Raw genomic sequence first — 66,582 nt, 5'->3', positions numbered from 1 at the left:
GCTATAACATTGAAATGAATGCAAATAATTAAATATATAATCCTGGGATGAAGGTGAAAGGTTTTTAAGTCTGAAAATCGACATGCTTTAGGAACTTGCATAACACTTTCTAACAATTTCTAGTAAATGACAAAACTAAGAGTAAATGGAAATTGAAAGTTTATTGGTGAAACTCTTCTTTTTACCTTTACCTTAACTCTGCATTTGACCTATGTTGTTATGGCATCTGTAATGGGAAGTTACATCATCTGTGGCCTCTTTATGACTCTGTAAGAAGCCTTTCTGTAAGTTGCCTTGAATTCTCACAGTGATTGTCAGACTCCTGAGAAGGTGATGCATTCATACGTCTGCACTTGTACAGCACTTCAACATTCGTTTTTATAGTTTGTTCTTTAACTACAGTCACAGCAGTTAAAACCCAAACGTCCCATCAGCTGCTGTACGTGGAGAAGGCGTGAAGAAGTGATAGTTGGATAGTACTTCAGCTCCTTCCAGCTTCAGATGTCAGAACAGAATGTGTTCGTCATCCTCCCCTGCATTGCCTGTATTCACTCCTGCAGCCTTTTGTGTTCGTGGCCTTGTGTCTCTTATGGAAGTCTGTGAAAGTGACCAATGACTTATTCTTACTGCGTGTGCCAAGATCAGACAACACAATATCAGCCCGATGATGGCCCAATAAAGGACAAACTACATTATCATGTGGTTGTGACATCATGGAAGATAAGTGACGCAGCATCTGGACGCCTCACACAACTTCTACGTCGTCTTCACTGACATTGACCAAAAGCAGCTTCACAGAGGACAGAGAGAGAAGTCATGTTTTATTTAATTTTAATGAAACCTGCAGCTATCTTACTATTATGGCTTTTTTTCTTAACATTTTTCTGATAGTTTTTTTTACAAATCCATCCATTATCTTCATCCATTATCTCTTCTGCAGGGAGACATTAAACCCCCTCTTCTGAGCCTGTTTGAGGGGTCAGGCCTGGCCTTCAACCAGCACCAACACAGACAGAATAACAAATGAGAGGCAGCAGAGAAAATGTCATTCCTTAACATTTAATCACTCCTCTTCTAAAGGCCAGAGATATTCCTTCATCCCATCCTCCCAGGTAGAGACTGAGATATTAACAATTATTATTATTATTATCTGTGTAAAATACTGACTCAAATTACAGATAGCACTGGAATATGCCTTCAGTTCAGCACAGTTCAAATAAGACTTGAAAGGCACCCTTTCTCAGAACAGCACAGAAATAACTCTGCAAGGACGAATTTATTCAGAACCTCATTCTGCCTTTCTTTCAGTCTATAAACATGCTCTGAGTTATGGCCACATCTGGCTATTAGAGAAAGCAGATTTTTTCATACATCATGTCTTTGCACGTTTTATATGAGCAGGGCTCTTTCACATTTTCAATGTCACAATCCTAAACTTTCAGGCTGTACTTTATAAAGGAGGACAAATAACTAGATGTATATGTATAACATTTTCGGTGCTACCTGTACTCGTATCACTTTCAATTAACAGGTTGAAAGAATAATATATTATTGGCATCCCGCACCCTGCTATTTTTGTCTCTTAGAAATAGGAACTGAAAATGAGGTGAAGAAAGGAAAATAAATTAGTTGTGTTACAATTATTTAATATTTGCGAGTCTGTACAGCCTCGTATATTCACTGTGTCCCTAGAAAAAGCCATAACGAAAAGTTAGTCCATTTACTTCTGTGATGACAACATTAATGCATAATTCATAAATGTTCAGAGAAGTTGAATTAGCGATGCAGTATGCAATTGCAAAGAAAACAAAACAGTGCAATAGTCTGGAAACAGAAATTGTTTTCCACTTATCCAAACCTGGAAATTACTCAAATCAGATTCCATATTTTCCCATACAGCAGAGCCACCCTGAAGTCGCTTTTACTTCAGATCTGTGTGTCATTGCATTAACACTGTTAATGCAGTAGATGTCAGAAGACATTAATAACACATTATAGGTAAAGATGAATTGAGTGTACAGGTGTGTCTGCTTTCTTCAAATCGTAATATTAGTACTGTATTATTTTACTTGTTTCTACATGAAAAGTTAGTTACAGACTTACCTGAGTGTGTATCATTCTTCAGTGTGAAGCAGCTGCAAGTCCCCTCCTGGTGATAGGTCACAGTCAGCGTCCAGCGTGAGGAGAAGCCGGTGGGGAGAGCAGACATCCGTGCAGCGGAGTGACTGATGAGAGGAGGGAGTGAGGACTAATATATGTCAGCAGAGAGTGAAAAGACGGCCAATGGCAGCCGAGAAGCAGGAAGCATGCAGCCAATTACAGCACATCTCATTGTGCAGCAGCCTCAGTGCAGCAGACAGGGGTCTTTGGTGAAGTATTTGCGCAGGTAAGACTCATTTCTTTTCACCTTCAGGTATTCAGACTGCTGATGTGTGGAGCGACAATAGTGCCGCTGACGTCACCGAAAAGTTCAAGGCGACAGACAGATTTATTTTGGTGAAGATTGCACAACAGAGAGCTTCAGTCACTTCATGGATGGTATTACCATATACAGAAGTCAGCGCTGACGAGAAGGATGAAAAAATAAGTCACCTGCATGTTGAACGGAGAAGGATTCAGATCATCTAGCTTTGATCACTTTTCAATATGTCCTTAAAAATTTAATAATCAATGATAATCCTGCATCAGTTTAACAAAGTGCTCAAACATACTGTTCCTGTGAATCATCTCCCCCTCACACTACCATTAATGTATGCAAGTCTTGATAGACCTGACCCTGGGTTTGCCATGTGGCAAATTAGTTTGTGGTCATTTGATTACTTGTATTCACTCATATGTTAAGGGTCCTTTTTACTGCGACCCTGAGAAATCAACACTAATTTAAGAAACACAGAAAAAGTCAAAACACTTAAATTAAGAGAACATCTTCTCTGATTTCACAACACATACCAACGGTCTGAACATGAAGAAACACTGTTTATATAGACAACACAACGAAACACAGTCAACGCAACCAAATAAGGACAACACAAATGAGTACAGATGACACAACTAAATACAGTCAATGAGACCAAATACAGACGACTCAACCAAATACATTCAAGACCAAATACAGACGGTTCAACCAAATACAGTCAACAAGACCAAATACAGACGACTCAACCTAATACAGTCACAAGACCAAATTCAGAAGACTCAACCAAATACAGACGACTCAACCAAATACAGACTACTCAACAAAATACAGTCGACTCAACCAAATACAGACGACTGAACCAAATACAGAAGACTCAACCTAATACATTCAAGACCAAATACAGACGACTCAACCAAATACAGTCAACAAGACCAAATACAGATGACTCAACCAAATACAGTCAACAAGACCAAATACAGACGACTCAACCAAATACAGTCAACAAGGCCAAATACAGACTGTGAAGGAAATTTTTATGTTAACCTGTTTGCTCATATGTTTAAATTTCTTTAATATTATAGAGTTAATAATCATGGTATAATCAGCTAAGGTTAATTTTAAGGATATGTATTGTCTACTCCTCTCCAGGGTCGTGTGCATGATTTACTGTTGCTCCTTCTGTCTTAGAGAGATAGTTGGTGGCCTTGTCTGGGCTGAGAGCTCCAGGCGAGGGGTAAACTCTAGATAGTCAGGCGCCTCAGCTAAAGTCATAACAATAACACCTTACTGTGTCTCTGTGAGAGGGAGTTCTTTCTGTAATGTATAACATACACAGTGAACCTTGATTCTGTGTCAGTCAGCTAGACAGCTGCGTTCTGTGTAGTACTGGTCTGACCCAGCTCGAGTTGTGAATTGCTTTTACTCATCTTTTAATATTCTTCAATTAAATGACATCAAAAGACAACTTTGTTTCCCTAAGAACTTTATTGGTCTTGTCATCAGAAATTGCCACCACACAGACGACACAACCAAATACAGAAGACTCAACCAAATACAGACGACTCAACCAAATACAGTCGACTCAACCAAATACAGTCAAGAAGAACAAATACAGTCAACAAGACCAAATACAGACGACTCAACCAAATACAGAAGACTCAACCAAATATAGTCAACAAGACCAAATACAGATGACTCAACCAAATACAGAAGACTCAACCAAATACAGACGACTCAACCAAATATAGTCAACAAGACCAAATACAGACAACTCAAAAATACAGACAACTCAACCAAATATAGTCAACAAGACCAAATACAGACAACTCAACCAAATACAGAAGACTCAACCAAATATAGTCAACAAGACCAAATACAGATGACTCAACCAAATACAGAAGACTCAACCAAATATAGTCAACAAGACCAAATACAGACGACTCAAAAATACAGACAACTCAACCAAATATAGTCAACAAGACCAAATACAGACAACTCAAAAATACAGACGACTCAACCAAATATAGTCAACAAGACCAAATACAGACGACATAACCAAATACAGTCAACAAGACCAAATACAGACGACAAAACCAAATATAGTCAACAAGACCAAATACAGATGACTCAACCAAATATAGTCAACAAGACCAAATACAGACGACTCAAAAATACAGACAACTCAACCAAATATAGTCAACAAGACCAAATACAGACAACTCAACCAAATACAGACGACTGAACCAAATACAGAAGACTCAACCAAATACAGTCAACAACAACAAATAAAGTCAACAAGACCAAATACAACGGATTCAACCAAATACAGAGGACTCAACCAAATATAGTCAACAAGACCAAATACAGACGACTCAACCAAATACAGAAGACTCAACCAAATATAGTCAACAAGACCAAATACAGATGACTCAACCAAATACAGAAGACTCAACCAAATACAGAAGACTCAACCAAATATAGTCAACAAGACCAAATACAGACGACTCAAAAATACAGACAACTCAACCAAATATAGTCAACAAGACCAAATACAGACGACTCAACCAAATACAGAAGACTCAACCAAATATAGTCAACAAGACCAAATACAGATGACTCAGCCAAATACAGAAGACTCAACCAAATATAGTCAACAAGACCAAATACAGACGACTCAAAAATACAGACAACTCAACCAAATATAGTCAACAAGACCAAATACAGACAACTCAACCAAATACAGACGACTGAACCAAATACAGTCAACAACAACAAATAAAGTCAACAAGACCAAATACAACGGATTCAACCAAATACAGAGGACTCAACCAAATATAGTCAACAAGACCAAATACAGACGACTCAACCAAATACAGAAGACTCAACCAAATATAGTCAACAAGACCAAATACAGATGACTCAACCAAATACAGACAACTCAACCAAATATAGTCAACAAGACCAAATACAGACGACTCAAAAATACAGACAACTCAACCAAATATAGTCAACAAGACCAAATACAGACGACATAACCAAATACAGTCAACAAGACCAAATACAGACGACAAAACCAAATATAGTCAACAAGACCAAATACAGATGACTCAACCAAATACAGAAGACTCAACCAAATATAGTCAACAAGACCAAATACAGACGACTCAAAAATACAGACAACTCAACCAAATATAGTCAACAAGACCAAATACAGACAACTCAAAAATACAGACAACTCAACCAAATATAGTCAACAAGACCAAATACAGACGACATAACCAAATACAGTCAACAAGACCAAATACAGACGACAAAACCAAATATAGTCAACAAGACCAAATACAGACGACAAAACCAAATATAGTCAACAAGACCAAATACAGATGACTCAACCAAATACAGAAGACTCAACCAAATATAGTCAACAAGACCAAATACAGACGACTCAAAAATACAGACAACTCAACCAAATATAGTCAACAAGACCAAATACAGACAACTCAACCAAATACAGACGACTCAACCAAATACAGACGACATAACCAAATACAGTCAACAAGACCAAATACAGATGACTCAACCAAATACAGACGACACAACCAAATACAATCAACAAGACCAAATACAGACGAATCAACCAAATACAGAGGACTCAACCAAATATAGTCAACAAGACCAAATACAGACGACTCAACCAAATACAGAAGACTCAACCAAATATAGTCAACAAGACTAAATACAGATGACTCAACCAAATACAGAAGACTCAACCAAATATAGTCAACAAGACCAAATACAGACGACTCAAAAATACAGACAACTCAACCAAATATAGTCAACAAGACCAAATACAGACAACTCAAAAATACAGAAGACTCAACCAAATATAGTCAACAAGACCAAATACAGATGACTCAACCAAATACAGAAGACTCAACCAAATACAGTCAACAAGACCAAATACAGACGACTCAAAAATACAGACAACTCAACCAAATATAGTCAACAAGACCAAATACAGACAACTCAAAAATACAGAAGACTCAACCAAATATAGTCAACAAGACCAAATACAGATGACATAACCAAATACAGTCAACAAGACCAAATACAGACGACAAAACCAAATATAGTCAACAAGACCAAATACAGATGACTCAACCAAATACAGAAGACTCAACCAAATATAGTCAACAAGACCAAATACAGACGACTCAAAAATACAGACAACTCAACCAAATATAGTCAACAAGACCAAATACAGACAACTCAACCAAATACAGACGACTGAACCAAATACAGAAGACTCAACCAAATACAGTCAACAACAACAAATAAAGTCAACAAGACCAAATACAACGGATTCAACCAAATACAGAGGACTCAACCAAATATAGTCAACAAGACCAAATACAGACGACTCAACCAAATACAGAAGACTCAACCAAATATAGTCAACAAGACCAAATACAGATGACTCAACCAAATACAGAAGACTCAACCAAATATAGTCAACAAGACCAAATACAGATGACTCAAAAATACAGACAACTCAACCAAATATAGTCAACAAGACCAAATACAGACAACTCAACCAAATACAGACGACTGAACCAAATACAGAAGACTCAACCAAATACAGTCAACAACAACAAATAAAGTCAACAAGACCAAATACAACGGATTCAACCAAATACAGAGGACTCAACCAAATATAGTCAACAAGACCAAATACAGACGACTCAACCAAATACAGAAGACTCAACCAAATATAGTCAACAAGACCAAATACAGATGACTCAACCAAATACAGAAGACTCAACCAACTACAGACGACTCAACCAAATACAGAAGACTCAACCAAATATAGTCAACCAAATACAGCCGACACAACCAAATACAGACGAGACCAAAAACAGACAAAATGACCAAAAACAGCTGACAAGACCAAATACAGTTGACTCAACCAAGTACAGATGAGACCAAAAACTGAAAAAAACAAAACAAATACAGCCGACAAGACCAAAAAGACTAAACGACCAAATACAAAAGACATTTGACAACACAAACAAATATGCTAAGCATTTAGAAAGACTGCACATAAGGAAACCTGTATTTTGACAACACAACCAAATACAGTGGACGCAACTAAATATGGATGACAGGACCAAATATGGATGACAACCAAATACAGGCAACACAGCCACTTACGGACAACAACCCACATACAGGCAATACAACCAAACAAGAACAAACAACCAATAAAGGACGACAAGACCAAATAGACAACACAAACTGAACATAGACAACACAACCACATACAGACAACACAAACAAACACAGACGACTCAACCAAATCCCCCCTTACTTCATGTATTTTCAGGTTGGTCTTCTTACTAAATTTCTCTAAACACCTTGATTGATTGATTCAAGAGAAGAAATAAGTTGAATTCAGCTGTTTCATTATTTTGTGTACTGGGAGCACATTTAATAGATTTGTTGGTGGTTTCAGGATCACTCGTAATCTGTGCTGAGGATGCACTGAGCTGGTTGAGGAGGTTCAAAGAGCTTCTGCCTCCTTAAATATCTCGAGTCTGGGTTTCAGAGGACACATGTAGGCCATGTTCCCACCTCTTATTCTTCTCATGTTGTCCAGGTTAAGTTATAAAAAAAAGACCATCACTTTTTATTGTTGTTTAGTTGAGGTTTAGATTGAATAAAAAAATCAGTTTGACACAATACAAACTCATTTCAATGCATTTTATTCATCCTGCCAGGTGAACATCCCAGGACATGTGCATCGATTGAAGCTGGACAAGAGTTTTCCATTACAAAGAACACTGGCAGACGGACTGAAACAAAGCATAATGTAGCAAACATGATGGATTAAATGACCATCATTATGAGATTACATATGAGCTAACATTGTTGACTTGACTCCATAGCTATTGTCACATATCTGTTCCTTATTAACTGTTTTGTTTGTCCTCTTTCCTCTGAGCAGACACAGACTAACCTGTTCAACCATATAACACATTTTCCATAAATACAGGTTCACCCACCTGTAAATTATATACAGTTGAATTAACAGCTGAAAAATAACTTTTCCTCTTAATTCCTCTTCACATGTTTATGCTCTCATAGACTTCAAATCTGTATTGGATGCCGTTCTCCTCCTGCAGCTCTTGTGGCACTCCAGGAAACCTGCAGGAAAAAGAAGCCGCACTCTTTGTTTCATCATACAGTATATTATATACATAAACATAAATCAGTGCTCCCAAACATTTCATGAACACAATTTGAATAATTTTCTATGAATTTTCAAAGACTGGTAATACAAATTCACAGCCTATAACTACAGGAGCTAGACTGTGTTATACCCCTTTCCCAACGAAATTAGTGCGTTGACGCGGTTTTTCAGACCCAGGAAGACCCGCTTATAAATGCCCATTCTTTTCCCATTGCCAGTGGAGTATATTCCTGTCTGTCTCTTTTCTGCTGCGTCACTGTCTGACGTCACAAACGCACCGTAAACAGTGAAGATGTTACAGTGGTGAGGTTTTTATTGTATCTATTACCCATTCAGTTTGTTTATCAAACTCAGCGCCGAAAAATCTGGAACGATGTTTGAGCGCTGTTTGGATGGAGACGGTCAGAATTTGTAGCTGTGCGCGTCATACCATCAATAGCAATAGCAATTTTATTTATAAAGCACATTTCATTACAGGTAAGCTCATTGTGCTTTACATTGGGGGTAAAACATAGGAATACAAAAAACACAATCATGAATCATCATCCACTAATGATGATGGATCATCATCCATCCAATAGAAAGGGAGGGGAGATTAGCGCATCGACACAGGTTTTTATGTTCCCATCAATGCCGATCACAGCCAAGGCGATACTGACCTGAATGCAGATTGTAACCTTTCCCACTAAAGCCGCTTTCCCACTGGTCAAAAAACACCCGCTAACGTCCGGCTTTTTTGCTTAGAGGGAAAGGCTGCAATGATTTAACTTTTCAATGCAGGACTTTTCCTGTTTATGGAGTACAAGTGGTATTTGAAATTTTACTTAAGTTAAGGATCCAAAGACTTTTTGACCACTGCTATGAAAGCACTTATCTCAATTATTGAAGAGAATTAGGGACAAAAGGAAAAATAACTATTTAAATTGTAACTTTAAATGTACTGTGAGGAAACAGCCGCCTCCTTATGTCCCACAAAGGCAAACAGGACCACCAGCTTTAAGATTGATAAAGTCCACTATGGTTATATTAAATTTCACAGTGAGTAGTCATTTAGACAGTTAGTAGACGTACTTTTGGCTGCTTTAAAGTTAGAATTCTGATTTTATGTGCAGAAGAGTAAAAAGCAGGGATAAGGGAGGCACAGTAGTACTCTGCCAGTTCTTTCATGATACTTACTCCCTTTTAGTGTTCATTTTCCATTTTATCCCTTAATAAAGTAGATTATATAATCTTGAGCCATCAGATGTCAGTGTTCTCCAGAACCTCAGCTAATAAGTACAATATGCTGACTGACAGCTGCTAAATAAGACACAAGCTGTAGTAAATAAATGTGCTGAACGTTTGTGTTGATCTTACTCTGGCAGCAGACGATATTTGTCTGGACTGATTTCAGGGAGGAACGTGTCGCACTCAAACTGCTTCAGGATTTGTGTGACGAACAGTCTCCTGCTCCCCGGGCTCTCCATCATCTCCTTGGTAACCCACAGATGACAAAAACATACTTACAGAAGCACGCAGGCTGTGTGTATGTAGAGGTGTGTTTAATGACCATAACCAGCACAGATAGTCGCTACAAATATGTAATTTCAGAAGATCGTTTTTTTTATATTTTGGGGTCTAAATGACTGTAAGTTACAAAAAGTGTTGCAATTGCTCCATGAGACTACTTCAGCCTGCAGCCAGGAAACGGGCTAGGTGTGTTAAAACATAATCATAGGGGACAAAAGCGGCTGATGGTTTTCTTGCAGATCCCAGGACTAGCTGGTCAACCACCGCCTTGATCAGTTACACCAAAATAAAATATTACAGACTGATCATTTAAAACATGTTCCCCAACCTTGTAGAGAGAGGTGCCTCCGATGACCCAGACCTGGTCTGCCTTGTCTGCCAGCTCTGTGTCCACCAGTTTGAGAGCGGAGCTGAAGTCTGCAGCCAGGTGGTGTGCTCCTGCAGGAGGCTCTCTGATGGAGAAGGGGTACTTAATGAGGTCTGTGCAACTCTTGACGCAAACTAACAATTTACTTTGACACCTTTCGGCTCTGCAACAAGGTTACTGAGCAGTGTTACATCCTCCCTACAGGCCATGTTAGTTATTGACTTAAAGTTTCAGCCATACAGATTATTACATCTTCATTTGTACTGATTGTCTGTCTCTGAGACCCCTATGCAATAGAAATCATATACATTGCCCCTTGACTAAGACCCCCTTGGTTACTGTTGCATTTACATAATACAGTTATTGTGATCACGTTGCAGATTCACAATCTTTAAATCTAAGTAATAGTTGAAACAGCAGGTCCTTTATTTCAGACAGAGGTTAGCAAAAGCAGGGTTCTCCTCTCTGGCTATATTTTGCAAACTGTAGTGATAACTGTTGGTGGCTTATTTATGGATGTGCTAGTTGGATATGGGAGCCAAAGTGCTTCAATGTTAATAACAAAAATGCATCATAGAAGCATTAAAACAACAAATAAAATACAATGAATTTTGAAACATACTGGAAGCCAATGTAAGTGTATGTAACTAGTAGGCTAAGCAAGAAATGCTAATGATTATAGCTAACATTACAGCAGAAGATAAACACAGTTTTATCATGTCCTTAAAATTATGCTCGAGTGTTTTTTGGTTTTTCAAAGATTTAGGAATAAGTCAGACTTCAGAAACCTTTTAATGCAGAGAGGCTCTCTTAGAGCTCCCCTTCAAATACAAGGTACAGCCCGAGGCTCTTAAAATGCATCCATGTCGCCTTTCTCCTTGAGCCTTAGTCCCTCCCACCACGGATGCATGGAGAGACACAAGGACAAGGAAACATATTTTAAGAGAAACCAGATGTCCTCTCTTTCAAAGCATCACCTGAGGCAATGTCCCTTTATGATAATAGCTGGATCAGCTGTCATTCGGCCTTAATCAATCAATCAATCAAATTTTATTTGTATAGCGCCAAATCATTACCAGAGTTATCTCGACACACTTTACAAATACAGCAGGTCTAGACCGACTCTTTGTTATGTTATTTAAAGAGAGGCCCAACATGAATCACCATGAGTAGCACTTAGCAATATTCGGCACATTGGCAGAAAAACTTCCTTTTAACAGGCAGAAACCTCGAGCAGAACCAGACTCATGTTGAACAGCCATCTGCCTCGACTGGATGGGCCCAAAATGGGATAGAAGGAGATGCAGGATAGAGACAGGCAAAGAGAGAAACAGCTGTTTATGTCTGTACACATGTGCACTGTATTAGTTTGAGTCGAATTATGACTCTGAACCAAACTGTATCGAACCGAAAGCCCTACACACAGGCTGCAGGGTATCTAGTGATCAACATCCCGTGTGTAGCAGCATTAACTGTGTGTGACCCGTACTTGCACTGCCTGCTGAGAACGATGTTGATTCTGTTGTTTAAAGGTCTGTTCTTCTCTGGGATGGAGAACCACGTCTTCCTGCCCATGATAACCACATTCTGTTTACCTGCAGGACAACAAAGGTTCAATTGTACAGACATTTCTTACAGTGTATAACTATGGCTATACAAGGCTCCAGGATAACTGTTTCAGCACAGTATGTGTATTACGTTATTCTGCTGCCTGCTTTATAGTGACTGAAAGCTCAATCATGGAATGTAAGTCCAGTATCTTGTTTGATTCATATTTTCCCAACAAGGGACAAGAGATGAAAACAGCACTAGTTCAAAGTTCAAAACTATCTCTCTCTCTATTTAAAAAAAAAAAATACATTTTCACATCAGTTTCTTGCTCTGAATTTAAACCATGTGAAATTGGATCACGAGGAGTGCTTGGTCTATTATGTCATTCATCTTCAACCCCTTTTAATGACTTGATGTTCAGCAGAATGTTACTTGGTACAAGGCAATAAAAATGTAACAACATTACTATCACCAAATAATGAAGGTATAGCCAATTCATCTTAAGATGATCAAAAGACAGACAAGTGCACAGATAAATATAAAGTTATTTTTGCTGTTTTATATCTATGGTGAATTGAGTAGTCCACATAACTTACAGTTTTATGTAATGTTTACAGCTTCTCTGCTCTTCAATAGGGGACAATTTCATGTGACCACAGTGTGTGACTGATGAACCTTTGCCCTCTGAACCATTGGATGCTCTTATTTTTTAACATTCAATATTCATTCAAAACCATGCTGAATTTAACTCACTTGTCACAGACGGAGTCGATGTCATCTTCCGGAAATGTTTGAATTCGTTACTGTCAAACAGGATATATGGTTAATATATAAATCACTGTCTCATGCTCTTCGTTGTGCAAACACTAGCGCAGTCCTCGAGAGGGTTTTATTATTTCCTCCTTTAAATTGGCCATTACCGGTACTTACTTAAGTCTAACGGGATGCCACGGCAAGTTTCCGTTCATCCCGATCCCCAGGTCCGGACACACCGCCACGATACCGTTCAACACACGGGGCATTGTGAGACTAGAGACTGGACAATTACTGTCTGTTTCTTTAGTTGTGTTCACTGCTGCCACCGCTTCCCGCCAGCAGTTGTTACAGAAACACCGGAAATGACGATTTCTTCATCATCGCCATCTTGTGGCGATAAATAGATCCCTGAATGTTCAACTGGAGAACATTCATCCAGTCTTGTAACTTTCTGTTATCTGCATACAGACATGATTTTAACATTATGAGGTTACAGGTCAAGTGTGTCAGTGCATCATCTTTATTTTACCTCTCTTTTAATAATTCTATGTGGTCAACAATCATTAATTTTTTTTCAATATTACAGGTGTAAGGAAATATAATTAAAAGGAAGATATCTTAGTTAAAATGTCAAAAAAGTTGAAAAAAAACTTCTTTCTCTATATATATTTTCTTGTACCTGGCACATGAACTGACAGTTAAACTGTATTCTCAAAGTATTACTTGGTTCTCAACATTTGACTTAATTCTCTACATTTCTATTCAACATTTTAAATTCATACTCTATATTTACACTTTTTTATATGGAGAATTCAACGTTCCTCTTAAAATTACTGTTGTATTCTCATTATTTCTGTTTAAAAATTCTACTTTATTCTTGAAATTTTGACTTCAATATAAAAATCCTCTGATTTTTTTTCCTAATACTTAGCTACCTCTACCTACCCCAAAATTCCAGACCGACTGTTGGTATGTTCAATTGTAGCTACAGTCCTACTCTAATGCTACTTTTAGTACAGCAACTTAAAGAGTATTTTCATACTGGTTAAGGCATTTAGATTAGTACAAAAAATGTTCAGTTTATTGAAACTGACTTCCCACAAACAGAACTTTAGTACAAAACTGTATAACAATGAACACAAATTAATTCTCACACATGTAAAGAAGTGTGCTATCTAACAGCAGGAAAATAGAGCAGTGGCTCAGAAGCAGTTGTCAAAGAATCCTCTGTGACCGCTCGGACGCTCCACTGGCCGCCTGCGTGCATCATCTGGGTGTAAGGGTGAACTCTAAATACATGTTTGTTTCAGTCTCTGTCTGACAGTTCTCCTCCCAGCCTCAGGGGTTGCTCTGACTGTGAATACAGCAGGGGCAGCAGTGCAGCGAGTCATGGATGAACAGATCACACTCCACACAGAATGCACTGCGACATGACGGACAGGTGAACACCTACAAACAGACAGAGAGCAGATACAAAGAGATGAATAAAGGGACTGTAGCTGCAATGAATAATGGGATAAATACACTTCATAAAACTACATTTGTTTATTTAATTAACCCGTGATTTATTACTGCACCTCCATATAGTTGGAGGACTAGCGAGACAAAATTCAGGGTAACTTTTAATTCAGGGTTCCGGTGAAGCTTCAAAGACACTGCATCAGGTAAATATTTACTTCTTAAACACACTAAGTGTGTTTGCAACTCAGCTTGTACCTTTCACACTTCCTCGGTTACCACACTATTATATTTTATATTATATTCCTTTCTTTTTTTTGCTGCAGAGCTGTTTTATTTATCCTAAGTAGACTTTGTTCCCACTGACACATTTTTTTCTAGATACTTATTTTACATGCATGTATTTGTAGGATAATTGTCCGAGGGATCCTATGATCTAAGAATTTCACTCAAAGTAAAAAGACGATTTCACAGGTTCATAAAATCTTCCCTGGCAGTAAATGGCCAACTCTCTCAAATTCCACACCTCTAGATTGTCGTGGAGGCCTACCAAAGCTGAAGGGTTACAGGTAATTGTCACAGTGGATGCGATAAAGATCAGGGTGTCCTGGTTGCTTGGGTGTTAAAACACAGACCACAATGTCCACATCTGTCCAGAGACCTGCAGGTCATTTCTTCTCTCTCTCTTCCATAATTCCTCTTTTATCACTCTACTGTCACTAGTTACTCAATGCATAAAACACCAAACAATTTACAAAATAAAGATAATCAGTGAGTGCATTGTTAATCAAATCAGAGTTGTATAGTTTTTCAAAGTATCTGAGCTACCCCCCAGTGACCCTTTCATAGCTGAAGAGCTACTCTCTAGAGTGCATGTATTTGTTGTTAGGATCACTGGTACATCATCAGTGTTATTTTCTCAGACATGAAAAATCTCCTACATCCTCCTGCAGAAAATATCTTATACAAGCTGATATTGCTGCTACAGTTTATGTGCAACAGTGGTAGACTGCCCCTTTAAAATGACGAAGGTAGTCTTCTCTGTGACTGTCATGTAGAGATCCTGATGCACACTGAGCTGCTGTACTCACACTTTTATCCTTCAGCTCTCCTTGACAAGCCTGACAGAACCTGAAACCAAACATCAAGGGGTTTAGATCACAGTATCTGTGTTTGGGCCCAATTTTTGTTAAAAAAAAAAAACAACATTATTATTTTCATCAATATGCAGATTATGTAACATGATTACTCGGTTATCTTGGCTAGAGCTGTGTTGTTAAAGAAAATATACAAAATCTCCATCTACAACACAAAAGAGACAAGTTATTAAGACTAGGTTTAAAGTTGCCCATCCCCAGTCTGTGTGTGAGTGTATCACAGTCACCTGTCTCCTTGGAGATCCTCCACAGGACTCTCTGTGAAGGCTTGGAGCGGGAAAAGGTGGTGGAAGGATCTGGCCAGATGTGGGGCCGACACCAGCGTCAAACCTTGGAGACAACAAACAACACATTAACACCAGTCAGAGACATTTCTGTTGGTTTGAGCTCTGATAATTTTAAAGCAGCAACAAAAATGACTACTGAACGTTTGTGAGGGAACAGGGAGATGATTGAGACGTACCACAGACTTTACACTCCACAGGAAGCTCTGTGTACTTGGCGTGGCACTGCGGACAGAAGTATCCTGCCAAAGACAGACCAGGGCCGCTGCTGCTGTCCAGATGACTGAGAGACACACAGCAGCAGCAGCACATTACAAAGATAATTCACGTCATTACACTGTGATGCTCCCACTTCTGCCCACAAGGTTTAAATCAAACGTTAATCAAATGACTTCCAACTCACGACATGCTGAAGGAAGGTTTGGCATCCTGGTCAGAAAGAGAGGCGATGGTGTGCTGAGGGAAACCTGAGCAGAAACATTCACATTTATTGAGTCTGAAGGAGATAGAAGTAAGATGCACTAAAAGTTATAGTAACATTTAGAGGAGGAGAGAGAGCGGCCTTTTTTGATATATCTCATGGTAATAAAAAGAAACATTTTATCGGTGCCTTCCCTGTTTAATTTCACAGAGGTATACTGGGTTAAAAGGGGAGTTAGTTCAGAAAGCAGAGGAGCAGACATGGAGTGTGCTTGTGTGCACTGACCCATGCGTATTAAAGAGCACTCAGAGGAGGAGCTGGCTGGAGGAGGTTTGACGTGCAGCATCAGCAGCTCCTTGAAGTGACACTCATCCAGGATGACATGGTATGAGCCGCCCGTCTCCCTGGTGAGCACCGTGCACACCCGGACCTCCGCTGACAGGCCGATCACTGACACACGCACCTTCAGAGACTTCAGGGTCTGTCGGAGGAGGAAGACATGCAGTCACAGCCCGAATAAGTGAAGCCTGATGACTGTTCAGCTCTATGTGAGAGTTTACTTTGCTCACCTTGATGAGCTCGTAGATGTTTGCAGGGTCACATGTTGTGAGGCTGCTGAGGATGATCAGGATCTCCCGGCTCGTGTGTCCGGGCATGTGCCTTCATACAGAGACAGGCACTTGCTGAGTAATGCTGCTGAAGTAACGTGAGGGTATCCAGTTAATAAAATAAACATGCACAACATACTTGAGTGTCTGAGTGGCCAGGTTCAGAGAGTTGTACAGTGAAGGCTCTCCTCCACACACAGTGTCCACGGCCTTCTTCAGAGCAGCAGTGTGCTTCTTTGGATTCCCTGGTGGTGGAACAACAACAATACACATCACATTAAAGCTGTATGGGGGGACTTCACAGAGACAGACAGTTTAAACAGGCGACAAAACAATGTGACATTTTTCAAAACATTTTACAGATCTATGATAGGAGCAAGGACAGAAGAAGATAAAGCACAATAAAACAGAGAGCATATTACTAACATAAGAAAAACTTATTTGCACTGAAATGAAGCAAGTAGAACCAGGAAGTAAATCTCAGTACCAAGTTATAATTTTTTATTGAGACCATTAAGGACACGAAGCTTGAAAAAAGAGCTCAAACATAAACACGGCCTGTAAGAAGAACTGTGGTGTCAGACAGAAATAAGCAGATATTTCATCTTACTTAGATTTCACTTTTTGCAGTGCGGGTGTTACACTGACAGGTGTAGTCTGACATTAACAGGATACCTGTTCCTCACCTGCCAGGTCAGTCAGCTTATCGGCCCGTTTGTTCTTTGTGGTGATAATGCCGACCTGAAGGCAAGAAACACATGCAGTAGGTCACATTACAGAGACTGTCAGCTTGTGGGTCCAGTGCACAGCTCTGCTACAACAGTCTCAGTCGTGACCCCTTCATCCAAACAAACCTCCATGTGTGAGTAGATCGTGATGAACAGCTGCTTTTTTATGTCTCATTGTATATGACATTTCTAAGTAAGAAAGTAGATTTATACTTAATGTATATCTCTTTATGAAGCACTTATTAAAACTAAGGTTTAAAACTGAGGCTACAAGGTGTTGTAAAGGTAAAAACAGGATGTTTAAAAACAACAACACAAACCCAACAGAAGAATAAAACACGCATGAAAAGACAAAGTGCTATAAAACAGGTGAGTTTCTAACCGCTTCTTAAAACTCCTGAATCTGCGTTTTTAGAACTGGGGGAAGATTGATCCAGAGGGTGGGAGAAAAAATAACTCAGAAATATAAAGCGAGGCCAGCCAGTCGGTCGAAATAATATTATAATGTAATACGAACAATTTAATTTGTAAGTCTTAGAGGCTGCCATTTACAGTGTTTGTTTTATCCCAAACTGAATGTCGTGTTCAGGGACATGTTAAGTCTAGCCTTCATTTAAGTATTATTTATTATATGTCAATATATTAAAGTATTATAGTCAGTATTATTTCCTAAAACATGCAGACCTATACCAAGTTTAAAATCTACTTCCAATTCTTCTGGTGGTTTTTCTCGATGTAAACTGATGAGATTTATGAAAGCAGTTCTTCAGTTCCTGTTTTTATTTTCATTAAAATGCTGCTATAGTGGAGCAGATAAGTCACATAATCGTGCATTTGGTGATACAAGCATGAAAATTGGCATGAGCAGTCTCCATGGGTCACTTGACAAGAAAATTGTCCCAGCCACTTGGAATTTCAAGTTGGCGGCCATTTTTCAAGATGGCCGCCACCTTGGTCGAACAATTAAGTGATGTTATAGTTTGGTTGGTGATATAGGCATGACAATTGGCATGGGCAGTCTCCATGAGTCACTTGACAAGAAAATTGTCCCAGCCACTTGAAATTTCAAGTTGGTGGCCATTTTTCAAGATGGCCGCCACCTTGGTCGAACAATTAAGTGATGTTATTGTTTGGTTGGTGATATAGGCATGACAATTGGCATGGGCAGTCTCCATGAGTCACTTGACAAGAAAATTGTCCCAGCCACTTGAAATTTCAAGATGGCAGCCATTTTTCAAGATGGCCGCCATCTTACTAGCGCAGTTAAGTGATGTAATCATTCAGTTGGTGATACACACATGAAAATTTGCATGCGCAGTGTACATGGGTCACTTGACCAGAAACTGCTCACAGCCAATTGAGATTTCAAGATGGCGGACATTTTTCAAGATGGCTGCCACCTTATTGGAGCATTTAGGCTAATACAAGCATGGAAACTGGCGTGAGCCGCCTAATGGATCTTCAAAAGGTAAATTTTCTCATATAAATATTGTTTTTTTCAGTAAAGAGGATTTAGAGTCATTTTATGACCTCTAACACTGATGCATAAAAATACACTTGTGTTGATTTGGTGATTACAGGTAATTTAGACTAGAGTGAATATCTGCACTTCCAGGGCACACTGGTGATATATCACTACTGTTAAACTCAGAGTGGGGTTCAATGTCAGCTGATTGAAAGTTAGTATCCCAAATGTTATCTAATTTACCCCAAATCAGTTAGATAGCTGCACCTGAATTGACAGGTTGTGCCCGCACGGGAGAACTGAGCCAAGGTTAACAGGGTTTTAGTTAACCAGATGGTGTACAGATCGCACAGGATTTAAATGGCATTGGATGAACGATCGGACTAGGTGTAGGGCGAAAGCATGAACCTAGTTGTATCCCATACAAGAATGTGCTTGGTAAAAGGTGGTAAAAGGATGAACCCTCGGCCTTTGCCTATACATTTGCTGCAGACATGGCAGAGGTTATCATAACAGTTCAGAAAACCAACTGGGACAGATGTTGTATTTGTCAGCAGGACACAAAGGAAAAACTCAGAAAACATGGGACGTGTGTGATGAGGTCTCAAACACATTTGCAAAACTCAGTGAATGCCCCTCTGCAGTGGATGACAGCGACCTGCAAGCTTTGGAGAGATTTTTTGTGCTAATGTATGACAGATCCAGCGATGTCACAACTGTGAATGACGCGAGGCTTGATGTCTTTGCCAGAAAACAAAGACCATATGACCTGATCCCACCAACTCAAGGAGCATGCCAAACGTGCATCTTATGAGGCTGGATACGTGTGGGGACAGGCATTAAAGCAACAATAGGAAATGCCAAGCCCATCCGACTGGGGATGTATGAAACAAGATGAGGAGTGGAAAATCTTTTGGACTCCTCTTCCACCTATTGCAGAGAGTTGTTGGGAGTTGACCAAATGCGGGTGCACCAAGGCATGTACTGGAAGGTGTAAGTGCTTCAGATATGGACTCACTTGCACATGTCTGTGTAGTTGCCCCTGCTAGACGCTATGTGTGTATTCTTTTTGTCAGGGTTACTCCCCCTTGGCCACCTGTGTTTTCTGGTGTAGACCTATGGCTCGGCTCTCCATCGCCACATCAGTGTGTCTTCAGTTCTAACAGTGAATCACATTTTGACAAGAGTTAGACAAAACACAGTCAAAAAAACACTCTTGGCCTTTTTAGGAACTCAAATTAACATGAGGAAATATATTATTTAAAGCTCCTGGTGGCAATCTCAAAGAATGCCATCTTGAAATCTCAATTGGCTGTGAGCAGTTTCTGGTCAAGTGACCCATGTACACTGCTCATGCCCATTTTCATGTGTGTATCACCAACTGAATGATTACATCATTTAACTGCTCTACTAAGGTGGCAGCCATCTTGAAAATGGCTGCCATCTTGAAAATGGCTGCCATCTTGAAATTTCAAGTGGCTGGGACAATTTTCTTGTCAAGTGACTCATGGAGACTGCCCATGCCAATTTTCATGCCTATATCACCAACCAAACAATAACATCATTTAATTGTTCGACCAAGGTGGCGGCCATCTTGAAAAATGGCCACCAACTTGAAATTTCAAGTGGCTGGGACAATTTTCTTGTCAAGTGACCCATGGAGACTGCTCATGCCAATTTTCATGCTTGTATCACCAAATGCACGATTCTGCCTAAAATCAGCTCTTAGCCGCTCCACTACTAATATTGATATCAAAGACATCTATCCATTTATTGATCTGTGTGTTTGTGTGTGTGAGGGGGGTGTATGAGTTACATTTCCTTGTATAAATAATACCAAATAAGGTCTGATTGATTGATTGATTGAGGGTGTGGATACAATAACATAAGTCGTATCTAACTACAGAAACAAGCAACAGCTATCTTAATAATTGATTCATACATGAATCATTTGTCTCTTAGTCAAATTCACCTTGCAAATTATGAGACATTAAAAATATGTCTTTAGACTGCCTAATGTTTTAGTCCCTGAGTTTACTTTCCAAAGAGGAAGAGGAGGTTAGTCTGTGTGCTAAAATTGGCTGGTGCACCGAGGACACTCCCTGTGAGCTCACAGCATGATGTTGCAGACCTTCACTCACTACTTGCACATCATAAAAAGTAAAACATTTTTCAATAAACCCACCAGTGTTTACACATTAACTGGGTTAAATTTAAAGTTTCAACACAGTTAAACATAAGCTATGTTATTGTTACCATACCATATGGAATACTATATTACATTACACTATACTATATTATACTATAATTGCAATCTATATCGTTACTCTACTTATGCACTTTATACTGCAACTTATATTGTACCATATCATAAACCTCAGAGCTCATACCATACTGTATTACCTCATGCTGCATACCATGTCACTTATCCCACAACTGTCACTTTACCTTATCTTGTCACTTACTCCTACTTGTATAACAGTTGTATATACCTTGTATTTTTATATGTATCCCTTGTATTTTTTATTAACCTATCTATTCTTATTTTTTTTATTATACATTTTTTAATACTGCATTCACTGACTTGCTATTTTGTCTTGGTACTGCTGTAGCACCTGAATTTCCCCCTGGGGATCAATAAAGGATTATCTTATCTTATCTCATCATAAGCCTCAAAAACATACCTGACTGATGGGGTTTTGGTCAAAATATTCATCCACAAAAGCTTCCATCAGCTGCAGAGGGAAGGAGAAAGGACACAGAGCTTTACAGCTGATCATACTGCATGTGTGGCTGCTTGTGTATGGTGACAAGTTTCTGATAAAAGATTTACCTTTAACGTGGAGGTGAGGCGGTTTGGTTTCAGGTCCTGGTCCTCCATACTTCTTGAACAGTCGATCACCACATAGAGGTGACGCATCTAAAGCACAGGACTTCCTTTAATATCATCAGGTTTTTGGTAATAACACACTCTTAACATCCGATATTATTTTACACCAACACCTTTATTCTAACCTCTTGTTTTAAAAAAAATTACAGTTAAACACTGACCAGCTGACGGACAACTAATTAAAGCACACCAAAGAGCCTTCCAGAAACATAACATAATGGAGCCTTAGTGATGCTTGTTTGGTCTATAAATGTCCAAACATTTAAAAAAATGTCCTTCTAGTTTCTCGAAGTCCAAGAGGATTGTTTTAAGTATTTTGTTTGGGCAGAGCCAAAACAACTAGATAAAAGTAAAAGTGACATGTTGACATGAGGGTTTTAGAAAAATCACAGATAATGAGTGAAACACAGAGTTCAGGGCAGAAGTCACTCACCATCCCGAGCCTGACTTGTCCATGACTCTCTATCACCCTGTGAGGTAAACAAGGCAGCAGATTAGTTTGCAGCAACATGAACATTTTAACATTTTACTGACTACTTTTTTTTAGTACAGTACACTACAGCTCTGCCAGGAAGCCTACTTTTACAAAGCTTGACTGCCAGAAAGGTAATAGTTCAACTCAACTTTATTACTGAGGTGGTGGTGGGTGGCTGTATTGTACTGGAATGAGTTATATTGAAAGGTAATATTCTGCCTTTCATTTATGTAAACAGCACAAAACAACAAGGAACAGCTCTGAATATGATGCAGAGATGGAATTAAATCAATACCTCTCTGAAAGTGTCAATCAAACCTGAACAACATTATATCTGTAAAGGCTAAATATATAGCAGAGCTTCTGTATCAGATCCCATTACATTCTACAAGTGTCCCTAAATAAGTGACTGGTTAGTTTATCTACAGCAGCAAGGAGGAAAGTGTTCGATATACAGTAGTAACTTAAATGAGGATAAAAATACATTTATCTAATCTCCTACAGACAACCTGCATGCATCCACACATGCACATGCTACTCACCGTTTCCTTTTGGACTGGAACAGGATCTCCTCCACTGTGGCTTTGAGTGAGCCCGACTCATCCTCCTTTAGGACCTCCCTGTAAAAGAAAATGTACATGTAATACATGCACATTCAATGCAGTATAACACAAAAACACACATGTCCATGGTTTCAGTTTTACCATGTCCTCTCATAGCCTCCCTCCCAGCGCTTTGCTCTCTCTGGTTCTTCATCCATTCTGTCTGCCGGTCAACAAACACTGAGTCAGAGAACTGAAAAACGTCATCTTAACATTAATACACAAATCTACTGCACCAGAGTGAAAGTTATAGCTTAAGACCAAAAGGATTCCTGAAAGACGGTACTCTTCAAAGTAAGCAGGAAAGACAACAGAATTAACACATTATGCAGTTCCTAGTATTCTGAATGGAGTTTGGCAGGACCCTGTGCCAAATACATAAACATGAATAAATAGTAGTCTAAGCCGAACTATTTGCTGACCATTCAGTTATTCAATAGCATAATGTACATTGTTATCGTTAGTAAAATAGATAAAATAGTAAAAACGTTAACGTCTGGCATTAGGCTCGAGTGTTTGTATAACTAGCTTATAGTCTGAGCCGAACTCTTTGTTGACCTCATGGTTGTTCAGCTGCATGATGTACATGCCGTTATGGTTTCTTAAATCGACACAGCATTGTGCTATAAGTATCACACAACTGAATGACGTTTTGCATTACCCTGTGACAAAACAGAACATTTTCGGATATATTAACTTAGGTAATGTTCATTGTTTAAACCGAATTATTCGCTGGTGTAAACTGAACATTTAATCAGCATCATGTAGTACATATGTCTTTATATCAAAAATAAATCTTGCAGTCAGATTAAGTTGATTTCAAACGTTACAAGAAGTCAGTAACTTTGATACAGCTAGCTGGCTAACTATTAGCCAACAACTCTTTTTACGGGGGTTATTAGAACTTATTAAAGTAATCAAAGGACTATCATGGACCATATTATGTGACTATTAATCTATCCAGCTATTCTATTCTTATTGTGTTTGAAATAATTTAGAATTACTGTCTCACTGCGCGAGTTTAGACCATTCAGATGTACCTGATGCAGTGCAACGGCCACTTCCGTCTAATCCCGCCCTTCTGCGCTGTGATTGGTTAGTGCAACGCCGGCTGGTGCAGCGGAGTTTATTTCCGGAAAGAAACTTAGCTCTCGAGAAACAAACATCCGCTCACTTTGAAATGAGATTGTATCTATTACAGTGAAGAAAAACAACACATCTAATACAGTTCATAGTAATTATAATGTAATTCACTTTACAGATGAATAAAAAAGCTAATTTAATTAATAAATTCATTTAATTAGTTATTTAATACAGAAACTCCTTATCACAATTTATATGGCCCTTTTGGTCCCTCATATAGCACAGCTACCATAACAAGTCTTATTTTCTGTCATTGGACCCTGTATTTTGGACAAAGTAACACAATAAGCTCATTCAGAACTAAATCTTTTTTATTTAAAGCTTATACCTGCTTTATCCAAAACGTATCGTATACAAACGGATATTACTTTGCGATTGCACAACAAAATACATTAGTTCAGAGAAAACTTTCAACAGGTATCATTTCCATAAATGGAAAATCTTTACAATAAAAATATCTTCACTAGGTTGGAGGCATTGTTCATTTGCTTTTGAAAGATGTGGAAATGAAAAATTATCATTTTATATCAGAGAGGTTTTAGCATTTACAGAAAAGAACAGAGAAGCGTACAACAGAGGGTTTTAATAGTTTCTAAAGACTTAAAATAAACACTATTTACAGGGTGGTCAGTGACCTTATAATGCAGATTCATGTCTCATCTTAGCTGCGCCTTCATTGTACATGAAACTTTCACACATGCATTTAAAAACGCGATAAAAGAAGCACAAAAAGTGCTTGATCAAAGTACTGAGAACAAAACTTCACATATCACCTCTCTCATTCTTACTTCAGGAGAGAAACAAGTAAAATACATTTTATACACCTAAATAGTTCTTCAAAAAACTCACAGAGGCTGAAGAATTAATCAAAAACAATATTTAAAAAAGTCCACATTTCCTTCACCCCTCTCCTTCAGTTGATTGGCTTGAAACAGATATAAAACAAAGGCAACAGACTTTCACTTTGGTCATCACGTCAGTTTGTGATAAACCAAAACACAGTGAGGTGGGAAGCTGCAGATCTGTCTCTTTCCCTGCCTGAGGGGTCAGAGGTGAAGGTTCATGGTCTGCGGTCGTACTCGCTGATCTTCCTCTTGATGTGAGACAGTTTCGACCTGAGATATTTACACCTCTTCTTCTTTATCTCGTAATGTGGGGACTGCAGAGGAAAGTCATTTAAACAATTACATATTATTCACAGAACCATTTTCTATATTCAGAGGGCTGTAAAGAATAACACAGCTGGAAATGACTGTGTGTGTTGTGTGTGTGTGTGTGTCTTACCTTCTTGAGATTCTTCAGTCTGGTGTAATCATCCATGGTATCCTGAGATCAGAGAGACAGAGGTCATTGAAGTGATCAGTCAGAAGAAAACATAATTTAAACACATCATATAATGCTTTATATAAACAATTTAATTACGAGTTAAAATGTTCATTGTAGATATCTGTAACTTAATTAAAACTAAATTGTATCATTGACTTCTGTTTAAACTCAATTACAGATATCTATAATTCTATTTTCACTAGTTATATTTCCAGTTTGACATATCAATAATGTAATTTTAACTAGTCGCAATTCAAGTTAAAGCTATCTCATGATCCTAATTATTATATATTATGATATCAACCTGTCAGATCACTGTTCAGATTGTTGCAGATATTTATGATTGTTTTTACATTACAGATATCATAAAAGTAGTTCTAGAAACTAAAATCCATATTGGACAGTTAAAATGAAAATGTTAGCAGAGAATTGTACATTTTAAGAGTGTTATTCTAGATGTCTATCTTACATTTCAGATTTCTGCGACAAAACTGTAACTGTATTTGTACAAGTAATAAATATATAAGAGACGTCTGCAATGCTTTTTAAATTACAGCAATTTTGTTGAATCACTACAATTAAATTCTAGGTTGCAAATGTGGACTGTAGATATCTTCAATGATAATCATACAGATCCATTTCCATTTTCCATGTTAGGAATGTAATCATTGATATCTGAAATGTAAAATGATATTTCCACTCTTTTTCAGCATGAGGAGTTTAATTGTAGATATCTGTTATTGTTATTCTTGCTAGTAAAAGTTATTTACTGATATCTATAATCTAATTAAAGCGATCTATACTACAGTATTGACTTGGCTTAATGTAATTTAAACACTTAACAAGACTAGGTCAAAGCCTCGTATGTGGCTGACCTCATCAGGTCAATGTGTGCTTTTGTGGGCGATGTGTTACAAGGACTGTCCTTATGAGGCTGATGACAACGTGTTTGAAAGCAAGTGAACACTGCGGACGGAGGTGAGGACAGCGGAGGAGCAGCCCCGCCTACTCCCTGAACAAAGTATCCAGAGCTGTATAGACAGAGAGTCGCGTCAGTGGAGGCCCAATATGCTCCATGATCCACCATTGCGATGTCGCAACTCTCTCACTCTACGGCTCTGAAACTACAGTCACTCACTCACTCAGTCACTCACTCACTCACTCACTCAGTCAGTCAGTCACATACAGACCCGAGTGTAGGGCTGAACCCGGTGGTCAACCAAAAATATATTTGTAACATGAAAACAACACAAAAACGAGTTTGATGTTTGAGTTGCTCTTTGGACTGGGATTCATGCAGTCAAATAGTTGTGTCATGCAACTGTAACATGTCGAAATTGTTTTACAGATATCCTACATTAGCATTTTAACTTTTGGCATCTTGAAATGCAATTTCCACTTGTGAAAACTATATGTCAGAGCTGCTGATTAAATACATAATGCTCACTTTAACTTTAGCCCACTGACAGAGATAAAAGGACTGCAACGTGTTTGTGGCTAAAGTTAAAAAATACCAACATCACCATTAGAGACAGATATATCATCACCCGGTTTCTTCTCCAACGTTATCTGAACCTATTCTGTCAGTAATCATCGAAACTAGACTTGTTATATGAAGAAGGTTGGAGTGTCCTCCCTCTCTGCCACACTCACCAGGAACTGAGGGCTGCCCTCAGCGTGTCGGTCCAGTTCCCGGTCCAGCTCTGCCAGGTCCTGGTTGATGCTGTCCAGCTCCGCCTGCAGGCTCTTGTACTCCTGATGATCCCGATCAAACTCCCGCTTGTAGTTCAGACGCTCTTGTTCATCCACGATGGAAGGAAACAAACTGCAGAGGAGGACAGCGATAAATTAGCTCAGGAAACTAAACACTAAAAGTAAACATTTGCTTTCATATTCAGAGACTGTAATGTTATAAATTATTCATTTTATTTTTAGCTCAGTTTTATAAATAACTTAAAAAGCAGCTCAATATCTTTTATAATCGTCACTAAATGTTCGTTTAAACATTCCACTCACACGCTGAAGTCCTCCTCCTCCAGGTCATCTCCAGACTCCATACCGGGGTCATAGTCCCTCAGTCGGGGCTTCAGGCCACCCACAGAGCTGCTGATCTCTGAGTCTCTGCAAAAACAAATAAAGGTGTATATTTATTAGTTGTTGTCTTGTTGAGTACCTTTAGTTCAAAGCCTTTTACAAACTTTTGCAGTTTGCTTACAAAGCCAACAGGTCAGTAGATGATGAGCCTGCGACTTCAGCTGTGCATACTGTGAAGTCTGTGAGGGCACGAGACTGCATGGCTAAACAGTCAGCTGACAGACAGACCTAAAGACTACAATTATAAAATGCAGTTTGGTTACAGCTACTGAACTAATTATTCTACAAATGTCTATCTTTTTTAAATGTTACTCAGCTGAACCTCATGTAGAAATTTTGGGGCAACAGGCAGACACAGAAAAAACATAATCACTTCCTTAGCAGGTTGTGCTTTGTCTTAATCTGTCCTGCATCATCTGTTGTCAGACAGACGGTGGTGCAGAGCACTTTGATGTAAAGGCATCATCTTGTTATTGGGCACATGTAAAAAGATGGACAGAGGACATGCAGCTACAAAAGTCACTCTGCACTACTACAGGTTAGCAAATGTTGCATTTTTTTATGATATGCAGCCACCATGCTTTTTAAACGCATTTAACTTTTACATGTTTTATTAATTTAGTAAAGTGAGCACACAGTTTTGAATGTTTTACCCGGTCAGCCATGAAGCCAGAATGTAAACATGCAGTTTAGCACGTCAAACCTCCTGATGGCAGCAGGTTAGTCACCAATAGGGGACGGACAGGAAATCACCAGCTACGTTTAAATGACTTAATGTTACATTCCCATCCCCCGTGCCAGCAGACTGACCTCACAAAACACTTGCAGTAAACTGATCAGGCTCATTTCAAACTCTTGGAATCTTGTATTTTTGAAGCACTTACCCCGGCAGGTAGAGAGGCTTGTTGTGGTCCAGCTGGTCCAGGTAGTCTCTGGACCCTCCAACGTGGGGATTAGGGTCATTCAGCGGCACCTCTGGGTCACCGGACACATTTTTCACCTGAAGACAGAGACAGGGTTAGACAGTCTTCATCAGAGTTGAACAGAGAAGTGTTACATTAAGTCCTGGTCAAATTAAATTTAATAAACTTCAGGGAAGCAACACATTATTAAAAGATCAGGCTGCTCCTTAAAAGATGATTCTAACCATCAGTTGATAAGCCAGAGTCAACCTGAATCTTTCACATGAATTTTAGCGAGGATGAGTTATTCAGAGGTCTCCTCCTCTCCAACACTAACAGACCATGTGATGACAACAGGTAAAAACACTGAATTGATGAGCTGATGACCTTAAGCAGGACACAGGGGACTGAGCTGATGCTAACATTAGCTCACTAGCTGACTAAAGTCCTTGATCTGGTTAAATGACATCGTAACAAAAAACGACGACTACATGACTTGAAACTCTCAGAAAGGAGCTTCAGGGAAGCTGTATAAACGTGTCTCACAGGTGAACATGAGGCTCATGTAGGCTGTAAATGTTCACTGTAAAAGACAGGAGCATTTCCCAAACAAAGAGGATCAAGTGGCATTATGGGAAGTGTAGGATCCAGTGTTTTTCAGATTGAGCCTCACTAAAGACCAACAGGCAGGATGTCTATCAATTAAAATATAGAAGATAATAAAATGTATATTTTTATGTTTTTCAGTTTTACAATGCATTTATCATTTGTCATATATAGTTAAAGAACACCTTAATGTTTAGTTAAGAGACTCTTTACTGTAGTATCCTCATTACAATGTTTGTAGCCTGCGGTTTCAGTCAGGTTTACCTGAGGCTGCTCTCCTTGGTGTCCTACTTTACGCTTCATGAACCTGTTCTCTCCATACCATCAACACTAATGGCTGTACGTGATGCTCACCAGGACCAACCGGTTCCCCTACTTCTGCCTGCATGCCTGAATACCACTGATACCAACACTACATGAACAGGAAGTCTGTGACGGTGAAACACTGAGCTGTTGATTCTGAACGCAATGCTGGGAAACGTCACACCGCTGGAATGAAAACTATGAAAGTAGTTTTCAGGTTCAAACTTTCATTTGTGCGTCCTCAGAGATTTGTTTTAATGTTCTGTTGTAGATCCACTCTTCAGGATTTAAAGGTGTTGTTTTGATGTTCTAATAGTTGTTGGATCAGTTTTTATTTTTGCAAACATCATCCTGACATCATGCTGCAACTGAGAGTGAAGGTTTAACAGACCACACCCAGAAACTACAATGAAACCATCCTTTCCGCACGCGCACACCACGCCCATTCCCCGAACCACGCACACGCACACGCACACGCACACGCACACGCACACGCAACATTATAGGTCATGTTGTTTCTGCATTTTCTGTGAGAATGTGACACAGCAGCAGGTGTGTCCGCTTTCTTAAGTTAAATATTTTCTTCCACATCTGTTCTCCGAGAAAAAGAAACAGTATTTGTACATGGGTTTAGGATATTTATTCTTTGCTGTTTTTGACAAGTCTTTCTGGAGGTCTTTAAGTCTGTTTACAGGTTATATAAACATATTTTCCAAAAAGTATTTTGTAAAGTCATCAACAGAAAAAAACAACCCATTGATTTGTATGAAATCAATATAGATGGATTTGAACAGCTTCTCTTATCTCTGTCTTGCACTGATTGTTTGCCTGATACTGGTGTACAAGTGACAATGACAAAAGTTGCTGTAGTATTCTTAATGATATTTTAGAGTGTGTTATTTCCAGGAAAACATTTAAAACACATTATTGTGCGTTGCTGCACCCTGGGGCCTTTACTAACTTTGCGTCCAACGAAACACTTGAAATTTAATGTCCCTCCCCCCTGACTCACAGGACGTACAAAGTAGCTGCCTGTGTCGTCAGAGAGTTTGTGTTTGAATGTTCTTACACTACTGGCTCCTGTAGATGCCAATCATTATCCACAACAAGTCCCTCCCTAGCTTCCTGTAAATATGCAGATTCATATAGCCCTCTGGTCACCCTTTCATGGATGCTTTAAGGACGTTTAATAGACTCTATTCACTTTCTGTCGAATCACTGAGGTGGTTTAAACATGTTTTGAACCTCTGAATCTTATACCGGGTTTGACCATTTAAAAAGTCCACTATCAGCATCAGCAGCCAAACCAAAAGAGAAAAACTTCCCACAACAACAGACTGATCAAAAGCCTGTCCAACTGTTGTCTGGTCCTTCAGGATAAATTTAACTGCTCTGGACACGGACACCATGATGGTTACCATCTATGGTCAGCATCTCTGGAGAAGTTTCATAGTGTTACTAACACCCTGGATACGAACATCGGCCCAAAGTCTGAACATAAAGAGAAGAAAACAGACAGAAGAATATTCTGTCCCACCCAAAACTGACAGCTTTATATCGTTATCTTTGAGAATGTTGCGATCTCTTGACTAAAATTATAAATAAGCACAGTAAGCATTTGTAATGACTGACCAAATTTAAGACAATCAGTGGATTTAATTAATGTTTAGACTTTAGCTTGTTGGATGAAGGTGTATCTACATGACCCAGGCTTCAGCTCTGAAGCAAACATGTCAATCAGATACTGCCACACACACACACACACACACAAAAACACTCACCCACTCTCCGACGCTGTTGCGCGGCTCACTGATGACCTTCACTTCCTCCCACAGAATGCGCTCCCGGCCCCAGCGCCTGATCTGGGAACGAGTCTTCACTGCGAACACCAGCAGGATGATGAGGGCCACAAACACCAGGAAGCCCAGGACAATAGCGATCGCCTGCAAGGAGACAAGGACTGAGCGTCAGGCGGCTGAAATTACATCCACTGACAGTCATAGTAAGAGAAAGGTAGGGCCAAGGGTGGGAGCGAACAGAAGAGTCAGAGTTATCAATTTTGGGTTTTGGGGGGGGGGGGGCAGGATGACTCACACTGGATGTGTTAAAGCTGCAGTAGGTAATATTATTAAATATAGATTAAAATGTGTCATATTTGCTCAAACTTTCACTTTAGACGTGCAGTAGTACATGAGAGAGATAATGTGTGAAAAAATAATGTTCCTCTGGCTCCTCCTACTGCTCCTAATGGCATTTGCAAGAACCCAACAACCAATCAGAGCAGAGCAGTCTCTCAGACTGCTGTCAATCACACGCTGCGCAGCACCATTCCTCCACACATGCTCACACGGTCAAGCTCAATTTCTTCAGTGTGCGCAGCATCAGCCGGTTTGTGTCCACAAAGGTTTAAAACAACCACCAGGAATGAAAAAAAAGCCCATACCTCCATTGCCAACTACGGCTTATACAAAGAGCGGTAAACCAAAGAGGACAAAAGAGCAAAAGCAAGCTAAAGAGACAGAGTTGGACCGAGACAGAAACAAAACCAGAGTAACCATTGGAGCAGCAATTCCGAGGTGGAGAGAGCTACAGGACCTCAAAGGATTATAAAGAGTTAGACAGTTCTGCTTGTCAGGTAATTACCCCAGCCTCATTTCTGCTGTATTTGTTTCACATCTCTAAGATATCTGCGGTTACTGTGGCGTAACGTTACTATGTCTTCTTGGATGTGGGGAAGCTATACAGTAAATACACCCTAAATGTTGAACCCAAACACCATCACAGCCCCCCAGATAAACAGCGTCTCATACCTCCTGTGGCTCCACCACGCAGTAGTGGTACAGGTACTGGTTGAGGAAGATGCCCTGGGCCTGCGTCTGGGTCTGGTACTGCGCACACAGCTGGCGGATCTGGCTGTAGTAGATGGAACCCGTGGACTGGGCGGTCGGGTTCACAGCCACCAGGTACACGATGGTGGCGATGATCATGAGAAACGCCAGGATGGCACAGATGATGATGGTCGCCAGGTAGAACTTTGGCGTCATGGCGGCGTTCTGCCTCGAAACCACCAACACAAATATGATGAGCACAGCGATGAAAGTGATGCCGGCGATGGCGATGATGAAGCCTTTGCCAGCTTTGGGATCCATCTGTGCTCCTCCATAACCGTAAGCACCCCCACCGCCGGCCCCGCCATATGAGCTGCCGTAAGCGCCCCCGTATGAACCGCTGTACGAGCCGCCGAACGATCCAGCACCATACGAGCCACCGTATCCTCCAACACCAGGCACCAGGCCTCCTCCGCCCCCCAGACCCATCAGGCTCATGTCATAGTCCCAGGCCAGCGTGGAGGCCACACATGCAAACACAGCCACACACATGATGATGATGATGATGCACAGGATCTTCATCACGCCCGGGGGAGACGTCCAGCGGTAGAAGTGCAGCAGCTTATCTCCGGGGTAGTAGGAGAAGGCAGGGTTGGACATGAGCTCGCTGTGTCGGTGTCTGCTGCTGTGGCTGCAGGAGGAAGAGGAAGAGGAAGAGGAGCAGAGGTCAGAGTGTGGAGGGATCTGAGACCTCCTGACTGATGATACAGGTAACATCACAAACACTCACTAAATACTGATATAATACCAGCTGTGTGATTCTGGACAATGACGTGTGTTACTGATTAACACCTTTAATTTAGGTTAATCTACTTTTGATGGGTTGTTTTTTGACAATATCTAATAACTCCTTGTTAATCCATTTTACGGAACCATACTGTATTTTATCCATTGCAAAAATTAAGAGATGCTTCAAAGATGTTTCCATTTCAAAATGTCATTTTCAATACTCATATTTCCAGACTTCTCAGAAGTTTTCAGACAATATTTGACATCAGAGTACATGTTGCTGGATGTTTACTATGTACGTATAAATATTTTCCTGTTTTGAATACTTAATCAAACAGGTTTCATATTTAGGATTGTCAAACTGCCCCTTACAAAACCTTCATTAACCTATTCTGCCCCACACAGTAAGCTGGAAGAACTTCAACATCAAGAGGAAGTTAATTAACAGCTCTAGTATACTCATATTGTCTTTACTGAACATACTGACTTAATGTTATATTTTTTTCTCCCCAATATGTTTTGTCTCTTTCATAAATAAGAAATAAAAATAAGTTAAAGTTAAATAATCATATTTTCATGAAGGGGCTGTGAACCATGCATCTTTACATTAATGGACGTTCTGCTCCATCAACTGATACGATGACAAACACCATGAAAACCCCTCTGCTTGTACGATCAATTCTACATGTAATATTTAATAAAAAAGAACAGAGGAAATAGTCTGGGGTAAAATCTCTTTCTTTTCTGTATCTATACGAAAGAAGACAAGGACATGAGAAGAATAAAAGTGCACACTGTGTGAACACTGCTGAATGTTTCCACTCCTGTTACAGAGACAAAGTACAACATACAGAACATCCACATTATCCCCACTCAGGCCGATTTATACTCCACAGGGAGGTAACACACACTGAGCTCCTCATGAACTAAACTGATTGAAACACAGAATTAAGGATGTCCCCAGGAAGAAAATATATATATATATATATATATATATATACACACACTATATGTTTGTTACTGTATTAATGCTTTTCTTCTTCACTACACGATGTGGGCTCCAAATAGAAATGTACACATTGAGCAGAAGCTTTTTAAACTGTTCCACTTCATTTTGATCGTTTCCTTTAGAGCTTTAACTATTATCTTAATAATGAATTAATCTATTGATTATTAGTCCTCTCTTCTTCCTCTCAGTCAATCTATTTAGTCTATTCACATCAGAAATATGCAATAAATGCTTCATTTGTCTAACCAAGAGTCAAAAACTGAAATGAATTCAATCTACTTTCCTATAAGACTGGAAAAGGTGGAAAATATTCATCAATGAAAAGTTAAATATTTGGCACATTTGCTTGAAATAAGAATATAGATGAACATCCTGTTGCTCAGCCTGTCACAGACCCACAGAGATCTGATGACTGATGTTTTTGAAGGATGAAGTGAACTTACTGTTTGCTCCCACTGGAGTTGTACGGTGGGGGTGTGTGTTTGTGGCTCGGCATGTTGAAATGCAACTGGAACTTTACCTGTAAAATAAAAACACACAAGTTTTGATGTTGCATAAAAAGTTACTTTAGCATTTTGTTCACTGTTAATATCTGTAATAAGCTTCCTTCTGAGAGCACAGAGGGAGAATAAAGTGTAAAGATGATGCAGCTAGCTAGCATGTCTTATTCCACACAACACACAGCTAATGTCAGTTAGCCTACATAACTAGAGCCAACATGTCCCAACCCTGTTTGAACATTTTTAAATCTTATAGGCGTTTTTTATTGAATAATAAACCTACAGTGAAGCCAACTGAGTGAAGTCATACTTTAAGGTTGTTAATCTTTTGTAAATTAATCAGACATTTTAATTGTATTTGATTTTATGTTCTCATATAGTGAGAAGTGAACGACACAGTTTTTGCATGATACCACACAATTATTTTACAAATACATGAATAAGAATTAGAAAAAACGATCTAACATTAAACATTGTAGACCAGCCACGCAAAACGGTCGCAGTAAAACTGTCAATCTCTATTTGCAGAATAATCAATCAAGGCAATGAATGCCATCTTTCAATACTTGTAATTCCAATCAAAACCTAGCTTTGGATCATCATAAATAGAAGTAAAACCACAACAAAGACCAATAATGAAAAGCAAACAGGCAATACCAAAGCTAGCTATAGAAAATGCCATTAAAATTCTGCAATGGGGACATAATTTGATGGATTATTATTATTAACAACAAAATAGAGTTTTGCAAAATGCTGTAGAACTGTTAAATTGGGGTAAATAATAGTGATTAAAATGAAAAGTAAAATCCAGTCATAAAACACAAATAAACAGAGTTTGGGAGGTTTAAGATGCTCAGGTGAACCTGCTGCTCTTCAGGTGTGTTTGTGGTGAAACAAAGCAGCAGTCAGAGGGTGGAGAGAAACTGGCACATTAACCGAGACTGCGTGTTTCTAACCTAATCAGCTGATAAGTCAAAGACAGCAGGGAGAGCTGGTTTCACAGAGACTGAAACTACGGAATCGCCAGTCCGCCCTGCAGGCTAAAATATCCTGATATTCTACACACAGGCTCTTTAACAACACACAGAGTTAGCTAGCTTTATACTCTAATGACTGACAGTAGGCCTTAAATGGGGAAATAAGAAAACCAAACATATATGAATCGTTTACATTTAAAGGAAGAGTTTTAGGCTGACATTATATAAAACAGCTAAAACAGACATTTAACGACACTAAATGTAGCTGCCTGCTTAATTTCAGGCTAAGTGTCTCCTTTAAAATGACGAAATTAACGATGATGTGTTTTTGTTAACTACAGATTTCTTCGACCACTTGTCAACGTGTCAATATAAACGCGCACAGGTGAGTTAAATTGTCTCGTTAGATTCCGCCCTCAGACTGAGGATAAAACGCGCTTTTAATCGGTTTTAAATTGACTCACCTTCGATGATGAAGCGTTTTTATCCGGATGAAGACAGACAGACAATCTTCGCTGATGAACGCAAGCAACAGAGTGAGCGCGCGACCGCTCAGGTAGCACAAAGAGACGCGCCTACAGGTGTGTGTGTTCGTCACGTGGTCTCCTCCTCAGGTCATACAGGACGAACCTGTCTGTTCTTCCTTTCCTGCTGAAGGTTTGAGAACAATTAGACTTCAAGGAAAAGAAGGTTTACAGGTTTAATGAGCGCGAGTTTCTGCTGTGAGGAAGTTTATAACTGAACTACTACTACTGGTACAACAACAGACCATAATGTACCTTATACAGTAGGCTATTTATATTAAATTAGGTGTTAATTAACAAGCTAAATAATCGAAACAACAACGTTTATACCAGTGCTTTGGTTTCATTATCACTGTCTAAATAATATTACAAAGGGTGACTATTGTTAAAATTGCAAAATAAACACCTTGGAGACACCTTTAATAACAGCTTTTATTTTTGATTTCTTTAAGACATTAAAGAGGAAAGGTCATTTCAACATTTTAATGCCTTCAAATAGTGAAAACACAACAACACAATTGACTTCTAGGAAACATACAAAATGTAGCACTGTCACCCTTCTCTTGTTATCAGATAAACAGGCCTTTCATAACATTGTTTGAAAAACACCAAGCTGAACATTTGCTGAAACGTTTTTATTTTCATATAGATTAACAATAATATGTTAGAACAACAATAGCTTGCCTATATGATAGCTATCTCCCAAACCTGTATCTTTACCATGGGGAATCAAGAGTAACTGCATGTGATGTCAGGCTAATCTATGTCACGTTTTATCCATGTGACCTTTTGTCTCATCAGATGCCTTCACAGACACTCAAAGGAATTGTGGTTATTTTCTTTGAACATTCATTGCAAAGCTTAACTGTTAATGAATTCTCCTGATTTAAGAAAACTAACCCCATTCAACATTTATCAGTATCCACTTTGTTTTTAAATTGATTAAAAAAACAAATCATACAGAAAACTTCTCTTTCGTATCCTTAAAAACAAACAACTTTGAACTTTTGAAATACACTTTGACAACTTCTACGAAGAATCACTTGCTAATTTAAAGTATATCTAAAAGAGCCTTTCGTAAAGCTCTAATGTAACCTGAGGCATGACAGGCTGTCATAGAGCTCCAGCAGGAAAACGCCTCCAGTGCTGCAAAACCTGACACCTGAAAAAAGGAATAAACACACCTGAGCTGAGTAAAACCTGTCCTTCAGGCTGTGAAGCTGCAGAAACAACAGCCATTTTAGGAGGCGACACAGGTGAGCAGTGACATGTTCCTGAATGTGACTCTTTTTCAAATAAAAGGGAGCCAATGAATCTGACTCATTACCCTCATTAACCTCTGCTGCTAATGTTTAATGTCTCCAGCATTCAGCCCCGTTTGCTCTGTGGCTGTAATCATCACATTTATTTTACATTATTTAAAATGTTAAATACTAAAAAGGTTGCTTGACAGTAGGTATACTGCTGTTTATTTCATACTCTCTCTGTTTATTGTTAGGTATCAAAACACGGATTCATTCCTTGTTTTTGTCTTATTCTTGTTCCTAAAGGGAAAATCAATTTGGACCACCATGTTTTTAAAAAGCAAACTCCAAACACTGTTTATACAGGAAGAAAGAACGTTGATGTGATAACTTAAGCTAGAATGGATAATATTCCTCGTTAGCAGTCGGTTCCACATTAGTTTGCACACTCTGATTTCTACCAGGATAAACAAGAATACATACAGTAAGGAAAGTATTAATATATAATCTTTGCTGCTGTCCTCAGTCATTACTGTGACATTGGACTAACTGAGCACGAGCAGCTGTTGGATTGAGAACAGTTAATTATAGAAGTCACTTATACATCAGCTTCACGGCTAAAGACAAAAGAGGCAGAATACTAGTAGTCTGTATAAAATGTGCTTCATTGGCATGAATCAGAGGGACAGACAGATATGACACAAAAACAAGAACACATGTATCAAACACATCAATGTACAAAAAAAAAAGAGTTCACAAAAGGAGCAGCTAGTTATAAAAACAGCCATTTATAACATTCAACATTGTCAATTTTAGCTACAGCGTGACAGAGTTCATAGTGTCAGTAAAAGTTCACATTGTGCCTCACAGATGAAAAGAAAACAGAGAAATAAAATGTAAAAACAACTGATAGTAAGCATCGTGGAAACCAGCTCAGACTCCACATACAAGTTTATCTGACTGGAAATACAGTTAAACTCATTTCTACTGTCTCTCTCTGCTACAGGGCTTTGATGCTTCTCTTCAGACCAAGGACTGTGTAGAACAGTACCTTAAACCTGCATTCTTTCTAATGTCCAGCAGGGAGCGACGCCACTGGCTAATGGGAGTAGAAATATGAGAAAATGGTCCTCCTTCTCTCCTGATTTATTCCCTCAGTAAACATGTTCCTAATGAGTTTATGGTCTCAATCTCTAGTTTCAAGTCTTCTTCAACACAGCATGATGTTCATTTAGTCAATGATGCTCCCATTTAGAGTCACACAGACCAGAAAGCAGGGGAGGGTTTAGGGCGGGGCTACCTGTGATTAGCAAGTCTCTCAATTACTTGAAAAATGTCTTCAGCGTTCGGTTGTACCTAAAGACCCTCGGAGGAGTTAGCTTTCCATTTTCTAAGTACATATTGTTTAAAGCCTTTTTGCTAGCCAAAGAATTCAAGATGGACCTTCCTAATCAACCCAGCGATAACGTTAGCTGATAGTTTAGCTTTGGCTTTCTCTCCAGCACCAACCTCTCATCCAAATATGGTAATTCTTTCACAAAATGCCAAACTAGAGGCTTCAAATTGGTTACCCACACACTAATGGATGACATTATGGTGGCCTGTAATTCTTATATACAGTTTATGAAACAGGCAGAGTGTCTAGCTAGCCAGATAAATCCATTTGTTATACCATTATGCTATATCCTGAGAGCAAGCACAAGAATCAAATACGGTGTGTAAAAATGTCCTCAGCTACATTAATGGAGAATCCCTTTACACGGAGCTGGTTCAGCATGTCTGTCGCTAAGTTAAACACAGACTGGACCCACACACCGTTAAAACTGTGATTCTTTCTACCTCGAGATAAAATGGCTAAAAATGCATATTATATCATTAGTAAATATAATGAACACCTTATGATGACATTCATGTGGGTTACACCTGATCCATCCCTCTTCTCTTTGAAGCTTACTGACTGTTTTCCTATCACTTCCCTCTGAAAGGACATTTCTAGCCTCTGATGATGTTTCTACTTGTGTGTTATTGGGTCATTACTAACATCACTGATGGTACGTTCTTCTGTTTAAACGCTTATCTACAACCAGAGAGGATGTGTTCAACAATCATTCGTCTGTCAGGGACATCCTAATATTCAGTTCTACTTTCTTCTCCTCTGCTGAACGAGCCTGTTTTCTTATAGCTGCATATGAAATAAAGGTGTGTCAGTGTTGAACTGCAGTGACGTTTAGTTGCTGTCGTTCCAGTCTGCGACCTTGTTGTACTCCTGAATCTTCTGTTTGATGTGAGAGAGCTTGTTCTTCAGGTACTCACACCTCTCCCTCTTTTCCACATACGTTGGATCCTGACAAGAAAAATAAATAAATCAGATGTTTTCTTTAACAGTTTCTTTGAGAGTCAGAGAATCTTAAAGGTTTTTCTCTGATGGGTATTTCTTTACATAGGTCTTAATAGATCAGCCAAACATTGACAAACCAGAGAGGCATGTAGAAGTCACATCATCCACCTGATTTTGGTTCCTTGTTTGGTATAAAACAAGGCTGGTATTTATTCTACCGTGCGTTTGCATCACAGTTTCAGCAGGTTGATCAACATGTGTTCACATTCTTAAAGCATGGCTCACTGGTTTTAATAACAGCACGGGGAATTCCTTTACTTAAAGCGTTACATGATCATTTAAACTTGTTTACTTGTCATGAGGAGGCTGATAGTAGTTTTTATTGCAGGAACTTACTAAGAAATAACTCTGAATACATCATTGGGGTTATCTTGGAGCATAAGAACAAGAAGGAAGGTCTAAAAAAAGATGCTACTGAGTTGACCCATGCTAGGGACAAACCATGTGAATACCTTTGCCTCTGTTGCTTTGATTTAGATCTGTTTTCCGAAGGGCTAATAGAAACTTATTAAGACCTTAACCAGGGCAAGGAAAATCAAATGATTTATACTTACAGCTTTCTTCCTCTGATACTCCATTAAAAGGCCGTTGACCCGCTCCTTCTCCTGAAACACAACCATCATGTTAGTGGACTAAGTTTCAGAGTGTGTATCAGCTAGTTGTGAGTGTGTGGTTCTGTTGAGTGCAGTGAGGGTCGTACCATCTGGCTGGAAGGCTGCGCGAGGTTCTGCATCATGTCGTCCATCTCTTCAAACCTCTTGCTCATGGCCTGAACTTCGCCGTGCAGCTCCTTGTACTCGGCGTACTGGTCGTTGAACACGGCTCTGTACTGGTCCCTCTGCTCGTCTGAGCGGATGGTGCGGTACTTCCTGTGGAAACAACAAAGGAGACATCACATCTTCTTTGTCTGTAGGCTACATTCACACTGCAGCTCATTGTGTGGCAAAATTTACTGCCAATATTTATGATTTTCTGACTCCTAAAAAAGGATAACAGGACAGTCAGGTATTGATGTGTATACAAAGAGGTTCCTTCATGTTGTGCTTCCAATTTAAATTATAGGGGACTGAAACCTTATTCAATTCAAACTTGATTCACAAACTTTACATATTGTAGTTATTTATTCTAAATGACTAAAGGATTCAAAAAGTTTTGGAGTTGGTTTAGTAGGTTGCATGAGTAGGCAGACGTGAAAACAGGCTGTAACGACAAACACCAAATCAAAGTAGAACAAAAGTCCACTAAAAGTTCTTGTTGTTTCACTGACAGGCTCAGATTGTTATTCCAAGTGTCTGACAACATGACAGAAAGGATCCCTACAGAGATAGACCTTTTTGCTACAGAGAAAGATGATTTTTTAACCACAAACAGATGTTACATCGCTCTCTGCAAACACACCAGACTCCATTCATAAAAACAGTGATTTTACCTCGCAGAACATTAGAGTTGCTGGTCTACTGCTGCCTTTATCAGATAGTTTGTTTGCATTGTTGTATGATTTTGGTGTTTTAAATGGTTAGTTAAGATCCAACATAATATTTACACAAGACAAAATAACTCAAACAAACTAAGCAGACGAGGCAGGGACAGACCAACAACACCTCATGTGTTCTGTAAGATAAAACTGGCCTTTTTCAATGGAGTCTGGTGGCTTTTAATAGAGCAATGTAACCACCGTTTCTGGTTAAAATATGGGTTCAAACCTTATGTAAAAGGTCTGTAATGCTTTTAGACACTTAACAATTACAACCTGAGCCTTCTTATTTTCAAAGGGAACATTTGTCTGAAAGAATTACATATAACAGTCCATTTCACAACTGCTAAATGAAGCAGTTTATCTGAGAGAGCCACAAACCACACATTGTATTAAGGTCCTGAACTCAAGGACGGTGAAGGCTTGACTCAACTCTCTGTCGATGGAGGCCTGTGGATTTTGTGGACCATTTTTGTCAGCACCAAAGATCTCCGTCAGTCAGAAAAAGTACTTTACAACATGAAATAGACAACAAATTTGCAATAAAATGTGTTTGGAAGACTGTTACAGATGCATAAAAAAGTGAAATGGAGATCACTCCCTGGAAAAGCTAAGAGTTTAAATTCAGTCAGAAACATGGAAGCCTCCACCTGCATGGCAATCATCATGAAATAAACATGTCTGAGATGCTAAACGTGAGCCTTCCTATCCAGGGTGTCTGAAAACAAGAAGTTATACTTACTGTACATAGTCGGCTATGACGACCGGTTTGGGGATGTGTCCGGCTGGGATGTGACCTCGGAGGATCTCTGGTGCCATCAGAGGAGCAGATACAGAGCTGTTAGCAGCGTCCATGATGTCCGGCTGCACAGTGGGGAGGGGAGTCTGCGCTGAGGCTCTGGAGGAGTCTGGACCCAGCTACAGGACAAAAACATGTTCAGTTCATGTGCACTGTGTGCAGTTCAATGTCTTCTGGGACATTAAAAGAAAGAAAAAAAACTTACTATAGACAGAGGGACTGATGATCCAATGGTTTTCATCTGTTTATTGAAGGGAAGAGGAGATAAGAAGAGATTTATTTATGTTCAAAGTGTTATCACACATCAATTCAGCTGGCTATTTTCATGAGCCCATACAGTGTTTTAAATACTGTAGACTCAACTCCCTGCAATTAAATTATAATACTGAAGTAAACAGAAACCAATGTCTGACTGAAGGTAGAAAAATCACTCAAATTCAAAAAATCGTTGTTAAGGAAAAAAGTGATAAATCAATGCAACTTTCTCTCGATGCTTTAACACCTAAAGTACCCTTACTGACTGGTTGAGTACTTGCAGCATTTTATCTAAAAAAATCTTCAGTTGCAAACCAGTGTGTTTGTTTTTTGTTCAATGTGCTTTAACATATCAGTGGAGTTACAGAGGAAAGCAGCGACAGGTGGACCGACCACATCCAGCGTCTATAGAGTTTTAGTGTTAAGGAAGAAATCAAGCTGGAATTGGACAGTGGTGTTGCTTTATAGGGTGTTATGGTTTTGTATAATCTTAAAAAAAGACAATTTAACTTTGTAAAACCCCTACAGACAGATTTTGTGGATGACGCCATTCAGAGGCCCCTGTGTTACTGTCTCAGCAAAAAATCACTTATCTCCCCCTGAAATGCTTCTGGCTCACTCTTATGTATACATACTGTCTCCCCGAGGTTGTATATAGTTTAAAAATCTTTAAAAACTGAGGACTGCAAAGGATATGAACACAACTCTCTCTTTTATATCTCATTACTCTGTATAAAAAACTGCTGTCCAATTGCAAACATAAATAATTTAAAAAAAAAAAAAAAAGACCTTTTCTTTTTCATACGCCAGCGGACTAATTTGCCTAATCTTTAGATCATGCACATTTGCCACAAAGGATTGTGTTGAAGCCATTGCATCCTTTTTCAAGGCTGCAGGTTGAGGCCAAGGCCAAGTTGCATCAAAGAGGGCATAACAGAAGTGGCTATGACTACAATATCTGTGTCATTGGCATCGATCATCACAGATTTGTGTCCCTCATTCACTGCAAGCTGGACATGTAGGAAAATACGTCTGTCTGCCTCTTCATGACTACATGGGGCTACTGCATCCAGGTTAGCAGCTTGATAGCTAAGAGCATGGTCCCCCTTTGTTACAATGACTATATTGGCTGTTTTCATGTCTCTAACTTTATCAGCTATAAAATGAAACAGTTCCTGCTTGTTGTTTTCATCCCGTAGGAAGCTTTGCCAGTTTGATGGAGTTTCTTGTTTGGGATAGAACTAGATTCATGCTTTCGCCCCACACCTAGTCCGATTGTTCATCCAATGCCATTTAAATCCTGTGCCATCTGTACACCATCCGGTTAACTAAAACCTTGTTAACCTTGGCTCTATGACTCTAAATCCTCTTTACTGAAAAAAACAATATTTATATGAGAAAACTGACCTTTTGAAGATCCATTAGGCGGCTCACGCCAGTTTCCATGCTTGTTTTAGCCTAAATGCTCCAATAAGGTGGCAAATCTTTCAAATCTTGAAAAATGGCCGCCATCTTGACATTTCAAGTGGCTGGGACAATTTTCTTGTCAAGTGACTCATGGAGACTGCCCATGCCAATTTTCATGACTATATCACCAACCAAACAATAACATCACTTAATTCAGGGGTGCCCAATCCTGCTCCTGGAGAGCTACCTTCCCGGATGTTTTAGGTTTCTCTGTACTTGAACACAGCTGATTTGAATGATCTGCTCGTTATGAACTGAAGCTTCTCAGGGAATTGATAATGAGCAAAACATTCAAATCAGGTGTGGAGCACGGAGAAACCTAAAACATGCAGGAAGGTAGCTCTCCAGGACCAGGATTGGGCACCCCTGACTTAATTGTTCGACCAAGGTGGTGGCCATCTTGTAAAATGGCCGCCAACTTGAAATTCCAAGTGGCTGGGACAATTTTCTTGTCAAGTGACGCATGGAGACTGCTCATGCCAATTTTCATGCTTGAATCTCCAAATGCACCATAATGTGACTTATCTGCTCCACTATTTTAGTCATTTAGAGCCAAAAATGTGCAAAAATAGAACCCAGGTTTAAATATACCAGAATGTCCCTTCAATGTTAGGGTGAGGGATCACTATCAATAGGTGTCCTCACAGGTATAGAAAGACAGAAATGTGTGTGTCAGACCTCCTGTGCGAGCGCCTCCTTCCTCATCCGGGCGGCCTCATGTCTCCACAGCTTCAGACACACTCCTGCACTGATGAAGTAGAGCACCATGGTGATGAAGAGGAAGACGATGGCCGCCGTCTGTCCGGCCTCAATGCGACAGAACGCTCCATTCACTCCGTTATTGAACACTGGCATGTTGCAGAGCCCCCCTCGGGTGGTGTCCCTCACATACACGATCCCCGCTGACATGTAGAGCACCGCCAGCACCAGGTTGATGGAGCACTCTGTGAACGGCCACCAGGAGGAGTCCAGCAGGATGGCCCTGTAGTACATGCTCATCCCCAGAACCACCAGAATAACTGTCACGATCCAGGCCAGACCGGCCACCACCAGCACAAACGGCGTCTTGGGGCCTGTGTAGTACCCGCCCCCAGATCCATATGCTCCAGCACCCCCACCCAGGCCTCCAAACAGCTGCGGCTGGGAGTATCCGTACATATTGAACCATTCATTGTCCTTATGAACGTAAGCACAGACGCATGCGAACACAGCAGCCCCCAGCAGCAGCTCCACACAGCCCAGGATCCTCAGCAGCCCCGCCCATGACTTCATGTAGGCGTAGCGCAGGTGATACTCCTCCACCCGCTCCTGGTAGGTGAGCGCCGACAGGTTGGTGGGCACGGCTGACGCAGAGTCGAGGGCTTCAGCTCCCAGCAACAGCCCGTCCCGCTCCTTTTGGGAGGTGTAGCTGCCCCCCGAGCCGCCGTAGGGGTCTCGATAAGAGCCAGGGAGGGACGGGGAGGGAGGGGCGGAATGGGGAGGGGAGCAGGGGACTCCACCTGTGGTGTGACAGGTGGTGCTCTTCCTGGAGGAGGGGGTGGGAGAGTCAGGGGCATGTGGAGGAGGGGGGATGGACCAACCCTTGGATGCACTGTTCCCGCTGTTTCCACGGAAGAAGTTCTTGACAGAGTCGGGGATGAAGCGGCGGACCGGCTTGATGTCCATGGCGTCAGTGTCGCCCTCTGCAGGCTCTTCATCGCTGGGGGGGTAGAAAGAGTCAGGACCAACAGCTGGCTCATCAGGTAGAGGGGGAGGGGGGAGGGGGTCCAAGCTGACAGCTGGGACTGTTCCATGAAAGGGCACCGGGGGCGCAGGGGGCAGTGGGAGCCCTTGGTCCCTCCATAAGGAGCCCACAGGGACCTGGTCATAATGTGGGATCTCCCGCACCCGGTCGAACCTAGAAGCTCCGCCTCCTGAAGACATCTGGACCTGGACTCTGTGTCGCTGCAGACACAAACAAATTTAAAGTATTCATGACAACTTTTGAAAACAGTCGACAACTTTAAAGGATAATTTCCAAATAAATATGACCAAAAGTTTGGTCATATTTTAGACAGAATTTCCGCTGCTTATGAAACATTGTACCTCCAAAAGTAAACAACTAGCAAGGCTAGCATGTTGCTAAAGAGAAAAAAATCCACCTGTTCTCTTGGAGCTGAAAAGCAGGTACATTAGCTGGCTACCTAGCTTTAATGTTCCCACAAGCACAATGTCAGAGGTCAGAGGTCAGATGGTTGCTCTGTGAGGCCACCGGGCCAAACACAAAAATGCCCGTAAAAACTTCACCGCCCTTATCAGTCATTCTCGCTCCACTCCAGGTCATGTGGGAGATGTCAGGGGACAGCAACAAACATGATGAAAAAAATGTTTCATTTTAAATATTAACAGAGTGATTAGACTGAAAATAGAGCCTTTTTCAACCTATATTAGATATATGTTAGATTCAAGCATATTACTCGGAAAAAATGATGAGTTAGGATTATAAATGAACCCTGTAAACTTTACTGAGGAAGCAGCTTTTACTAAAGATTTTGAGTTATTATATTGAGATATTCACTCAAAAAGATTCTCATTATAATGATTAAGATTGATTTTTTTATTATTAAGACATTAGATTTAGGCTTTCCCCTTATTTTAGTTTGAATATAATATTATTATAATTATTTAAATTATAAGCTATTTATTTTATGGCCATCTGTGTCTCTTTAAGAAATCAATTCAAAGTCCCAGCAATGTCAAAAAATACATCATTTTGTCTGATTAGAGACCTGGATCTAAAACTGGTCAAACTTCTAAAAATTAATATTAGGACTTATGTGTGAAAGATAAACGAATGAATTGCAGACTCAGGGCAGCAGCATGTAGGATTCTGGGCATCTAGCAGTGAGTTGAAACCCTCTTATCCTCACCTTCCCCTGTCAGGTGTGTAGAAGCTATGGTGGCCCTATAACCCAGAAAGACCTCTCTAGACCCTGAGATTTCTTAAATGTTAGAGCATTGAAAAATAAAAGGTCTGAAGTGGAAAACAAGAGGACCCTGGTGTCTGCACTTATCATGGTGCTTCATTCTACTTTTATGCCTTCCTCTGAAGCACAGTACCTCGTCTACCAGCTGCAATATTTCTTTGACACAGATAAAAATAATAACAATAGAAATGTGTGTAACAACATACAGCATTACTGTTCAAAGTCTGCAGTTCAGGATTTCCCTTCCACCCAGTAAACACTGAAAAAGTGGAATTGTTTAACTAAATGTAGGTTTGATTACCAAAACATGATTATTAGGGGGATTAAACTATTTATTACAACATGTTTATTAACTTTTGTCTGACTTTTCTGACCAATAGGCTAAAGGTTTTTTAACCCAAAAAAAATTATTCTAACCAACCAATGTGAGGGGGAAAGTGGAAACGCGTATCTGTAGTTGATGGTAAATGTTAACGGACTGTTATTTTTTCCCTTTATTTGCTGAAGATTTGATGAAATGTTAGCATCCATCCAAGATTAGCACTTTAGCACTGACAGAAAACAGGTGTCTCGTGAAGCCAATCCCATAAACCGGTAAAAAAGTTGATACATTAAAATAAACAAAGCGCTGCAGTTTGAATTAAGAAACACAACCAAGGATAGTCTGACTCGTTCGTCTGTTTAACATGTCAAAAATACATTTCTGTCTTTAAAAGTGACAAAGAAACAACTGTAAATGGATATTTGGACGCTGACTTACCTGCTGATGATTCTCGGTCTGTCTCTCTCAGTGAAACAGCAGCGACATCCTGTCTGTCCGCCTCCTTTGTTCTCCACAATCTCTCACTGATCTCAGGTCAGACTCAAAAAGAACTACAGGTTTACTGAGGCTAAACGGCAGGAAACAAAACTGATCTGAGAAAGGTGATCTCCGCCGTGGTGAAACTCACCTGTCCAGTCCGACCAGCCTCATGGTGCGTTCACGGACTCCATACGACCTCCAGACTCTGTTTGTTTTCTTCTAGCTCTCTTTTCACACACAGCTAAAAGCATTATTCCAGTTATCAAAAGTTCAGCGTATAATGTATCGTCATCATCTTCTTTATATTCAACAATGTTTAAAATATTTATGTTTTTATAGATTATTTTTGAATGGCGGTCAGTAGGTTAGCCTACAGCATAACAGCACTACTGATTTAAATATTCACAGCCTGGAGAAATCAAAGTTTAACAGGCTATCCTGCTATCCTGATAAATCACCAGTAGCGCCCCCCTGTGGCCTGTTATGCAGCTCTTATTTTGTACATTTTCCTCCGATATTAGTTTATGTATAAGCAAATGTCTGCCTCTGTGCTAAATAATGAAGGCTTCTCATTATATTGAAATATGAACTATTTTGAGATATTGGCTCTTCATTTTGAGAAAGCTTCTTAATTTGATATTTGATATATTAACTCATTATTTTAAAAACACCACTCTTTAATTTGAGAGAGGTTGTCTTTATTTAGAGATACCAAGTCTTTATTGAGAAAGTTTGTCATTATAATGACTTTAAGTATCTATATACAATAAGCATATTTACACCACCCTGATAGACACACAGCAAACAGTATGAGTTATCTGTAATATTGGATGGATTAATTTTAGTTTGAACTATAGAAAAATCTTCACTGTGCCTTTTTAAAGAAATGTGATTCATAGTCCCAAATAGAGAAGCACAATCTTAACTTTAAAATACTTTTTAAGTCAATTTTGGCTACGAACATATTTTATTTTTTTATTCATCTTTGATCAGCTGAAAAAAAAGATCAATCAACTATTAAATGTTATTAACTATTAACCACAATCTAGACAACACTATGCTTCATAGACAAACTCAACCCAAGAAAAAACAGTTCAAGATCCCAGATTAAGGTAATACTTTTTACACTGGTTCTATTAAATGTTTTACAGTCTGACCATCTGTTAAGGCCAAGAGATATTAGAAATAAAGACATTTTTACCTTTTTGTTTGCAATAAGACGTGACCTTTGACAGAAATGAGGATGTGCACAGGTAGTGTAGCCTACTTCACGCCTACACTAGACTCTTATCAAGTTTCTTTCAAGTGATAAATTAATTCATTGCAGCTCTAAACTGCGGTTTCTACCTTTCTTCCTCTACCTATTTGTCTGTTTGCGTTGAAACCTCTGTTATCATGATGCTGGAGGCTAAAAATATCATATTTAAGTAAATTTACATTGTTTCCAGCTATCCTTCCTGGAAACTATTTATTTATTTCTGTGTGAAAAATAACTACGTATATTCTCTCTCTTTGTCTCTCTAAATGCTGTCATATTTATATTTTATACAAAGCAATAGTGTGATCAAAATATGTCATGAATATTAGATCGCCGCTTCCGGATTGCCACTAACCTACTTCGACCAATCAAATGTTGACATTTATTTCCGTGTTTAAGGACTTGTCAGGCTGTGATTGGTTGAGATCAGCAGTGATGTTTGAAACTGACTGAATCATCTCGTCAGTCTCTGAGAAAAGAGACACAAAGATGGAGATAACCAGCGCGGTCTACGTTTTAGTGAAATCCCTGCTGTTTGGGCTGCTGTGCTCACACTGTGATGGAAGAGACTCTGAGCTCAATTATGTGACCTGCGGCTCGCTTGTCAAACTGCTCAACACCAGACACAACGTCCGCCTGCACTCACACGATGTCAAATACGGCTCAGGTAAGTACATTGACATACTGCGTGGATCCTCACCCACATTCAGACACATTCAGCTGCTAAAGCCACGTCAAAACGTACAATATAACTGGCTGTATCTGTCGCTATAGTTGCTGCATGTGTTGGTTTTAGGGAACGGAAGCGCTGTGGAGGTGATCAGGTGAATAAATAGTATATCTTGAAATTTAAAAGAAATAAAAAGTGTTTTCCTAAGCCGAAAAGTTGGGGGTTTTGCTTTTATCAGGCAAGCTGAAAAATATATAATTGTCATTTCTGTTAAGGTAGTTTGGAATACTGTTGTCCTAATGCACGTTAGCAGCACATGCAGGATGCTAGCTGAGCAACCATGAGATATAACAGTCCAGAATATAATATCTTAATTATATTTATTAATTAATAGTCTGTTTGCATTTATCGTAACATATAAACCGGACCCACATGTTCTTCATTGGCATTTATTAGAACAAAATTCGGTTTTGTGTCAAACGTCCAAAATGTTAAGAATCGGGCTTCCTGTGAAACATTTCAAAGTAAAGCAAATAAGAAACAGGCTACTCACTTCTTCACAGGTACAGAAAACAAAACATAAACGACTAAATTAAGAAAAACTCTAATAAGATTAAATTAACTTTAAGGTGTTTTAATCAAAATATAACTAAAGTAATTGCCACTCTTCTTTTTGAGCTTATAACAAGCCTCAAATAAATATCTTAAAGTGAATTTAAACACCACACATAGAATTTGTGTTTAAGTGTATTGGGATTACCCAAAATTAAAATATGCTATCAATGAATTTGTGTGTCTGTTTTTTAATACAATTAAAGAATTAGAAACCAATCAATAAATCGTTCCTCTGATATCATCCGCTGATTCGGGCTTATCACAGATATAGCTGTTTTGGTGGTTATGTTTTTCATAAGCGCCACTTTGAAATTTTTTTCCAGAACAAAAAATACAGAAAACAATGCTTGGGTTGATTGACGTATGGCGTCATCATGTAGTTTGGCCAGCAGAGGGCGCTCTGACCCCATAGTTTACAGTCCTCTCAGTATTGTCGGCAGCACGTGTAGCAGAGCATCACAGCTGAGCAGACAGTGGTCTGCACTAGAACAAGTTGACAATGATTAATAATGTCCAATATTCTGAAGTTATTTGTTAGAAACAGCCTGTTAAGTATCTTTGCAGAGTCTGCATCACTGTTCATCAAAGTTCTAGTTTTATTCCCGCTTAAAAATTCTGTGTATCTGCCGCCATATCTGTAATAGATGAATTTCCCCTCTAAAATTGTTAATCTGTATTGGTTTAGAAAATCCTGTATCTGTCTGGCTCTATAATTCATGTAGTTATTTACCATTTACCATTGTAATACTATTCAAGTTCCTCTATACTAAATTGGAATAGCTGTGGTAAACCGATAATTAGACTGTCTTCATATTAAACATTACAGATTCCCCAAAGCATGTTGCCTTTATATCATGACATGAAATAATTATTAGATAATTATGATCAAATGTTAATTTATTAGATTTTGTTTTGTTGATCCTGCTTCTTTACGATCCTCAGTTAGTCGTTTAGTCCATTTCACTTGTCCAAACATAAACCAGCTCATCTCTCTGCTGTGTAGTAATATAACCTCCATCTTCTCCTGTTACCATTTACTGCAGCATCTTTTCCCACAAGCATCATTACTCTCTACTGGCCTAATTGCATTATTTTGAAAGGATTGTTCTGACTTCCTGTATCACTTTAGGCGAGCTCTGGTTGAGGCTGCAACTTGGCACTTCCTGTGAGTGCTGTTATGGTTTGACTGTTTCTATCTGAGCAGCCGTAGTTGTTCACACACAGATCTGTTCTGCTGCAGGAGGGGGTGAAAAGAGAGCTCAGTTATTCAAACAGAGCCTTAAAGTGAGACAGGAAGTGTGAAGGAAACTCTGATCCTCACAGGAAGAGACAGTCACCCCAGCCATTCAAAACTGGCCTGTAATATTTACATTTTACTAATAATAACTGCAAAAATGCACTCACTGTCAGCAGGGTATTTTTGTTAACGATCTATTTGTTTAATTAATGAGTAATAAAATATTATTAAAGTTGTGTATTTAACTTGTGAAAATGTTTATTTTGCCCGTGTTATTAAATTCAAATCCCCCTTTTTTGTAATATGTGGAAGTTGTAGAAATCAAATTTACAAACTGTTCACATTTTAAAATGTACCTTTTAAAGAAACATTTTGTAAGAATTGTGGGTTATTTTGTGATTAATTTCCCCGGCAGTTTCAGAGTGCGAGTCACTCTCTCACCAACATCTAAAGGCCAGTTAAATAATTCCTCTTTTCCAGCCTCTTGATTATCATCAATCAATCAATCAAATTTTATTTGTATAGCACCAAATCATAACCAGAGTTATCTCGAGACACTTTGCAAAAAGAGCAGGTCTAGACCGACTCTTTGTTATGTTATTTAAAGAGAGACCCAACATGAATCACCATGAGTAGCACTTAGCAATATCATCCCTCTTTTATTTCTATTCACCTCTGTCATGTTGTCGTACTGAAAGACTGAGCTCAGACCGGTAACGGGAGAGCTTTACCTTCAGGGCTTCCTGCCATACAGCACTCTGTCTTACCTCACCTGGGAGGTCGTACCTGCTCAACTCACTTTACAAAGAACAAAAACATTTGTTCATTGTGAGAATGGGAGTGAAAGAGGCTTTATCTCTCCATTACAAGTCAGTGTACCATCAAGATGAATCTGAAGCTGTTATTTAAAGGTAAACTAGTTGCATAATGTTACTTTTTAAAGTCAGAGTATGTTGTATATGTATGTATCAGTGTGGAATCTCATAATAATCACACTCGAGGTCATGATGTTGTACTGAATATCATCACGACCGTGATTCGGTCTTAGGCATGAGGCCGCATCACTCCCTCTTATGTGATATTGCATAAATATCTCCCAGCCCTAGTCAAGCATGTGTATATAATAAATTCTTTTGACCCTGAGTCAAATCTAGTTCTACAAAATTTAACAGGCAAAGAGAATTTTCATCATGTTTTATTCTCTGCACTCTCAGTCTGAGATGTCATTTTCTCTGTTTGGAGTAGAGCTTCATAGCTAGTGCGCAATACAAGCAAAGGCCTCGGCTAGTCATCCTGTAGAGTCTAGACTTTCAGGTACACAGACTATGTCACATGACACAGGTATTGCATAGTGTGTGTTGTATTGTCTTAAGTTCGTGTTCTTCTGTGTGTGTGTGTGTGTGTGTGTGTGGTGTGTGTGGTGTGTGTGGTGTGTGTGGTGTGTGTGTGTGTGGTGTGTGTGTGTGGTGTGTGTTGTGTGTGTGTGTGTGTAGGCAGCGGGCAGCAGTCTGTCACTGGAGTGGAGAACGCAGATGACTCTAACAGTTACTGGCAGATTCGAGGGAAGCCAAACCGTCCGTGTCAGCGCGGACTCGCCATCAAGTGTGGTCAGACCATCCGCATCACACACATGAAGACCGGTCGGAACCTGCACACACACCACTTCAGCTCGCCGCTGTCCAACAACCAGGTCAGACAGTCATACACACACTCTTCTACTCGTACGTGTGTGTTTTAACAACAACAGTGAAGTCTATCTGTCCACCTCTGTACTAAACCTTCTTCATCTCTCTCTGTGGTCTCCAGGAGGTCAGCGCCTTTGGAGAAAACGGCGAGGGTGACGACCTTGACGTGTGGGCGGTGCAGTGTGATGGCAACCACTGGGACCGTGACGAGGCCGTGCGTTTCAAACATGTGGGCACCGATGTCTTCCTGAGCGTGACGGGCGAGCAGTACGGCCACCCGATCCGCGGCCAGCGCGAGGTGCACGGCATGAGCTCTCCCAACCAGCACAACTGGTGGCGCTCCATGGAGGGTGTGTTCATCCAGCCCAGCCAGGAGCCGCTGCGCCATGACGAGCTCTGATGTCATCACCAGGAGACACAGAGCACCTGACTTCCTGTTCCTGTGGTGATTCTACAGCACACCTGGACCAAATGATGTAAAATATTGACTGCTGATCATCTCTGTGCGTGTGAGGCACTCAGGGTGTTCTGGGACATTTTGAATGAGAGGATTGGCCTGTTCTCACTCCCAACACGTCCAATACGGCTGTTTCATTACACTCCCTACGCTTCAAACTATGATGCTTCAGGTTCCCTCCTTAGCTCAATGTTTTGATGTGTTGTGGGAAGTCAGGTGACGTATTTTAAAGAGCAAGAAAATATTAATCCAATATTCATTGACCCTCTCAGAGGAGCCTGGAGTCTGTCTCCTGTTTAAACCACGAATTTACGCTGACCCAAACCTGACCAAACTGGCAACATTAACCTTGTGTTTATTATGTTCTGTAGTAGACAATGAAGGTCACCAGACTTTGTCCTTTCCTGCAAGTCCTAAACTCATTCCTAGTTAAATTTTCTCCTCAACTTTTATTTTGAAAATCCAGTCCAGGGCTTTAAAGGCAGTGAAATCATGTCATTACAACAACCTGTACTTCACATGAAGCACTCTGACACCTGTCTACCTGCACTGCATAAGAGACATCTGTAAATGAGCCTCCTTTTATTTAAATCATTACGCTCTGAGGTTTTAAATTCACTAACAGCTGAATCCAGAGTTATTTCCTTCAGTGTAATGCAGCAGGGTAATGGGCTTGGGGTGTGCGTTTAAAGGACACACTACTACCCTCGCTCTGTGTTCCCCGTGACGCAGAATCTGGCAGACATATGCAAAAATATTTTGGTTTCATGCAGCAGCTTTCATAGGAATAAACAACACTGTAACCAGTATTTCATAACTTCTATTGCTAACTTGGGCTGCACGGTGGTGCAGTGGTAAGCGCTATCGCCTCACAGCTACAAGGTTCCTGGTTTGAATCCCGGTTCAGACGTAGTGGGCCTTTCTGTGTGGAGTCTGCATGTTCTCCTCGTGCATGCATGGGTTCCCTCCAGGTACTCCGGCGTCCTCCCACAGTCCAAAGACATGCTCGTTAGGTTCATCAGTGACTCTAAATTGCCCGTAGGTGTGAATGTGAGCGTGAAAGGTTGTCTGTGTCAATGTGTCAGCCCTGTGATTGACAGGTGACCTGTCCAGGTGTAACCCAGCCTCTCGCCCAATGACAGCTGGGATTGGCTCCAGCCCCCTGCGACCCTGAATAGGATAAGCGGTGTAGATGATGGATGGATATTGCTGACTTGACAGCGGGGGCCTGCTCATGAAGAGCTGATGTTCAGGGGGAACCTAAATCATCATATTTTGGGCCACTGATGAAGCTGCTGTCTTTGAGGAGTTGGGAGTGAGAACTTGTTGCAACAGATACTGTATGTAGTTTATTCAGGTGATCTATACGATGCATCAGTTTCCTCCTTAGAGAATTTCAAAGGGGAGAAAAAAGACTGGATTTCTAACTGGGCTTAGCGAGTACTGTGGGTCCCCCAGGGGCCCAGAACAGCAAAGATGTGAAGCATTCAAACATAAAGTGTCCGCTCTATAAATAAGAGGATTTTCAGTTTCATCTAATTCAGATTACGGTAAAGAATTTTTGTGTGTGTGTGTTTGGAACGATGGTCAAACCAAACAAGACACTGAACCATCACCTGGGACATTTTCACTTTAGTCTGAAGTTTTATAGACTTAACTATTAATGATGACAAATAACAATCACAGTGGCTGCAGAAGATTACAGATAGGAACAATGTGTGTGTTTTACAGGTGCAACAGGACCCTGGTTATTCCTGGGTTTTGAAAGTATCCTACATACATGCTGTGCGTGTAAACATCACATCCTGTTTTCAGAGACCTGGATATGCAGCCTGACAGAGCAGAATACAGTGATGTGTTAAACACCTGATCCAGGTCACTAAATTCATACAGAACACAGTGAGTAAGATGTTGTAAAGTAAAGACACAACTTTACACTGATGATCAGAAACCTGGATACAGTCCTGATCATGTTACAGAGACACTTATAACGAGATTTTTAATGTAATCATGTAATCATATCCTGAATACGATTAAAACCAGTAATAATATCAGCATTAACATGCTACTAGTGTGCATGTAATGCACTCATTGATGCACAACTAGTTTGCAATAATTGTTATCATAAAGGAAAACTTAACTTGGGCTAAAATTGTCAAGAGGAGAAAACCATCTTTCCATTTAGTTTAGTTTGGAAATCACAGAGCCAACTTTGCAGTGAGTTTTGCAGAAAAATTCTGGATTTATGGCTGAAAATTTGAGTTTGTCTGGAAGTGATTTAAGGTGTAAACGATCTGCATTATTCATGTACTCTTAAAGTTTCATTTACTTTGTTTAAGTTGAGAGTCAGACAAACTTAACAGCCCATCAGCTGCCGGTGGGTTCTTGTTGAGATGGTTAAACTGTATTTAAAGCACACTAAAGTGGCTTTTTAATCCTCTGCATCTTCTCTTAATGTGTGACAAACATCTTTTATTTATGTGAAGGGAATATTAAATGACTTTTCTCTTTTCATCCTGTGTGTCGGGTCTTTTTTTAAATCATTAGTGACGTGTGAACTGTCTTTACCAGCATGATGTGTTTTCTGTCATTATTAAAAAGGTTTACACGAACATGGACGGAGAGGATGCACACAGATAATATTCACTTAATCACTCATTAGAATGATGAAGGTTTACTGGTCTCAGCCAATCAAAATGTTACTATGACTGTTTTGAGATGTTAAAGTGACACAAGAACAGCTGAGAAGGAAGACAAAACATGAGACGTCAGTTCATAGAAATGTGTTCTATACATTATTAATTCATCCCAGTTACAGTTCAGTGGCATTGTGTGCATATGGAGGTGTACACAGGTTCAGTAGTTCTCTCCTAGTTTGCAGTCTTTGCATCAGTCAAAATCATTGACTGTAACTAAAGATGGCCGACATGTCTCCACCTCCCCTCGTTGTACAAAGTGAAGCCTAACCCCCCCGGAGCGGGCGCTGCCATCTTGCTAATCTGTATCCAGAGTGTGTGCAGTAGAGATCGGCTGGTGGAGCCGCAGTATTGACGTCCCGCCCCTTCCTTTACCCGACACACACCTTTACCTTGTGTCCTTGCCATGTTGGAGCCCTCAGGTGTCCTTGCCGTGTTGGAGCCCTCAGCAGGCCTTGCCGTGTTGGAGCCCTCAGGTGTCCTTGCCGTGTTGGAGCCCTCAGGTGTCCTTGCCGTGTTGGAGCCCTCAGGTGTCCTTGCCGTGATGGAGCCCTCAGGTGTCCTTGCCGTGTTGGAGCCCTCAGCAGGCCTTGCCGTGTTGGAGCCCTCAGGTGTCCTTGCCGTGTTGGAGCCCTCAGGTGGCCTTGCCGTGTTGGAGCCCTCAGCAGGCCTTGCCGTGTTGGAGCCCTCAGGTGTCCTTGGCGTGTTGGAGCCCTAAGGTGTCCTTGCCGTGTTGGAGCCCTCAGGTGTCCTTGCCGTGTTGGAGCCCTCAGGTGTCCTTGCCGTGTTGGAGCCCTCAGGTGGGCTCAGTCTGCAGCAGAACAGCTTCTTGTGTCGGTCTGAAGCAGATATTCACGCTTATGGAAAGTTCAATAACTGTAGTGTTAGTGTTAGTTACGTCTCCTCTCGCCGTTCCTCCTCTACTCTGCTACTCGGGAACAGAACGCTGCAGGAGCCCCATTTGTCAGCAGAGTTGTCAATCATGAGGCCACACCCCCTTTTTATAGCATCAAATAAGTAATTAAAGTAAAGTTGTAAATCAGCATGATAAGAACTAACTATAATGACAGAAACAGAAAAATTTATTTGACGTGTATTTTGATTTTATAGTTTGACTCATGTCCCATCTGTTAACATGGAGGAGGCGGGCTTTATGACCTATACTGCAGCCAGTCAGCAGGGGGCGATAGAGAGGGTTTGGAGAGTTGTCAGGTCGGCCATCTTTTTATACAGTTTTTGGTAAAAACAGATTATAATCAATCTCCATCCTCCCAACAAACTTAACATACAAGAACTACCTAATGTGGACCCCAGGAGTAAACTGCTCAATAACAATATTAGTTCTAATTTATTTCAAATGGAGAAAAATATTATTATTGAGTACATTTTTATATTGTTATAAAACTGAAATAGTGTAAAAACAATTTCTACACATCTGTTTCTTATCTTACTTTAAATCTGACCTCATGGCTGATGTGAACTCAATAAATAGTTCCATCAATAAATACATATTTACAGGCTGAACTGGGAATACATTCATATCATTTAACAGCACAATGATATGAGAGCATGAGGAATATATGGGTGTCACAGTTGTGAGGGATTGAAATGAAAGAATAAAGATTCTGTGAGATACGACAAACAGTAAACGTCTGTAGGATTTGGGTTAAATGAACAGATTCAGGACATGAATTAAAAAGTGTGTTTAATGAAAACTCCCAGCAGCAGTGACTGACCTCTGTCTCTGCTGTCTGCTGTAAGCTTGTCCAGCAGGTGGCGTCAAACGGCCAAGAAACAGACATTGCACGATCCTGGTTGTGTTTAAAGGAGTTAAAACACTGAAATGTCTTTGTATTCTGTTGTTTCTCATGAACTCAGGACTTCCTGAGAAGCAGGAGAGGGTAGGGGATGACATGCAAATAATCAGACTGGGAGTCAAACCTACGATCAGAGGGTCGAGAGCTGTAGCCTCTGAACATGGGGCACCTGCTCTACCCACTGAGCTAAATCAGCACCCTGGAAATTCATTTTTGTTCCCTGTAGGGGACATTAGTCTGTAACCTTAAAAGTAATCGTGCTGAAACCTGTTGTGCCATGTAGAGAATATCCTGGCCTTTCCAATGAGCTATCATTTGTTGGGGTGTGTCATTCACAACAGTTCTGCCTTTTCAAAATGGCTGCCATCTCAGCAGCCACATTTTATTCAAGCAAGAAAATAAATACATTTATGATGTTGAGAAAGCAGATAGTTGCTATGTTTTAGATAGAAGAGGGTTTTAACAGTGTGCTTCTTTTGATGTGCTTGATGTTGGTACTTATTTTTGGCTCACATGCGACAGGAAGTAGACTGAGGCAGAGAACATTTTGCTGAGGATTATGGATGGAGACTCAGACGTTGAGCTTCCAGATGATGAGGACATATAGAAACAGAGTGTAGTAGAGGATGCATGACCAAAAGCATTGCTAAGGTCCCGATCAGACAGAGCGCATTTTGCAGGCTGTAAAACACGAGGCGCACCGCATTGCCTTTTCTATTGAAGCCTACAGTTTTTATCAATCAATCAATCAATCAAATTTTATTTGTATAGCGCCAAATCATAACCAGGGTTATCTCGAGACACTTTACAGAAAGAGCAGGTCTAGACCGACTCTTTGTTAAGTTATTTAAAGAGAGGCCCAACATCAATCCACCATGAGTAGCACTTAGCAAATCGGCACATTGGCAGAAAAACTTCCTTTTAACAGGCAGAAACCTCGAGCAGAACCAGACTCATGTTGAACAGCCATCTGCCTCGACTGGATGGGCCGTTAAGGCAACCATTGAATCATAGCTGTCATTGACCTAACCGCTATATTGTAAACTGACAGAAGGCCCGCCTCTACATTCATCCGATTGGACAATGACAAAAAACAGCCATGATGTCGGGCGCTCTTCTGATTTAAGTTGAAGTTTTTTCAACTCGAGGTGCTCAGAGCATTTCCTCAAAAATACGAGGCGCTCTGCAACGCAAAAGCAGCACGCAGAAAGCGCCCCTCTCATTGAAAACAATGACAAAAAAGCTCCCAGCTGCTAAAACGCGTTCTGTGTGATTGGGACCTAAGGCTGGTGTGGATTCACTTTAAGTGATTATAATGTTCGGTATCCAGGCACGTGCACAGATAGGACCCAAGGCGGGCTTGAGCCCCTGCCCTTGTGCCCCCAGAGTCGAAAAGTGCCCTAAATTAAAAAACAACAACACTTTTTTTCATTCTATCCAATATACAGACGGAAACGTAAAGTAGTATCCACGAAATACATGCCTTATCAATTTAAGAAATACTCCCCATTCCTCACCCCCGCCCAAATGATTTTCAGTCAGTCAGTCAGTCTTGAAGTTTTCAGCGTGTCTTGACAAGCACATCACTGCAGCCCCACCCCAGTTTGGTTACATAGCATGATATCACTCAGGTAGGCACTGTTTTAATTATGAAATCAACCAAAACAACACTTTTTATGTTATCCATTAAAAAAACATTAAGTAGGTCAGTGGGACTTGACTGTAATTTCCTCATTATTAGCCTCTGGAGTCTGTAGGCTACTCACTAACAATCAAGCTAGTCTCATTTTCATTGAAACAAGATAGTCTTAGTCACCCCCTCTCTTTTTAGCCAGGTTTTTAATATGTGATGTGTAAAAGTGTGTTATTGTTTAGGCACGTCACAACTGCACGGCAGTGTGTTTTTCCTGTTAAAATAAAAGTTTCTATCAGTCAATAAATACATTTTGGGAATTGGGAAATAAGAAGCAGCATTAACACTGCTAGGAGAGGCACCTTTATCCAATGAAAGGCCAAATACATCTTTCTCACCTCCCTGGCCCTGGATTAGTGAACCATGTGCACAGATGGAACATACCAAAGTACTGTACTTCCTAACTGCCTTTCTCAAAGAAACCACTGATCCAATGAGACCGTCCAAACAACTGAGCACTGACTGCATTACTTTCATGAAAACATGACAAATCTGTGGTTTCTTCCTGGAATAATGTGGTTCAGTAGAAAATCAACAGTCCCATGTTATCAACATAATGTGTGATTATGGATGACGGCGGTCCCTGACAACATCAGGGTGGGAATTAGTGCATGTTGGTGGGGCAGGTGCCCTTTTTTTTTTTTGCTTGAGCCCCTGCCCCCACCGGTACCACCCGTGGAAACTCTTAAACTTTGGCTTCAATGGTCTTCAACTGATCGGCAGTTCTGTGGCTAAAAACCATTGTGACACCTGGGTTAGGGTACACATGTTTCAGAAATAAGTTTTTTTTTTTTTTCTTTTTTTTTACCAAAGTGAGTTTAGCCTTTTCATGAGGTACTTCATTCCTGAAATGGAAACTGTGTTAAGTTGATTTCCAGTGTACTTGCTAAGCATTAGTGAAACTGCTAAGAGTGGGAAAGTCAGAATTCTGCCAGAAAGGTTCACACTGTTCAAGTTAACTCACTTTTCATTTAAACTAGTTTCCATGATTGTTTTAGATGCTGCTGATGTTGCAGCAGGGGTTTGATCTGATGCAGAACAGGAAACAAGAATGAAAAGTAATAACATGCTGGTGTCCACTATAAAGGACATTACATAAAATATAAACAAAATGTGTTTTTTTTCATCCCAAAGACCTCATTTATCTTAAAATCAAAATGGCTGAAATTCTCAAACTTGAATGATTCTGGGTTTCAAATACTATGATCGATTTAGTGAGTTACATTGATCAAATAACAGTGATCAGCTTTGTTTGTGTGACAGGCCTACCTTGAGTCAATGTTAAGTTATATTTTTCAGTCTCTCCATTTCTAAGAACAAGACAGGAATTCATGTAACCCTAATTATTGATACAAAGGTTGAGGACAGTATTACAAAAACACAGTTCATAAATAAAATGACCTTCAAAACACAAAAACTGTTTTTTTTTATAACTGAAGCAAATGTTGAATATGCCTTCTTTCCTCCTGGTAGGGGGAGGGGCTAACTGAGCATGTGCAGTATGACTCATTACTCAGCATATTTCTGATTGGAGGAATAAGACTTGTTACAACCGTCCCCAGTCTCCCCTCTATTCTGTAGCGTTATGAAACAACATATACAACAAGAAATATGGATATACAATCTTGGCACTACCATTCACACAGCTGCGCAGCAGGATGTGGTGTTCCACATGTGTTAACTTGAATCTCTATAAAGCTTCTAAAAGTCGACCTGGCATTCAATCCGTCTTCTATGTGGGATGAAAACATCCACAGTGTTTGGATCAGGACTGTCCTCTCTGCATGGCTGTGATGCTGCTGTTCCCTCTGTCGGCCAACAGGGGGAGACACGTGACTATCACAGACACACATAGGAGCAGGGAGGACGTGATCACCTTCATCATCATCTCCGTTCCTCCTCCTCCTCCTCAGCAGCAGCAGAAGCAGCGGTGTGTTCCTGCAGCTTCCTCCTCCATCATCCAGCGGCGGACTCTCTCACACTCTCAGGTGCGTGAATGAATCAGATGGTTTAAAGGCTCACACACTGAGTCATGTTCAGGATCTGATGATGCGGGTTTTTGGACTAGATTTATTCATTAAGGAGCTGTTACATGTTGGAGAAACTGCAGAGCATCAGGTTCATCCTGTAACATCAGCTGCTAGCTGTTTCATCCTGCGGCAGAGGAGACGGAGGAACTATTTATTATCAACGTTTTATTCGTTTCCCGATCACAACATTGACTGCGCTAATAACGCTGCGTTTTCATTTTCATCTGAAGGCACGAATGAAACGAAAAATAAAAGATGCTCCTTCCATCCTGTTGAATAGCGAGCTGAAAAATCTTTATGTCTTTATCAATACAGATGAATACATGTCACATTATTTATCTAGAAGCCTGCTAATATTCTGTTATTTAAAGATACAATTTAATTACAGGGAGAGAAACGATTGTTCTGCTAATCTCTTATTTAATGTCATTCTTTCAGCAATTTAAAACCTCTCTAAAACGTCCCTTTAAATGTAATTTAAGAGATTCAAAGCTTTGAACAATAAGTAGAATATTCAGATCTCATCTTTAATGCTGATTGTTTGCCTTTAAATGAGAAACTAAAGCTTGAAATAAGAGATATTTATCCTCTGAGTTCAGTCAGAATAAATCCTGGAATCAAATTCAGCTCTTTAAATGTTCACTCTCTGCAGATGATTGTACAACGTATAAAAGCATTTTTATTCCTTTAAAGGAGGTGTCATTTCATAAAAACACACAAAGGAATTGCATTTAAACTGAAGGGAAAAACATGCAGAATAAATATATATCATTAAAAAGTGTTTATGTGTGAGTAATCTGGAGATAAATGTTTGTGAGTCTGTCTGTCTGCAGGAAGAGTTCCCTTCTTTAGGTGAAAGGTGCACCGCTGCTGACCTTTAAGGGGCTTTAGCAGAGGGAGGGGGGTTTGGGGTGGAGTTTAGGGGGTGGGGGTGCAGAGGGAGGCCCCCAGCATGCAGAGCAGAGGAGATGTAAATGTGTCCTCTTTCTTCCCTTGCATTTTAAACGTCCTCCTGCACACTGAGCAGGTTTAAACGATGATACTGAGACTGACAGGCGTTCACACTGAACCGCCTTGTTATAAATGTGCAGTTTAAAACAGGGCAGAGAGAGAGAGACAGACAGACAGGAAGGAAATGCTCTTTGTTTTCAGCTGTCACATCTCTGTTCGTTCTGATGAGTCCTGTGTTACAGCAGATTCTTTTACAGCCACAGACAGGTTATTATATAGGGGGGCGGGGGGGGGGGGGTACTTTTCTACATTTTACTTGGTACTTTTATCTAAATTATTTTTTTCCCCCTTAGAAATAGAAACTAGTTTTTCCTGTTAAACTTATTTTATTCATTAACAAGGTTGTTGATGTGCTGTTCACATTAGTCTCTCAGTTATCCAAAGTGTAAATGTTCCTCCACAAACTGTCGGCCCTCAGCTCGGTTATCACACTTTCTACACATTTTATTTAATATTAGAGTTTGTATACAATTTAAAGGTCTGTATTTATGCTTTGTTAAAACATCTTAACTCTTCTCACAGACACAACTGACATATTTTCTAGTGGTCTTACAGCATTTTAATTTGCTCAGGAAAATATGTACACATGAATGCAAGATTAATGTCACATTAACTGGTGGAGTTATTTCATCGTTTATTCGTACAGTTATTCAAACATTCTCAGGATGTTACACGTCCTATTATCTTACATATAATCATAAACATTTTTCCTTTCTTTCCAAATAAAACTGTGAAACTGCAACTTTTGTTCACATATTTACTGAACATGTTCTTCATGCATTTCTCTTAAAGATGCAGTTCAAAACACAAAACACTTTATTTAAAGACGTTTTTTTCAGCTTTAACAAAGTTGTGATTTCTGCCTCCATCAGTAAAATGCTCTTTAGTTTAACACTTTATAGTTAAATAGTTAAATAGTTGCAAACAGGGATGCTGTTTGAGTTGCTTCTGAATTTGTCAAACTCCACAGTTTCAGGCAGGAAATCTCTCAAAGATTTAAAACAGAAACTTTTTACTACACAAGGAGGAAATAAAGTCTTACAGGTCGTACTGATCATGTTGTTTAAATTCACATGTTTTTCTTTGCTGAGCTTTATGTCACATTGCATAAAACTCTTTTTCTTCTCTTATTTTCACCCTCCTCTGTACCCAGAAGTCTAAACCAGAGGAAGAGGGCCCACTTTAGCTCACATGGACCGGCTCCCGGTGTCTTTAAGGATTCGTTTTAAAGTTATCACTTATTCACAGGCTCTTAATGGTTTAAAAAAAGGTTCACAACTAACTCTTTTTTGTTTTATAACACTCTTAGATCCTCTGCAGACGCTTCACCAAATAAAAATTTCTTAGCTCAGCCTTTTTTTAAACTGGACCCTTTGGATCGACCCAACGGCTGTGAGAGACACAAACTCTGTGACCCTCTTTCAATGTCTTTATTCCACATTAGTTTAAACTGTCACTCCTTATTTGTTTAGTTCTTAACTCTTTATATGTCATTGTTCGGAGCATGTCCTCTTTTCTCTGCCTGTTTTGTTTCTGATTCATTTGATTTGTTGGTTTTATCTCTCAGTAACTTTATTTTGCCCGTTTTCTTTTATTCTTCAGTTTCTGAGCTTCAGTGTAAAACACTCTGAGCTGCCCGTCCTGCAGTAAAATGTGTAATAAGATGTGTAATAATTAATATGTCTTATTAAAGTTGTTTTAACTTTATTTTCTCCATGAGGATTGAAAAATGTCACTCGATCTTATCTGTGATTTTATTGCAGCAGAGGAACAGCACACCCTTTACAACTAATACAGCCTCATCATCATCATCATCATCACCATCACATAAAGCTTCAAATAAAACACAAACACCACGTCTTCATTCAATATTTCCTTTATTAAAACAGCCACCACTATGACAGGGTGAAGGAGGTTATGAAGAGGCAGGGAAATGTGTTAGGTGGCGGTGCCTTGCTCAGAGGCAGGGGAGGGTGTGAGGAGGAGGAGAGGAGGCTCAGCTGACCGATGCCCTTTCATTATTGCACTGCTTGCTGCAGCTCCCACAGTAGTGCAACAGGGAAAGAGTGTCGAGCAGAGAGTGTCCAGAGGCTGGCCATGAAAATAAAAATCTATTCCATGTTCAAGTTTTTCCCTTTTTCGACTTGTGTCAGTGGTTGCTGAATGTGAGAACATCACTGGGTTACATCCTACTGAGTTTATACTTCAAGTGGATCGAACATTTTAGAGGTAATTGTGTAACTGTGTTTGATGCAAAACTTTAAGTGAAATATTCAGATTTTCAGCACTCTGTAGAACACTTCCTGCTCTGTAGGATCAGACTGAGCTCATGTGTGTTCTACAAACAGCTGCTGACAAACACGGGAAAGTGACACTTACAAAGAGGAAGTGTGGGGTCTTTCTAACTTGTCTCTGTAGGTCTTGTGTTAGTGAGTTTTGTGCACAAACTCCTGAATAAACAGCAGCTATTTACCATGAATGGAGCGATTGCTGTACCAGAGAGCACTACAATGTGGGACAGGCCTCCTGACATCAGTCGGGCTTTAGAAGAGCTGCAGACGTGAACACAGGAGTGTTTTTCAAAGAGCATTTTAAAGTCTGTAAAAATAAAGTGCAACATCAGGGCTTTTTTAAAGGTTCACTCCACCCAAATGACAAAATAACCTTCCTGTAGAGGTAGAGTCATAGTATTTCTTTATTTTTGACACAGAAAACAGGGTCACTCCAAACTGCCATGAACACATCTTTAGTTTTTCTCTAATTCAGCGTCTGTGTTCTGAACATTACTTACTGGATCATCCACAGTGAGAGCTAAGTGTCTTTTTTTTAACCAAAAACCATTTAATAAATCCAGCACCAGTGTTGTTTTATCTCTCAGTGACAAATCAAGGAACAACAAACCACCTTAAAAATCTAACTTTAGATTTGTTTTGCGCAGAGAAGCGGAGATAGATTATTTACACGTGTTTTGAAAACTTACAGCTGCAGGATTACTGAGAAGACATGATGCAGTCAAACAGAGCAGACAAACTGTTTTTAGAACCTCAGAGGGTTCAGACCTGATTTTGGCCACAACATTTATTTGACAAACACAGAAAGTAACCCCTCAGTGTTTTTCAGACAGTTTTTACTCAACATGTGAAAGATCAGAAACGTCGACATTGTGATGGAGAGAGTAACAGAAGATCATCCCTCAGAGTCGAGACCCTATAAGCAATATTGCACTACTGTGTGAACTGTGGTGAAAGCAGAGGCAATATTGATAGGGGCTCGTCTGTGAGGTGACAGAGACAAGACAGACATGTTCTCACAGGTGAGCAGCACAGGAGGTCAAAAACTACAAACCCCAGAAACCCGAGAGATGACTTCTGCTTCAGTCTGTGCAGACAGAGCTGGACTGTTGGGCTATGAAGTCATCTCTCCATCGGCTGATACGCTTTAAAACAGCTGCACAGCCCTCCAACCTTAATGACGGGGTTCAGGATGTTTCTAAATCTCAACTTAAGAACTTTCACTAAAAATGTTCAAACATCATTAGAAACTTTTTTCTGTATTCTTCTTAAATATATTAAGAGCTGCACTCGACTCAATTTTTTCAGTGGAGCTGGATTTGGCTTCAACTCTTTGTTCCTATTTTCCACCTCACCGTCACAGCTCTACACAAGTCTCATGATTTACCTGTGAGTTTATCAGAGAGACTTATAATACTCTTTAAGTCACATCCACATTGTCAAACCATATGAAGGGTTTTGGTCAGCTAGCGAGCTAATGTTAGCATCAGCTCGGCTCACAGCTCCTGAGGAGCCGCAGAGACGTTGACTTTTAACATGAAGCTGCTTATTTCAGTGTTTTCACTGTTTTTAATCACACATCTGTTTGAGTTAGAGGAGAAGAGCTCTGCTGATCATTCAGCTCCTGTAAAGACCTCAGAAACGATGAAAACTGAAGGGCCATTTGGAGGCTCTGTAAAGTTCACAGCCTGCATGTTGATGCTGCTGCAGCTCTGTGACAACAAAGTTCAGTGAGTGGACTCAGGGACGTCTGGACTGATGATTCAAATCAGCCACTTT

At 39.9% G+C, this 66,582-nt stretch overlaps 4 protein-coding genes across 7 annotated transcripts; 1 reads left to right on the top strand and 3 right to left on the bottom strand.

The window, feature by feature from the left end:
* Positions 1 to 8,178: 8,178 nt before the first annotated feature.
* Positions 8,179 to 13,161, bottom strand: dhfr (dihydrofolate reductase). 2 transcript variants are annotated; one of them, XM_069682953.1, is made up of 6 exons: positions 13,024 to 13,161; positions 12,847 to 12,896; positions 12,032 to 12,137; positions 10,504 to 10,627; positions 10,023 to 10,138; positions 8,179 to 8,620 (listed from the first exon to the last, which is right to left on the bottom strand). In XM_069682953.1, the coding sequence occupies exons 1-6, from the start codon at positions 13,113 to 13,115 to the stop codon at positions 8,539 to 8,541; spliced, it is 570 nt and encodes a 189-aa protein (XP_069539054.1). In that variant the 5' UTR covers positions 13,116 to 13,161; the 3' UTR covers positions 8,179 to 8,538. The 2 variants fall into 2 exon arrangements, with proteins under 2 accessions (XP_069539054.1, XP_069539055.1); XM_069682954.1 differs by having other exon boundaries at positions 10,023 to 10,135.
* Positions 13,162 to 13,476: 315 nt separating this feature from the next.
* gtf2h2 (general transcription factor IIH, polypeptide 2) lies at positions 13,477 to 24,009 on the bottom strand. Of its 3 annotated transcripts, none has more exons than XM_069682947.1 (15): positions 23,978 to 24,009; positions 23,040 to 23,130; positions 22,878 to 22,955; positions 22,294 to 22,330; positions 21,804 to 21,890; positions 21,655 to 21,705; positions 17,464 to 17,518; positions 16,917 to 17,022; positions 16,739 to 16,829; positions 16,455 to 16,650; positions 16,152 to 16,215; positions 15,928 to 16,031; positions 15,692 to 15,794; positions 15,399 to 15,438; positions 13,477 to 14,298 (listed from the first exon to the last, which is right to left on the bottom strand). In XM_069682947.1, exons 2-15 carry the CDS (start codon positions 23,093 to 23,095, stop codon positions 14,188 to 14,190), a joined length of 1,179 nt encoding a protein of 392 aa, XP_069539048.1. In that variant the 5' UTR covers positions 23,096 to 23,130; positions 23,978 to 24,009; the 3' UTR covers positions 13,477 to 14,187. The 3 variants fall into 3 exon arrangements, with proteins under 3 accessions (XP_069539048.1, XP_069539049.1, XP_069539047.1); XM_069682948.1 differs by having other exon boundaries at positions 23,040 to 23,096; positions 23,978 to 23,997; XM_069682946.1 differs by having other exon boundaries at positions 23,040 to 23,100; positions 23,978 to 23,990.
* A 364-nt stretch (positions 24,010 to 24,373) lies between these two features.
* Positions 24,374 to 47,360, bottom strand: LOC138610235 (MARVEL domain-containing protein 2-like). Its single transcript, XM_069682956.1, has 17 exons — positions 47,302 to 47,360; positions 44,254 to 45,519; positions 42,059 to 42,094; positions 41,797 to 41,972; positions 40,281 to 40,449; positions 40,135 to 40,185; positions 39,437 to 39,526; positions 36,450 to 36,463; positions 36,036 to 36,053; positions 35,666 to 35,686; positions 32,122 to 32,830; positions 31,093 to 31,254; positions 28,385 to 28,500; positions 27,423 to 27,527; positions 27,060 to 27,231; positions 25,365 to 25,406; positions 24,374 to 25,239 (listed from the first exon to the last, which is right to left on the bottom strand). The coding sequence occupies exons 2-17, from the start codon at positions 45,496 to 45,498 to the stop codon at positions 25,141 to 25,143; spliced, it is 3,225 nt and encodes a 1,074-aa protein (XP_069539057.1). The 5' UTR covers positions 45,499 to 45,519; positions 47,302 to 47,360; the 3' UTR covers positions 24,374 to 25,140.
* Positions 47,361 to 49,046: 1,686 nt separating this feature from the next.
* sdf2l1 (stromal cell-derived factor 2-like 1) lies at positions 49,047 to 55,779 on the top strand. Its single transcript, XM_069682951.1, has 3 exons — positions 49,047 to 49,268; positions 52,617 to 52,813; positions 52,930 to 55,779. Exons 1-3 carry the CDS (start codon positions 49,091 to 49,093, stop codon positions 53,206 to 53,208), a joined length of 654 nt encoding a protein of 217 aa, XP_069539052.1. The 5' UTR covers positions 49,047 to 49,090; the 3' UTR covers positions 53,209 to 55,779.
* Positions 55,780 to 66,582: the final 10,803 nt, after the last annotated feature.

The sequence above is a fragment of the Semicossyphus pulcher genome, unplaced genomic scaffold (genome assembly GCF_022749685.1).
Source record: "Semicossyphus pulcher isolate SPU_LCO1_2020_fin unplaced genomic scaffold, fSemPul1.0.p SCAF_6, whole genome shotgun sequence".
Taxonomy (NCBI): domain Eukaryota; kingdom Metazoa; phylum Chordata; class Actinopteri; order Labriformes; family Labridae; genus Semicossyphus; species Semicossyphus pulcher.
Note: the sequence above shows the minus strand (reverse complement) of the source record. Positions and strands in the feature narration are given on the sequence as shown.

What these genes read in the sequence shown, in the direction of transcription:
- dhfr (XM_069682953.1), bottom strand. Translation starts at nt 13,115, where the DNA reads ATGCCCCGTGTGTTGAACGGTATCGTGGCGGTGTGTCCGGACCTGGGG. An exon ending in ATCGACTCCGTCTGTGACAA is followed by an intron (nt 12,138 to 12,846) that starts GTGAGTTAAATT and finishes GTTGTCCTGCAG; the next exon opens with GTAAACAGAATGTGGTTATC. An exon ending in GAGGCACCTCTCTCTACAAG is followed by an intron (nt 10,139 to 10,503) that starts GTTGGGGAACAT and finishes TGGGTTACCAAG; the next exon opens with GAGATGATGGAGAGCCCGGG.
- gtf2h2 (XM_069682947.1), bottom strand. Translation starts at nt 23,095, where the DNA reads ATGGATGAAGAACCAGAGAGAGCAAAGCGCTGGGAGGGAGGCTATGAG. An exon ending in ACCAAAACCCCATCAGTCAG is followed by an intron (nt 17,519 to 21,654) that starts GTATGTTTTTGA and finishes TCTTGCCTTCAG; the next exon opens with GTCGGCATTATCACCACAAA. An exon ending in AAACCTTCCTTCAGCATGTC is followed by an intron (nt 16,032 to 16,151) that starts GTGAGTTGGAAG and finishes TGTGTCTCTCAG; the next exon opens with TCATCTGGACAGCAGCAGCG.
- LOC138610235 (XM_069682956.1), bottom strand. Translation starts at nt 45,498, where the DNA reads ATGTCTTCAGGAGGCGGAGCTTCTAGGTTCGACCGGGTGCGGGAGATC. An exon ending in AGGCAGCTACATTTAGTGTC is followed by an intron (nt 32,831 to 35,665) that starts GTTAAATGTCTG and finishes TTCCTCCTGCAG; the next exon opens with CCACAGCAGCAGACACCGAC. An exon ending in GCGTGGTGGAGCCACAGGAG is followed by an intron (nt 31,255 to 32,121) that starts GTATGAGACGCT and finishes GTCTCCTTGCAG; the next exon opens with GCGATCGCTATTGTCCTGGG.
- sdf2l1 (XM_069682951.1), top strand. Translation starts at nt 49,091, where the DNA reads ATGGAGATAACCAGCGCGGTCTACGTTTTAGTGAAATCCCTGCTGTTT. An exon ending in CGATGTCAAATACGGCTCAG is followed by an intron (nt 49,269 to 52,616) that starts GTAAGTACATTG and finishes GTGTGTGTGTAG; the next exon opens with GCAGCGGGCAGCAGTCTGTC. An exon ending in CGCCGCTGTCCAACAACCAG is followed by an intron (nt 52,814 to 52,929) that starts GTCAGACAGTCA and finishes TGTGGTCTCCAG; the next exon opens with GAGGTCAGCGCCTTTGGAGA.